The 72,089-nt window shown below is 24.6% G+C and overlaps 3 protein-coding genes across 4 annotated transcripts; all 3 read left to right on the plus strand.

The window, feature by feature from the left end:
* The first annotated feature begins 4,296 nt into the window (after positions 1-4,296).
* LOC145842408 (equilibrative nucleoside transporter 1-like) lies at positions 4,297-20,348 on the plus strand. 2 transcript variants are annotated; one of them, XM_082949843.1, is made up of 13 exons: positions 4,297-4,434; positions 6,250-6,331; positions 6,782-7,054; positions 7,714-7,866; positions 13,397-13,445; positions 14,072-14,169; positions 15,300-15,339; positions 15,479-15,553; positions 15,781-15,860; positions 16,465-16,606; positions 17,573-17,658; positions 18,275-18,474; positions 19,750-20,348. In XM_082949843.1, the coding sequence occupies exons 1-13, from the start codon at positions 4,418-4,420 to the stop codon at positions 19,862-19,864; spliced, it is 1,410 nt and encodes a 469-aa protein (XP_082805969.1). In that variant the 5' UTR covers positions 4,297-4,417; the 3' UTR covers positions 19,865-20,348. The 2 variants fall into 2 exon arrangements, with proteins under 2 accessions (XP_082805969.1, XP_082805971.1); XM_082949845.1 differs by lacking the exon at positions 4,297-4,434 and adding an exon at positions 6,062-6,144.
* Positions 20,349-32,870: 12,522 nt separating this feature from the next.
* On the plus strand, positions 32,871-38,621 carry LOC145842903 (bone morphogenetic protein 10-like). Its single transcript, XM_082950377.1, has 6 exons — positions 32,871-33,075; positions 34,361-34,520; positions 36,011-36,173; positions 36,574-36,730; positions 36,874-37,098; positions 38,413-38,621. The coding sequence occupies exons 1-6, from the start codon at positions 32,871-32,873 to the stop codon at positions 38,619-38,621; spliced, it is 1,119 nt and encodes a 372-aa protein (XP_082806503.1).
* Positions 38,622-44,724: 6,103 nt separating this feature from the next.
* LOC145842904 (ras-related and estrogen-regulated growth inhibitor-like) lies at positions 44,725-49,889 on the plus strand. The gene is made up of 5 exons (XM_082950379.1): positions 44,725-44,782; positions 45,751-45,807; positions 45,963-46,039; positions 48,522-48,908; positions 49,875-49,889. The coding sequence occupies exons 1-5, from the start codon at positions 44,725-44,727 to the stop codon at positions 49,887-49,889; spliced, it is 594 nt and encodes a 197-aa protein (XP_082806505.1).
* Positions 49,890-72,089: the final 22,200 nt, after the last annotated feature.

Genomic DNA, 72,089 nt, shown 5'->3' on the forward strand with positions numbered 1-72,089 from the left:
TTACTATGTTGTAGGTGTTATTATTATTAATTAGATTTATATTTTTTTGCTAGTTGGTGTTGTTGTAAGTAATTATGAAGAACTAAATTCGTGATAGATAGTTTGAAAAATAGCAAAACTACGTTGTAAAATTATTTGAAATTATTAAAAACAGCTTAATATCAGTATGAAACAATTTGTTTGTTTTTTGTATTGTACAAAACTTCTTGCAACATTATGTTGTACTTTGAAGTTATATTAATTGCCTTCTTTTATTAATTTGGAAAGTTTTAGTTATACTTTAAAACAACTCCGGAGAGATTCTAACTCTCGGTAAGATTATAAGTTTTAGTCATACTTTTAGTACAAATAAAAAATTATCTAGGTAATTGTAATTAAGGTATACTATGAAAATCCAACCAATTTTTTTTATATATTCTTTATTTATTAATTTATTTAGTCATACTTATATTTTATTTTTTATTTATTTTACACTATCACTGTTACCCCAAACCCTTACCCTCGATCGGTAAGCGGTTCTCGAATTAGACTGAGTGGATTTTTAACGCGGGTGGATTTCGAACGTGTCCCGTAGTTAAGTATTCATTACAGAGGTTTTTTTAAGCTTCAAAAGACAATACAATTTTTAAACAAAATCATTTTGTATTGTTCGAAACTTTATAAATACAATAATGACCAAAAGGCCTCGGACACATTTATTTTTTTTTTGCAAACGCCTAGTTTATTATTTTACAGAAAATATTAGTGACTAAAGCTATCAATCTTACCGAGGGGACCGTTTATAATTCTCGGTAGGATAATCAGTTTAGTTATCACTATTTTCTATATAAATTCAAAAACTAAATAAATCTAAACAATTAAAACATTTGCAACATCTTTTAATTGTCAACTGAGTTACAAAATTCTAAGCAATAGTATAAGGTAACTTTTAATTTAATATATGACATGCTTATATATAAAATATTATTTTTAAATCTGTCAGTACACAGTCAAAGTGTCTTGTGATTTTTTCAAACTATCATCAGGCAAATAAACACTCGAACAGTTCTTAAATTAAAAATCTAAATTGGTTTTAGCCCATTAAAGATTATTGTACTTTAGACAGTTTAACTTTTATTTACAATAATTTAGACTAATGATAAAACAAACTTCTAAAACTAAATCATACTTTTGTAAGTACACTGAAGTTTAATAAAAAATGTATCATAACTTAATCATTTAAAATGCGAATAAATAGTTTGTAAATAAAGATTTAATTTAAATAAAGATGTAACGTTAAAAAGCGTTAAATCCTAGAGATCCTGATAAGCTAGCCTTTTGATTAGAGCTTTTTTGAGATTCTGTAGATATGTTCTTAAATTTATTTGAGAGCAGTGAAACGCCGTTAGTCGGAATAAAGTTTTGACAAAAAAACATCTGTAGTTTGTAAACAGGTAAAAGTTTGTTAGTAAAAGATACCGAGAGTTAAAATTCAACGCATCAATTCAGTGCACTATTTAAAAACATTGATTTAGTTTATCGTTTTTGTAAATTAGCTATTAAAACATAAAACTCAGACAACTTTTAAAGAGTTTGTAAGTAAAACCCTAAAAAAAAATTTTAACTTTATTTTAAGTTTTTTTTTGATAAAACTCACAAAAAAACTAAGATCAATAACGTAATAGAAAATTGTATTTAATCTAATATACATTTCGTATGAACCTAGACTTGTTGTTATTAAAACTATGAAAAAAAAAAAAAATAACAAAGGAGGTTTGAACAAGGGTTTTACTGACGAGCTCGTTAATATTTCCATTCCTTTTTTTTAAGACTACACTACGAAAATAGTAAGAAAAGACCTAGTTAAAACCCAAAGTTATTAATTTGTAATTTATTATTGCTTGTTTTGTCATATTTTTGTTTTAAAGTACTGTACTTTTTTGATGATACAACTATTTTGAATAAGTAAGGAAAATTTATACATTGCTGCCAAAACAACTTTTTATGGTAAAGCTAACCTGCTACTTACAAAAGCCTGCCGACCCCTACTATCTAATAACAAATAAAGATGCATTATTTTGATTACACATTTGTTTTTCTTTTTAATTACAGGAACATAAATCATTTAGGATGATTGAAATAAAATAAGCTACTTTTTAAAAGCCTCGATAAAGCCTTTTACAAATTTTATTAGTCTATCATAAAATTTATAAATGCCTTAATAAGTTTTAACTAAAAAAACTGTTTTAGTACACAAGTATTTTATTTGGCCGACAACTTTTTGCTGCCCATTAAAATATGAACAGTTTTACATAGTCCGAAAGAAAAATGTACTAAAGAATGTAGGTAAAACATATCTCTTTAAATTGTATTTTTGCTTTAGATTTATCTACTATATACGTATAATTATAATAAAAACAACTACTGGTTTACAAAAAAATACTAGTTTAAACATAACTATTTTGAAATTTTATTTAGAAACATTAAAATAGTTTTCTAATGTTAATACATACCTTTGCCAATTTTTATATGATTTTATCTATTGTACTTTGATTTTTACAGACTCTTTTGAAGAGTTACCATATTTTTAAGCAATTAATTTTCAACATCAAGAGCGTGTCTAGACTGGCTTCATGGAGCCAGTGCTACCCCTAATTAAAGTTGTAAGAATTATTTTTGTTACTGAAAACATTTTGATAAGAAACTTTTTATAATTTTTAAACTTGCTTGTGCGTTTTTCTAACTTTTAAAATTTTTAATTATGAACTAACTTTTAGAATACATACACTAGTGCGAAAAATAATCAACACCTTGAAAATAGCTATAACTAGTTTTAAGTTTTAAAATAACGATGATGTTTACTTTTAGTTCATAATAATAAGATACTCTTTAAACGTACTGAAAAATATTAAAATGATTAAACAGAATTGAAAAAATAAAAATAAAACTGTGCCTTGTAAAATGAAGACTGATTACTAAAAAAATTATAAATCTTAAATATTTGTTTTATGAACACTTAATTATATGTATAATATCACTGTATAACAAAGATTAACTAAAGCTATAAAAAAGCTGGAAAGACTTACTTTATGATGTCAAATGTTTTATCAAGAGTTACTAAGTTCTCGTTTACAAAACGATTAAATCTCAACAATTTAAAATTTAAATTTAAGTTAAAAACAACTCAAATAAACTCTATTTGTCCTACTTAACTTAAATAAACTCAAAGCTTCGCCGCCTCTCTGTTACACGTACTATTTAACCCCAAGCACAAATTAAACTATTTAACCCCAAGCATTAATTTTTTTATTAAAATAGTGTTCTCTAGAGCTATTCGTACTTTATAAGTAGCAAATTTTTGTCTAATAAATAAAATTTATACAAAAATAAAATTTGTATTTTCCGGTCGACCTTGTTTATTTGAATCTATAGAATTTAACGTCTTATCTTTAAAAACACTTATCAACGTCATATCAAAAAAAATCTAAATTGTGATTTTAAAAGCTAAACACTTTAAAAAAAGTCTACTGTCGTAAAAAAACTAACAACAAGATTTTAAATAATATGTATATAAATTTATTATGAGGTAACTTAACTATTGCATAGATTGAAAAGTATATAGAGAACTTTATATTAGTAAACCTGTAAAGACAACTTAAACTAATAACTGATATTTTTGTATACTTTTTAACTGTTTTTTTATTATTAATAAACAAGTTTAATGGTCATTATCTTAATTTTGCTTAAAAAATTAATAAAATTACTGTTTTCAAAACTTATGATTAAACTTATTATAAATTTTTTTCACTTTCAAATTACACTTTACTACTTTTTGATTAGATAAAAACATCGAGAACTTGTAAACCATTACTTAGCTTTTTAAACACTTTAATAAAATAGTTTTAAGTAAAAACTTTAAAAACTAGTTACTAGAGTTACTACTATTTTTTTGAAAAAAAAAATCAAAAGGTACCTGTAAAAAAATAATATTCTTTTATTAATTTCATTTTGTGAAATTTTAGTCTGTTGTTTGACATATATTGTATAAAAAATATTTATACCTAGCTTAAAATTTTTAATGACATTTTTGAATTTTATGTGTATGTGAAAACAATGAAGATATTGTCCTAGACGTAAAACTATATCCAGTTGGTGTACGACTCGATTACTGAAAGGTTTTTTCGTGCACCAGTCCCTAGGACCAGTTATTTTGAGCGATTTTTTTTGTCGCTCAATAAACAATAACTGCAATAGTTTTTAACCGCATTAAGATTTAGAGTTAATTTTGGAAACATTAAAATTTGACAAAATGTGAGTAGATATACTGAACAGTCTTTGTCTAAAAGAAAATGGCTTAGGTCAACCTCCTTACAAAAAAACAGCCCGCAGTTAATATAAGGTTTTTTCATTAAAGCATAATCAAATATATTGTTTAGACATGGCTCCATTAGACAAGTAATTTTGATTTGTTGTATAAAATTTTATTTTAATTAATAACAGCTACTTAACAAAATAGCTGTGTTTCTTAGTAGTTGTTTATTCATTATTAAGTTTGTACCAAAGTTTGCTAACATTGTTTTCTGAAAATAATAATTGTAATTAGTATTTAATTTAATAAAAAAAAATTGTATTTATTTAAATATTACATATTGTATGTAAAAGTATAGTTTTATGATAGGTACATTTTGTAATTTTATTAAAACTGTTTAATGAATGTTTTTCAATTACCAATATAGGACTAAGTATTAATTTAATATATAAAAAATTAATAATCCCAATTAGAAACAATGTTTTTAACCCTGTCTCCTAACCCAACTTAACTAAAAGTTGAGGCCATATTGGGGGTTCATATTTTTCACCAAAATTAACATTGACCTCTGTTTAAAAGTTTAAGTTTTTTTTATTTATGTTGACCACTGGGTTTTGATCATGCAACATTTATCTCCAAGAATATAAAATGTTTGTATAAATTAGCTATAGTTCAAAGATTTTAGTTAATTTTTAAGATTTAGTCAGTTTAGTAAAGAGTTCCTGATACAAATTTATGAAGATTAAATTTTTCATAAAGTATTTTTCTGGGTTCATTTATGTCAGGCTAAGACTTTAGTAATTACCTAGGATGATGTTGCACCAATATCAAGCTGAAATCATATTATATTTGATGTCTTTTTTGACAATAATTTTAGACAAAATCTCATTGTTTTAATTAATATGTGTAATCTAAAAAATACTTTGTTTCAAACAAGCTATATAAATACATTATAAAATGTTTAATCGATTTTGTTTTACAATAATGTATTAGATATAAATTATTGTTTTGATATAAGCGCTTGATATTGTATAATAAATGGGATAAAATATTTGAGTTTTATTAGTATATGATAAACAAGCTTAACTTTATTTATGTATTTTTAAAATTTAAATTTTTAGCCTAAAATTATGGTGAAAAAAGACTCAAACATAATATAATTTCAGCTTGATATTGGTGCAACATCGTCCTATGTAGTTAACAAAACATTTTTTTTGAAATAGAGGAAAAATTTAAGTTTTTGTTAGTTCAAGTTCTCAAAAATTTGTGAGTTATTATATAAATTGGAAAATACCTTTTTTCTTGGATGTATTTTTAAACTGTAAATTTTTTTTAATCATTACTCTGTAGTCTTACTTTTAATAAAATTTAAGCAAATTATCAGGGTTTGTATGTACAGATCTGAAAATTTCTAAGATACAAAAAGAAAAAAAGTTTGTTTAAAAAAAAAAATTTAAATCCCCTCTAAATAGTCAATCAATTTGTCTTTGTAACCTTAATTTTACTTAAATCAAAGCATCATTAGAAACATCTCAGAATATTTCAATACATTGCAATAAATTGCTTAGTTTTCTATAAGAAAATTGAGAATCAGTTTGTTGTATTTATGAACATTATTATATTTTGAATATCCTTCTGAATAAGCATTTAGTTTTTGCACACTGTGAGCTAGCACTCTAAAGTAGTAGAATGATAAATAAGTCTGTAGTGGATGCATGACTATTCAAGTTGTGAAAACTCAAAGCTCACATGTTTTTAATATTTTCCAGGGGTTAAAATAATAAATTAATTTGTAATAGAAAAAAATGAACAAAATAGTCCTACAATTTATTGACTAAGCCATTAAAAACAAAATAGTAACTAGTAATTGTTTTCTTAATTTTTTGTGATGTTTTTTAAAAACTATGTTGAAAATATTTTAAATAAATGATGTAACTTTAACTAATTAATAAAATATAAAGGAAAAGCAAGGTTTATTGGCTGTTCTTTTTTCTTGGACTAGCATCATTGCTTCCTTGGAATTTTTTCATAACAGCAGACAATGTTAGTTTTATTAAAAATGTATAAAAATTTAATTTTTGCTTAATAAAATAAACAAAGTTAATAAATAGTAGTTCAGGTGCTTAATTTAACTATATCATTTCAAAAAACTCTACAAACATTTAAAAACTAAAGCTTGCTTATATTTGTTCATAGTTTAAGACTTAATAATGTTAAAAAATAATTTTAGTTGTATTCTAAATAAATGCTTTTAAGCTACTTAAAATTTCCTTACAAGGAGTTTTTGCAAACAAATTAGAATGCTAAAATAATAAAAGACTAAAATGTCTATGATTAGTTGCATCAATGTTTTATAAGTGTGAAAATTAATGATCTTAAAGTATGAAAACTGTTTTTTTTTTCAATTTCTGTAAACAATTATCAATCTAAATTGCTTTAATGCGTCATATTTCCAAAAAAGTTAAAAATTTTGAAGTATTTAATTTATAACAGTACTGGATGCTTAAATTCGAAAATTCTGAGGAATCTACAACAAATATTGCTTCTAGTAATTCAACAAATACAACTAATAACAATGCAACCACAAGTGTTAATGAATTACAAACAAATTTTCGAAGTTACATATCTATATTTTCTCAAATTCCTTTGTGTTTATGCACTTTATACTGTGCTTTAAATCAAAGTAAAGTTAATGAAAAGCTGAGAGTGTTTGGTGGCCTTATTGTGAATACATTAGTTTTTATTCTGACTACAGTTCTAGTTAAGGTTTGTTCAAAAAAAAATCCTGTACTATGGTTTGTTTTTCATTTAAGCGAAAGTCAGTACATTCTTTAAGTGTTTGAAGTGTTTAATTTGTAACAAGTTAAAATATTGTTTTTATATCAATGTAGTTTTTTATGTTTAATTAATGTCAAGTTATTATTAAAGCATAATATTTATAGTTCTACAAAATTTATACTACAAAAGTTAGATTTGTAACAATGCTACTTTTTATAATTTTTGCTTGCTTGATTTTATAATTTAGGTTTTACTGTAATTATTAGTCTAATGTATATTTGGGGCATGTAACTTTAACGCTTAAAGATTTTAAATTTTATAAGAAGCTTATTAAACTATTTCCTTTAAAGTTTTGACTAATTTAAAACCAAAAACATTTTTTGAGTTAAGAGTGAGATTTAACTAACTTTAATATTGTTATTGAAAAAACAAAAGTATTCAAAGTTTTGTTCAACTTAAACCTGTTTCTAAAAAATGGGAAAATATTTTAACTACTGAATTTGAAAGTTTACAAGTTGTAATGAAAAATTCAGACCAAATTCTGAGCTTTTAATTTTTCTATATTATATAAACGTTTTTTACATAAATGTGTATCATATAAAATAAATGTTTTTGTTAGTTATAAGTTTTTACCAACCAACCAACAGGTCGAAACTAGTAGCTTTCAGCAAATATTTTTTTGGGTCACAATGGTTTCAGTTGCTCTTGTAAATGGATCAACGGCTTTTGTAGTCTCCAGTCTGATTGGAAGTGCTTCTAAACTACCTTCCAGATATGCACAGGCAGCAATGGCTGGCCAGGTGAAACAAATTAAATTATTAGTATAGTTGATTTATATGTTATATATATAATAAGGGATATTAAAGTTTTGAAAGTATTAGGTCATTTTTTTTAGAAATAAATTAGTATGAGATCAGTGTAATTTATTTTAGAAAGTATTTTGAAAAAATTAGTAAATACTTGTTTCCTTATATATCATAATATAACTTGAGATTTTTTGTCGAAAGTTTTATACAAACGTCTTTAATGATATATAAATTTTAATATCCTGAGAAAGTGTTTTAATTAAAAAAAAGCTTTGCTTGATTAGAAGTTAAGAGTTTTGTGTACCAAAAAAGTTATCTCTGATAAAATTAAACAGTTATAGCACACATAAACAAAAAGCGTCATACAAAAATTAATTAAGTATCACTATTTTAAAAAGTTTCATATTTATGTAGTAGAATTTGCATATTTTGTTTGATTATGACGTCATAATATACCAAAATTAGTTGAAATGTCTTAAAATGTATGCTTATAATTATAATTTTTTATTTAATGTATAAATTATAAGTCTAGGGCATGTATAAGTGACTTAACTACTGTTCAAGTTGAAAATTATTTGGGTGCAAACCCTTTTTTTTGCAATTTATTTTTGTTTAAATTCTTCTTAATGGAGCCAAAATACATCCGAATAATATGTTTAAGTGTGAATTTCACAATATGACCAAACAGTGTGCTGTGTTCCCTACCCTAAACTAAAATTAGTTTTTGGTGATTCAGGATAACATTTTACTTTTAATACAGGTAGAATTGTAACATTTGATAGCCTTTATTTTGCAAACACAAATTTTTTGACCGGTTTGTGTAAAGTATTTTTTGCTTTATTTTAGTACTTATTTTTTTAATTACCAAAAAATGAGTACTTAAACTTTTTTTTTTCAAGTTAGTAAAATATAGTATTTGTGTTTTTATTTGTTTATGAAATCCCTGTGTTATGTAAACTTGGATTTATTATTAAACTGTATAGACATGTTTCTAACAAAAAAAATTATAGTACCTTTAAAGGCATTATGGTACCTTTAAAGTTCCTATTGACAATCAGTTGGCCTTTTGTTTGTTAATTTAACATATATTGTTTAAATTGATTGTAAAACAACATTTGTACAAGTTAAAAGTTGTTAACATTGGTTAACTTAAAAAAAAATAGTTTGGTTAAATTTTACTTAGTTATTTACACCAGTAGACAATTTTGTGCTAATAAACAAATAAATACGTGTTCTCTATAAGTTTTGACCCAATCCAAAAAATAAGTTGACTAATTAATTTTTATAACATTTTACAATATTCAATTTTGAATACATAAAAAAAAAACCATTATTGGTGCCTTTAGTGCCCCTACATGGAAGTTAACTTTTGAGTGTGGAAAATTTTATTTTAATTGGTTTTATACAAGGAGAGGTGATTTTAGTTTGTTTTATTTTTTAGACCCAAGCTACAAGTTGCTTTTAACAGTTATTTAAAAATAAGCAAAATTTTTAAAGCTATAAACAAAAAATTTTGATTTCTCAATAAAGCAAACTAAACAAGAGCAAACAAAGACTATTTAAAATGGATCAATAAAAATGGACCTATGGAAATTGACCAATGAAAAAATGGAAGAGTAGAGGTAAAATTTTCTCATTTATTTAGTGCAAGTTCAATTTGCTGCAGCACAGTTGTTTGTAGTAAAACAAATTTATTCTTCTTTTCAGATTAAGTTTTTATATTTTGTATGTTATTTTGTTACTAAAATTTTATTTAATTTTTTTTTAAGTTTAAAGTTAGCTTATTAGGTTTAGTTTTAGTCTATTTTACATTTTGTAATATAATTTTTATTGGGTATTAGTTTCTTGTTGTTATTAGATAAAGATGAATTTCACACAGAATACCAACATTTATTTTGTCACCTTATCCATCTTAATTAGATACATCTGGTTGCAGACTTCCACTTAAATTAAAAGTACTGATTTGTTATAAATCAAGTTGAAAAAACTTGTAGCTGAAAAAAATGAAACAAATCATATTTGATATTTGAAACTTTTAAAATTGTATATAAAACAGTGCCTGTTCATCATAATCTAAGTGTAAGATATAAGTTTATTATTCGTCTGAAAAATGTTTATAAGTTTCACTATGAGTTTGAAAAGGTAGTTGAGCATCACAAACAAGTTCTTAGTAAAATGTAGTAAAGACCATAGAAAAGACTTAAGAAAATCTTACGGCCTAGAAATACTGAAAAAAAAAACTTGAAGAACCTATTCTATCCCAAGAAGAATAAAAACACCATCAAATTAGTATGAAATTTATAGCATTATAAAAAAAAGAATAGTTACATTCCCTACTGGATCATTTGTATTGTATCTCCAGCAGCTCCTGGTACAGAATTGTATTCATTATACACACTTCAAACTTACAAAAGTACTGATAAGTTGTATGCAAAAATTTACTTGATAATGACACTAGTCTACTAGTCAAAGCTACGTTGTCTAATGCTTTAAGTCATCAAATAAATCAGGATCAGCCAATTATCTTTAAAATAAGAATGATTTACTTAAACTACCTATTTGTACTACTGAGAAGATCGATATTGCAGACTCTTAAAAGTTAATCATGCTTTTTTGTAATCCTAGACTGCAGTCATTACTTTTTTTTACAAACTTCGAGAACTATGGATTAGTGACAAAGATTGCTTATAGGCAAAAGCAATAGTAATTTTGTTCAGTTATAGATTTAACTAAGTTACATCTAAAGTAGGGGTGGGCAACGTAAATAGTTGACGGGCCGGATCCAAAAAAAAAAGTCCTCAGCGGGCCGGAGCATTTCGAATTAGTGATATACCAGATTCAGCTGGATCTATTTTTAGATCTGGATCCTAATTTTAAAATATCATCCTGATCCGGCTAAATACTAATTTTAGACAAAGATCCAGATCCGAACGTATGCTTATTTGAAAAAGATTTGGATCCGGCCGGGTGCTAATTTATCGTGTATTTCAGAATTTTGAATCAATATATTAATTACCAAGGTTCTCAAGTATGAAATTTTGTTATAATTTTTATTAAGTATTCATAACTATATATTTATTATAACTCTGGATCGAATTAATACTGATTAGTCTTATAAAAACAATAATTTACTTACTAAAAATACTCGAGTCTAATATTTCAAGCTAAAACATTAAGAAATTGTTAATTATTCAAAATTATATAATTTCGGTAATCCTTGGCTGGAGTTTTCATTAATAATGTTATTCAGAAATTAACTAACATTACAAAATTAAACTACTATCTTTTAATTTAAACAAACTTATTTAGATTCATTACACATTTTTGCACGTATAAAAGAAACAAAACAACAAATAATCCTGATATAATAAACAGTTTTACCGTAAAAAGCAAAAATAAATAAATTAAAAGATCTTGATGAAACACTTAAGGTTAATCATATATCACAGTTGTTTAAATCTAGTTACATGAAGGTTTGGGAAAATCTGCAAGTGCACTGAAATACCGATTAGGTTTGAGATTAGCTTATCCTTGTTAATGTTAATGGTCGGAAATGTTTGTTTTCAAATGTATGAAGTCTCGAACAAAACAACTAGGTTCATGGTCATGTTTTAAAGTTGACAAACTTTGGTTCGTTCAATAATACATAAAATCTATCTAAAAATCTACTAAAAGCAGCGATATTATATGCTTGATTTAAAATTTAATATCAAAATACTTAAAAAACAGTTAAACCTAGATAAAAAATTACTTTGACTTAAAATTCTAGTACTTTTACTTTCAAAATATCAAACAGTAATGATCAACTTATGAAACTTAAGTAAGTTCTGTACTCTAAAAATAACATTATCAAACATTTTATCTAAGATACTGTTATAAAAGTACTAACATAAAATAACGAAATACTAAAATAAAAAGAGATTAATTAATACTAAACATGATAACTTTAACAATTTAATAGACTTTTAGACTAAGATCAGTTTCACTAATAAAAATAGTATTAAACGAAAAACTAACATATAAAACTGTCATATTATATATTAAATGTAAAGTTTAAAGAGTTTAGGAGGAATAATTACACTAAAAAGAAGTCAATGAGACATTTGTGGACCATCAAAGTTTTTAAAAAGTTGTTTAAAATCTGGAAGTATACAAGAAGTAAATATTCTCAGTAAAAACTGCAGATTGGTATCAGTAAGATTTGAACGCAGCTAATTTTTTTTAATATTCATGGTTGAGAATCTTTGTTCGCAAATATATATAGACCCAAACAGAACAAGTAACTTCATTGCCATCTTTCTTAAATTAACAAACTTTGACTTGTTACGTAGGGCATAAAATCTGTCAAAATTTTAAGGTTTGAACTTTTTTTTAGTGTACTGTCACATTTAAGTTTAGCAGATCTAACTGTATATTACTAGGTGCATTTTCGGTGTCAAACGTCAACTATGATGACACAATATGAAATTCTCCTATTAGTTGTTGAAAGTCTGCAAAACGACGACCAAACTCATTATCAAGTGAAACTATTGTCATCAATTGGTCATCACTGAACTTAACCATAAAGTTAATCAAAAAGTCATTAATATAAAAATTAATAGCAGAAAAGAGTGCAGTTTGTAATCTCAACTTAAAATATTTTACTAAAATTTAATGTTGAGCAGTTTAACTTTAAATAATTGTCAATGTTAAAAATTTTTTTTTTTACTTTTCTAAACAAGTATAAAAACAACTCACTACACATCTGGGTTTTTTGGACTTTAAATCATCTTGGTTAAAAAAGACAGCAGTTTTTAACACGTCCATTTTTTAAAAGTTATTATGGTAGGTAAAATCATCAAAGTTAGTTTAGCAAACAATTGTTTTTGGATAATTTGAGAAAGGATTACTTCAACTGACTCGAAACAGAAAAAGGTACTTAAACAAAAGAGTGTTTTTATCACCACAAAAATAAAAAACTAATTTTACAAACGTTTTCAGGGTCAAAGTCTTACATTTTTGTTTTTTTTTAATAATTCTAAAACGGTTTTGTACAAATTTTGTAATATTTACATGGAATGGCCGGATTTCATATAAAATTGAAAATGCTTAGCGGGCCGGATCATCTACTCGCGGGCCGGATCAATTTTGTCCGCGGGCCGGATTCCATTTAAATTTTAAAAAGGTTTGGGGGCCGGTCATTTTCACTTCGCGGGCCGGATCCGGCCCGCGGGCTGTACGTTGCCCACCCCTAATCTAAAGAGTGCACCCTATTATGCATGTAATTAAATTAGTTTCACGAACCATCTTAATACCATGTCAATTTTCATTTAGTTTTACTATAAGTTATAAATAAATAGTCAAACTTAGAAAATTGCTTAAGCACAGAATATTTAGAGCAATACTTTTATTATACATTATTTGTACAACTTAAAATGTTTAAAAGTTTTTATTAACTTGTAAATGTAATTTATTTCATCAACCATTATGAAAAAGTCTCGAAAAGTTTGAAAAATTTATAATTAACACTAATCTATATTTTCAGGGAATGGGAGGTGCTTTCTCTGCCGTTGCCTTCATAATTGCAATAACAGGTTTTGTGTTATTTAATTTACCTAGACACTTGCTTTCATTTATACATTAGAGCATTGTAGAATTTTTTTTCTAATCAAAGCTAAACATGCGTTTATAAAAAGTAAAATGGTTATAAATTGTCAGATTTTCGTTACATTTTGAGTTTATAAAAATTGAAACAAATAGTAAGATTATGTAATATTCATTACTAGATTATTTTTTGACTTAATTTTAAAGGTAAATAGTCAATTTGCAAATAATTAAGAAAGTATTTCCAGGTAAATTAAAAAAGTTAAAAATCTTTTCTAGTTGATAAGCAGTTTTATTTTCATAAAATACAAGTTTTATAAATCTAAGATTAACTTTTAGTTGGTAATGCTAATAATTCTATGTTAAAAAAAATAAAAATAGTATTTTTTAAACTTTGTAAAATCATTTTGTTAGAAGTTATGTTTGTTTAGTGTAAGCAATACGTTAAAACTAGACTTTGCTCTGTTAATAATATTTTATTTCATAATATTTTCGATTACTTCAAGTGTTAAATAAAAGTAAATATTTTTGAAAAAGAGTAATTGATATTTATCTAGCCGTTAATAATAACTTGACAAAGTTTAATAATATGTATTTTATAAAGTTTTTATTGCAGTTATGAGTGATGTTACAGATCAAGCTCTTCTATTTTTTTCAATAGCCTGTTTGGTTTTGCTCTTAGCTGTTATTTGTTTTTACATCCTCGAAAAAAACGTAAGTTAATACAACTTTGGTTGTTTGTACTTTATTTTAAAATTTTGATGTTTCTCTATATATACTTAAGTTATACAGAAATGAATTTTAAAAATATTTTTCTTTCTTTCAAAAAATTGATTAAGTTTTGAAGATTTTAGTTTTTCAAAAATTATTTTTGAGTTGAAGATGAAAAACAAAAAAAAAATATCCAAGGCGTATTAAAGGGTAGTTTTGAAATTAACCGGGAAAATTTGAAAGTTACACTAAACCAGGGCTACCCAATTTGGACTATTTTAGAAAGTTAGGAGACCATAAGCTAAATAGGGGGAGTGGGACAATAAGGCTACAATTTGAAATTACACTAGATATTCTTGAGTTGGTGATGAAGAGCAAAAAGAAGTCTTAGACGTATTCAAGATTAGCTTTTTGAGAAATTATATTAGTAAGGACCATAGCTTTTTTCATTTCTTCAAAGGGGGCCTTATGAAAAGAAGTTTCAGAAACCGTGCTCTATATAGTTATAAAGTAATATAAAGTGAAATGAGGTCACTGTAAGTTAGGGTAAGTGGTCATTTAATCATAATTTAAAATACATATTAATTAATATAATAATGTTTCAAAACTGCTGTGTTGTTATTTGAATGATCTCGCATTGCATGTTTGTTTAAGGACCGTAAAGTTTTAAAATTTTAAAGATATTTATATTTAACTATGTTTTTATACTCATTGAAAAATAACTTTTTTGCTGCCTTTTAAAACACATACTGCCACTCTCAAACTTAAAGTATACGTACAATAAGTTTAATATAATTTAGTTCTACTTGGTAAAAGTAACATTGTTCGGGGTGTAGTATTTTTAGCCTTACTTTTAAAAACAAGATAATGCTAACTATTTATTTTTGTTTAAAAATTTGTTATTCTAGTAAAAGCTCCATATTCAGTTCATTTAATTTAAATTATTTTAGAATTAAAATATTTATGGTATAAAACAAAAAGTTAAAACTAGTTGATGCAACAGTTTCGAAAATTTGAACTGAATGTTTCAACTTTATATAAATTTTTCAGTTAATTCATTATAAACTGTCTTTATTGCATGTACTAAATTCTGGTTTAATATATCTTGCTTGATTGTTTAAACTGTTTTTTAGGAGTTCTATGCGTACTACAAAAGCAATCTTTTAAACGGTGGTAAGTTTGATTTTTTAAGAAATTTTAACTATAACTTCAAATTATTAAATATAAAGTTAAACAATATAGAACAATTATATCTCAACTAAACTGTATAAATTTTTGTATACATGTTACAATTGTTGATTAACACTTTTAGAAGAAGAACTAAAAATGATTGATAATGAAAAAGATATTTCCGAAGAAACTAGAAAAAATTCAACTCTTAAAAACAGTAAGTGTTTTTCTATATCCTAGAATTAAATAATTTTGAAAAATAAATATGAAAAAAAAGTTTGAAGACTTTTATCACGAAAACTTAACCAAATTTATTTATAAAAGAGATAAATTAATTTAAAATTTTTGTATTTAGTTTTTTAAATTTCGTTAAATTTTATTTTTTAATTTTAACTATATAATTTATGTTTTTTTTTACTTTTGTAATTCTTTTTTTTTTTTTAGATGAACCAACAGAAATAAGTTTAGAAGATGATCAAAAACTGTTTTCAAAAAATAGTGATAAAAAAGCTTGTGAAAAAAAAGTAAATTAAATATTTTTTGGTCAAAATTAGTCTTTTAAATTATTTAACTATGTATCAATTTAACACTTACAATTTTTTTTTTTATTTGTTAAAATAGCATAAACTAATACGTTCTGATAAATAAAAAGTTGTTTATGATAAGTGAAAGAAGTTTGTGTTAGTAAGAGGCAGAACTTTGCTGATGAATAAGTATACATTATGTTTAACTTTACTGTTGCTCAATAAGAACTTAAGTACGAAAACGAAAAAAAGCAAATATTTGTTTTATTTTAAATTATGATAACATTTACTTTACTGTGTACTGCTAAATTTTATGATTTTTTATAAAACTTTTTTGTTTTTTCAATAAAGTATTTATTGATTGTCATTCCAAAAGTTATAATTACATTATTAGCTATATTAAATCGATGGATTGCTCAGAACAAAATATATTTATATGTGGTGTAATGATTCTAATGTTTACAAAAGGTGACAGATAAACACGCTTCCGTATACACATTAGAAAATAAATACCTTGTTTAAATCAGTTTTGGTTTAGTTATTATTTAACATGAAGTTTGCATGTCTGCTTTTTAATTTTCATATACTTAAATACTGTATTTAGGTTCAAGTGTCCTATTATCATGTACTTTCTAAAGTCTATATTCACATGTTGTCCATGTTTCTAGTATTTTTTGTTACACTTGGAAACTTTCCTGCTGTTGCTGCATCTATTAAATCTGTTACAACAGGGTCTCTATGGAGTGGTTGGTTTTCTTTAAATAGTAATGTAGTGATGGTTTTATTTTTGAAATTTTTCAAATGTATGTGTTTAAAAAGTTAATGAATCTAATTAAAAACTTACCAGTTGTTTGAAATTAGTAGGTTTTTTTTTTTTTTAATTGCTTTAAAAGCTACAAATTAAACTAAACAAAATAGAAATTTTGATTTTCCATAGGTGAAAGTTTAAATAAAAGCTTTATTAATACAATTAAAATTATCCTCACTCTTTTTATCTAACCCTCTAAAAATTTTATCATTGTACAAGTTATAAAATAAGGCTAAAAATTATACAAACAAAAAAAAACTTGTTTTCTTATGTGAAATAAAATGTTTTCTGACACATTTTAAAGTCATAATACAACAGAATCAAATTGTTTTAACAAATTTAATTTTTATACATAATTTATTCTTGCGAACCTCAAGCTTATGTCCAATATTATTTTTTTTTAATGTAAAGTTAGTGTAGCATAAGTTTTATTAAACTGTTTATTAAAAGTTAAAGAATGAATTTATAAAGTATCTAAATTTAAAAAACAAGTTAAACACTACATAAAATTTAAAGTTTATCTGTGCTATCACGTACGTTAGTTTCCTACATTAAAATATTTAAAGCAAATAAATATTTAGTATTTGTCAGTATCATAGTGATTTGATTAATTGTAATTTTATATTTTTCGTTCATTTAGTTTTTCAAAGTTTTATCATTACAACATAAATCATGAAACTTTTATTAGCAGTTTTAAAAACGAAAACTTTAATTTATTTTAAGGCAGTTTTAAATAGTAGAAATATGATATGATTGTATGCTATGTGAACAAAGTAACCAAAAATATAAGTTTGTTTAAACCTACAACAATTTAAACTGCCACCTAAGTCACAGTAGCTATCTTAAAAGTCTTAAGTAGATGAAAATTATTTATAAAACTTTAACAGTTGTTTAATTTTTTCAGATAAATACTTCCTTCCGGTTGCCTGTTTCTTCATGTTTAATTTGTTTGATTTTATCGGTCGTGCCTTGGCTGGTGTTATATCTGTAGTAAGTTTTTTATATATCATCAGTCTTTTGCCTTGGTTATAAGAACTTTATAAATAATTTAAGTTAATTTTAACAGTAATTAGTATCTCTAATTAGTTGAAATTTTAAACATTTTAGACTTAATTATATTGAAAGCAAATTAAATGTACAAGAGTTTATTTTTTGTAAAGTTGAGTTTATTATTAATTTCTAAAATTAGGTTTATAAATTTTTATTGCTTATCTGTTTTCATATATGATTAATTTGATCTTTCTAATATTCAGAATAAATTAGTATAGTTTAACAAATTTTTGATCATATCTATACTTTAAGTTTAAGTTAAAAGTTTGAATTAAACTTTAAGTATTTTTAACATACTTGCACTCAACTTTATGAAATATAGTATTTAAGAAAGTTTATATTAATTTTATCCAAGTAGTTTTTTTTATACCAACGGTATAAGGCCTTTCTGTTTTTTATTGTAGAGAAATCATAACGATTGTAAAATATTTTATTAAATATTTAACAGAAAACACAGTTTTTTTCAACTTAGTTTAATTTTACTTTGCTCACCAACACACACCTTCAAAAAATTTAAAACAATTCATAAAAATCAAAGTTCTACAAACGTTTGCAGCCTTCTTCAGATAGGAGAATCACACTGTTGGTGATGTGTGTGCTTCGCGGTATTTTCTTCTTCCTGTTCATTTCTTGCAACGCTCAACCGCGGACATCCCCCGTTCTATTCTCCTCTGACATTGTATACATCTGCATCATGGCAATGTTCGCCCTCACCAACGGATACTTCGCAACTCTCATAATAAACTACGCGCCAAAGTTGGTTGTTTTTAAATACCGCATTTATAGTATTAAGAAGCTTAAATTGTTATGCACACTTTTGTAGTTTTTAATTTGTTTTATTCTTACAAAAATATTTTTACTAAGTTTTTAAATAATTTTTTACCCAAGTGGTCAAAATAAAAACTTTATTTGAAAGCTATTTTAACATGATATATTTAAAACACCACTATTTGTTTAGAAAATTTAGGTTTTTTGTGTTGTTTAATTAGAAAACATCTAAACATTAAGATATAATTTTTCTGTGTAAATTGTGGCTGTCAGCTTGTATGTTATGTTATGTAGTTTAAAACTTAAATTCAAAAGTTAAAGTAGATTTTAAGTTTTTGTTCTTTGTAAGAATTAATGCTAACTAGTGTTTATTTTTCAAGAAACCAAGGTGATAAAGAACTAAATATTTTAAATAGTTACAACATTTTTTATGAGAATTAATTTTGTTTTAAAACTTTTTCTAAATATAACAGAATACACAGAAGTAAATATAAGAATGGTTTGAGAACTAAACTTAATCTATTTATTGTATTATTTATAACTTTTAGTTTCTTTTATGTAAACTATTCTATTCTTGAATTTTCTTTAATATTTTGGCTATAGTTACTATTGAACGACGGATTACAGTTTTTGCAAGTCATAACTAGTAATTATATATAAATAACGTAATGCTACGTTTGCAAAATTTAAAATTTGAAAATTATTAATACTATCATTACTTTTGAAAACTGTTAGTTAAAAAACAATCTAAACTAATTCAAATACTGTTTTTAAGTTATTAAAATATTTTAAAACAAAGTAAAGATTAAATGTCTTTTTAATTTTGTTGATTAGAAGAAATATACTTTTGATAGTAAATATATCTGAAGTTTTATTTTTCAACAAGATAGAGTTATTTTTAGAATAACTTGGTTCAAACAATGTAGCTCAAATATATCCTCAGGTCAAATAGAATCAAAAATAAAATGACGCTCTCAATACAATTTCGTGTTAAAAATAATAAATTCTATAATTTTAGATATATTTTATGTTTTATACAAAAGTAAATTGTTTTAATAATATTTAAACTTTCAATGTTAAAAACTAAAAACTTTGTTTATAATCTATTTTATCATATTTTAAGCTGGGATATTAAAAAAAAGGAATTTTGATATTTCTATAATTATTAACAAAGTAAAAGCTTTAGTTATGTCATTTAAACTTAGCTTTAGTTATAAGCTATACACTGACACTTTCCATCATCACAACATAACTTTTGCACAGGTTCGTTTCGACTCCCATTGAAAAGCAGTTGTCAGGCACTCTGATGATATTTTCAAATACGTGCGGGCTTGCCGCCGGTGCTGCGTTCTCATTCGTCGCCACTTCTTGGATATGAGCAAATTACATTCTGAAAATTGTTATTTATAAATGATGCTAAACCTTCTTTTGAAGCTATTAAAAATTGAAGTATTTTGTGAAGCTGAAGTTTAAACTGCCTAACGCTTGCTAAATGATTCAATTTAAATACGTATGCATTTGTTTGCTTTAAGTTTTAGCTTCAATCTTAAAATCAATCGCCTTGAAAACAAACTATCTATTCAATGTTGTTATTTTTATTGTCGGTTACAGTTTTAATTGTAAGTATAAAGACTAATTGTTTTAAATTTTTTTAGATCCTTTAACTACAAAAAAATAATTTACAAGTTTCATTACATGTATTAACACAAAAATTCATTCAAAAGTTACTGTAGTTTTAATTATTATTTTTACTAGTTTTTAGCATTCAAAATATTAAAAATAATTTTCATAAAATTAATTGCTTTGTTTTGCTCTAACACACTATTTTTGAATATTATGCTGAAGTAAAAGTGTTAGGATAAAAAAACGTTATTTGATTTTTTTACTGAAGTAAAAATATAGCTTTAAAATGACTTTTTTTAAATTCTATTTATTAATAAAACTAATTTTAATTTTGTATATGACAGTTCGCTGTTTTAATAATGTTAAAGTTACTTCTTTATTTTTTCGAGTTTTTTTAAGGTAAACTATTTTTAAAATATGTTTTGCTAAAAATAAATCTAGCTTTAACTACTGTTGTTGATTTAGTGATTCATGATTCAGTGATTCATGATTTAGTGATTCATGATAAGAGAAAGAACCCTTCCTGATCAACCCCTAAGTAGCTTTAAAAATAGTCCTATTTTTAAACGAGTAGTCAGTATTTTTTAAGTGTATATTATAATCTTCAACAGTTAAATATTGATAGTTTTAGTATTGATAACATATTTATAAGAAAAAAGTCCTAAAAATATGTTATAGAATGCAACTAAAGTAATGAAATTGTTTATGAATTGAAATTTAGTGTTTTCAGACTTTATAAATATAATTTTACAAATTGCTTTTTTAAATAAATCAAATTTTAGAGCAGTCAAAACTAGTAACATCCATTTACTTAACTTGTAGAGTTTAAAAGTTTTACCATAAATACTTTAATTATTCTTAGGTATATATACTTCTTTTTAACAATAATAAATGCTCTAGGTTGACTAGAACTTCTTAAGACAATCGAGCACTTTAATATAAAACGATGAATAACTTTAATTAATGTTTATTTAGATTATACTCAACTAATTAAAATAAATATAAAATTATTCTTAGTATGAACTGATAATTTAGGTTACTTGCTTATGTACTTTACTAACTATTAACAAGTAGAGGACGATATTAAAAAAAAATTCAAACTTACTTTATTTTAAGTTGAAAATTATTAATAAATTTAAAATGACCATAAATGTGCGAAAAAATTAAATATTTTGTTAAATGATAAGTATTTCTTTAAATTTTGTTGCTGAAGCTTACTATAATAAATTTTTACTTATATATCTAAAAAAGTGTCAGAATTTTTTAAAGTAAATTTCAAGCGTAATGAAAGTAAACTTTTTCTACAGTAACCTCTCGCTTATTTACGCACATTGTGTCCACAGAAAAAGTGCGTAAAGATATGAGAGATCGTAAAGAAACGAGAGGTACCAAATATACTCACTATAAGAGCTGTTTTTTTAATATTGCTTCTAGTTAAAAGCAGACTGGGCACTTTCCCACTTTTAACTATTTGTTTACTTCATTTATAAATATGAAAACAACAGATAAAACTATACATATACTAAAAAAAGGACTTGAATTTCTATAAAATAATAATAATACAAGTATAATTAATTTTACTATTTCAATAATAAGTAGAAACTATCTTTATCTTTATATATATGTGACATTTATATTCTATTTTAGTTAGCAAACTCAATTTATGATTAAGCATTTCTTTACAATTATTAAATGGTGTTTATTAATATATAGGGCAAGACTGCTGTTTTATTTCTTTGTATTTTAAACTCTCATTATTTCATTATACTTTCATTATTAAAGACAGTCATGTTTATTTCAGAATCTTGATTTAATCTCTTTTTGTTAACAAAACTTCTGATATACTGAGGTATAACTAGATGTCTATCAATTAGTCCAGGAAAAAAAATACAAAGTCTAAAGATATAGAAAGGTGTGTTAGCATTCAAAAACATATTTTAATTTAAAAATATACATTAAACCTAATTTGTGCAATATTAAAAAAAAATAATTTTTTTATTTTCTGAATTTTATAGAATTCTGAAATGCGTAACTAAACGAGAGTGCGTAACGTCACGAGTGCGTAAAGATCCGAGAGGTTACTGTATTTAAAATTTTGTTATTGTGTTTTGTTTTTCAAAACACTTTTATTTCGTTAACATTATTTAAATTCGTAACTCATTAATTTATTATCTATGGTACCATAAATAGTTTAAGAAACATTTTTAAATTGTTTCCCATGATTTAAAGAACTAACTTTTAAAAGCCTAATCAAGTTGTAATATTACTAGTGTAGTGTATAAAATTTAAGACAAAATATGATCAGTATAAAAATAAACAAGTTCTGTTAAAAACAATATTCAAATTAGTATCTTTGCTAGAAATTTATATCTTCAATAGTATAACAAGTCTTTTTTTTATATAATTATTTAGTTGAAACAGTTTATGGTTTCCAAAAAAAAAAGCAGAATTTTTAGTTCTAAAATTTAATATTAAAGCTCGGTTTAATAGACTTTGTATTGTAAACAAGTTCGTTTACAGTAAATTTTTAATTACAAACATGGATTAATATTTGTAAATTATTATTTACACTTTTTTAATAACTTAAGTTTAGCTATCACGGCTTAGTAAAGTATAACAAGCGTAGATAAAAGGTTAAAAAAAAATATTCCCTATTGCACTTATACTATTTAGCTTTTCCTAATTTTTATCACACAAAAAGTATTTTAATCAATAAGCTATTTAAATTTTTAAGCTAAAGTTAAAAAAAAGTATATTTGAAAGTCATGAAAAAATTAGGTTATTTTAAAATTTATTTAAAATACTACTATGTAAACAAAGTTAAAAACTTAACAAAACAAATCTTTACCTAAAAAAAATCAAGTTATTATTTTAAGGTTTAAAGTTAATTGAAAAAGTCAGTAATAAATGGTAAAATTGCCAATTTTCGATGAACTAGGGGTAAAAATTAAATAACTCTTGGTAAACATGCCAATTTGAAGTTTAGACATTTCACTTTAATTTGATTAACTTCGATTAAGTAATTAAAACCAACTAAATATTAAAACAAAATAAAATCGAAGCGGCAAACACGAGTACTTTATAACATTTTTTCCCAACAGTCTAAAAAATTTTTTCTAATAGCTTAAAACATTTTTCCAAAATAACCTTTTTAAACTTTCCTAAAAAGCATAAAATAACATTCACAGCGATTTCAAACTCAGCTAATCGTACAATAAACTGTACTATTACTACGTCACAATCATTATAAAAATTTTAAAATCGAAATTTCTGTTCACTATTATAATAAACTGTAACTTACTGACGATCACATGAAATTTTACATTTCAATGTGTGAAACAGCTGTTTAAATTATAGTTTTTATATAATTAGATAAATATTTAGCTCCAAATTAATTTGTCGAGCGCTATCGATCAGAACTTGTTATAAAACCTTTAATGTATATATATATATTTATTTATATATAAAATAAGGTTAATGTTTAAACTTAAACACCTCCTACTGAGCCCACTTGAAGGGCTTTTAAATAATTTATTGAAATGGCGATTTTAAAAATTCTGGTACATACTTTGTTTACATAGTAGTATTTTAAATAAATTTTAAAATAACCTAATTTTTCCATGACTTTCAAATATACTTTTTTTTAACTTTAGCTTAATATTTGTAATGTATATTACGTCATACTATTTTTTTGTTTTTTTGCATAACTTTTGTATCTTTGTTTAGTACAGTGCTTTTTATTTTGAATTTAACTGGCTGATGATTAGAGCTTTTTTGAAAAACTAAAGCTTTATGAAACGTATGTACCAGAATTTTTAAAATCGCCATTTCAATAAATTATATATATATATATACACAAATGGGGACGGGTCTAAACTGCACGAAGACAAAATTGTACCAAGAATTTTTTGCACGAGGGGACAAAGTTGCACGAAGACAATATTGCACCAAAAGTCAATTTTGCACGAGTTAAAATTTTGCACGGAGGGTCATTTTTGTAGAGTAAAAAAACAGAAAAAAATTATTAAATATAAATAAATGAAAAAAAAAGAAAAAAGTTCCTTACCGAGGTATTACTGATAGTAAAAAAAAAATAACTAATAAAAATTATTATTAAAAAAATAATTAAAAAGAAATAAAAATACCGACTGACGGTAAGGGTTAGTGATAGTAAAAAAAGAAACAAAACAAAATAAACAAAAAATAAAAAACAATACTACAAAAAAAAACAATAATAATAGTAAAAAAAAATTAAGTTACTGACCTACGGTATAAGCTATATAAAAAAAAAAACAATAGTAACAATAAGAAAAAATACTAAGTTACCGACCGAGGGTAAGGGTAAAGGATTACAATGAAAAAAATTAAAATTTTTAATTTATAAAAAAATTATAAAATTAAAAACTCAACCTGTGCAAAAATGTCCCCTCGTGCAAAAGTTTCTTCGTGCAATTTTGTGCCCTCGTGCATTTTCGTACGCTCGTGCGAATTTGACAGCTATCCATATATCTCATTTACTAAACGGTTGTCTAATTTTTTAGTTTATTATATAATCTAATAAATACTATTTATAATATAATTTAAATTATTTTCAAACCTTTATTTTAAATAACTTTGAACGTTTATGCACTTAGTGTGTCTTAAATTTTTTAATGACTTATATAGTGACGTAAAATCCTTAAAGTTTTTTTTGCTTAATTTCATGTACATTTTGATTTATGTTTTTAGATACTATTATGATAAACAAACTGAAGAGCTGTTGAACACATATTATTTCATTTGAAGTAATGTATTTAAGGTAAAGTTTTGCATTTTTTTTTTCATTCGTTAGAGTCACAAGAAAAAATGCTTTAATACCAAATAATATGTGTTCTTTTAACATAAAAAGCTTCTTTACTAATGTACCAGTCGATGAAACTATCAACATATGTTTAAATGAACTCTAAAATTCTGATATTACAGCTTCTTTTATTCCAAAAGATGTTTGTCTAAGTCTTGTAAACATGGCAGTAAAATTTTTTGAATTCTTAAATCTATAAACAGATAGATGGAGTGACAATGGGTAGTTCAATTGCTTACCTTATTGCGTACATCTACCGACTTACTACTGTTTATAGATAACCAACTTTTGCCGGCCAATATATTCCTTTTAAATCATTTTGTATTTTATCGCAAAAAATTGGCTTAATTTCCTGTTTGGAATTTAGAGCACACAAATTTTGTTCAAAAAAGTTGTTTAAGGAAGAATTAGATATAAATAAAAGTATTTTTGGAGCTCTTGGTTATCCGTCACATACCATTAGTAAAACAATTAACAATACGATCTCTACATTGAAAAAACATCTTAAACAAGGACCAAGTAGTTGCCCTATATATTTAAGACTGCCATATTTAGGTAAGTAGCAACAGCTCTTGAAAATAATGTCAAAAACACTGTTAATTCTACTTTTAGATTAGTACAACCTATAATTAGTCATTTTACAAGAAAACCTTTGAATAGATTTTATAAGGATGTCACTGCCGATCTAAAAAAAGTGAAGTCATTTATAAGTTTAAATGTTAAAAGTTTTTAAATGATAGTGTGTATACCAGCAAAACGTCCCATAGATTTCATATTAGAAGAGACCAACATATTTTAAAATCTCTTAGCTTAGAAGTTGGATGGACACGGGTTTGAAAAAACTACCTAACAGGTATTCGGCGATAGCTGAACACTTATTAAACAATTATGATAGTGCAAATAATTATAGTGATAATAATCTTTCAATTATAAGTAAAGCACGTAATGATTATAATTTAAGTGTTTTATAGCCTTTATCTATAAAAACGTTAAAACCTAATTTTTGTAAACAACAGTACGTTATAAATCTAATATTTATAAGTTGTTATGGTTGTTGTTTGTCGCTTATTTTGTTATATTTATTGTTTGTTTCATTTTTCTACTTATGCGTTTGCTTATCTTAGTTAAATTACTAATAAATTTGTTTAAAATTATATAATTAAAAACTGTTAATCTATCTCAAATTAATTTTTCTTAATTATGCTAATTGGTATTAATTGAATATTTTCTGATGAAACCTTTAACTGTTTACTTACTCAAAATTTAATTTTAAAATTGTTTGCTAACAAAAGTAGTTGATAAGTGTTAGCTGAAATCGATTTTATTTGTCTGCTTAATAAAAATGTTTTTGAATGAATCATGTCTCAAATTTCTGTTTCATAATTATATAACAAACATCAGTTTTACTTAGGAACAACTTAAGATTTACTGAGGAATACATGAGATAAAAATATTTCATATACGATACTGCTGTATAAAACTGTTGTTTGTTCTATAAATAAATAAATGTATATAGTGATATTAATAGTTTTAAAAAAAAGTTCTGATCGATAGTGCTTAAAAAATTAAATTGGAGATAAATATTTATTTGATTTTATAAAAAAAGGTTTACACGACCGTTTCGTATTTGAGATATATTACTTCATATACTCATATGGGCAGCTGTCAAATTTGCACGAGCGTAAAAAGTTGCACGAGAAAACAAAATTGCATGAGGGCACAAAACTACACAAAGATAAAATTGCACGAAGTAACTTTAGCACGAAGGGTCAATTTTGCACAAAAAAGCTTTTGCACGAGGGGACACTTTTGCACGGGTTAAATTTTTTTTTTTTACTATCACTGTTACCTCTAACCCTTACCCTCGGTTGGTAATTTTTTCTTTTTGTTCAATCAATTTTTATACTTATTTATTTTTCTTTTCTTTTTTATAATGTTTTTTTTCTTCTTTTTATATCTCATACTTACCCCTAATCCTTACCCTCAGCCAGTTAATTTTGTTTTCATTAGTTAATATTCTATTTTTCTGTACTCTTCAAAAATGATCCTCCGTGTAAAATTGTAACTCGTGCAATTTTGTCCCCTCGTGCAAAAGTATCTTCGTGCAATTTTATGTTCTCATGCAATTTTGTTTTCGTGCAATTTAATCTCCTTGTGCAGTTTAGTAACTTCGTGCAATTTTGTCTTCGTGCAGTTTAGACCTGTTTCGAGATATATTATATACGAAACGGTCGTCTAAATCTTTGTGTTTAATATATAATTTAATAATTATTTAGCTACAATTTAAAGTCGAGCGCTATCGACCAAAAAACTAAAAAAACTTTTAATTTTTAAACTATATATACATCGTTTAGAGATCAATACTAAGCAGACACAATACTTTTAAACTATTTCAATGATATAGCTATTGAAAAGTTGATTTCAAACTAGTATTATCTTTAGATATGGCGCGATGTTGATCAGCTTAAGAACAAGAGCTGATAAAAACAACTTGTTAGAAGTTCTGATAAAATAAACTATGTAGGGTTTAACAGCTGTTCCATTAAAGCTATATTATAAATTATCTAATATTATGGAATTTTATTATAAATAAGAAGACTTCTTAAGTAAAAATCAATCATTGAAGAAATAACTTAAAAAATATAATTTGCCCAGTTTTTAAAGTTTAAACTATACTCTTTATCAAAGAAACTTTTGTTTAAAAGCTTAAAAATATTTAAATGAAAGGTCATAATATTAAATTAGAGTAAAATAAAGATAAGACTATAAATAGCTGACTAATTATAAGCAATATTTATGCTATCCTTATATTTTAAACATTTAGTATTGACTGAGTTTTAACATCAACCATTAAAAAAACCATTAAGTTTATTAAAAATTAAAAGTATGCAGTATTAAGTGTAAAACTTTATCTTACGTCACTCAGCTATGGAAATTATTTGTCCACTTAAAATATACATCTGCCAGAATTGATAAGAGCAGTACTTAGTTGAAATTCATAGCACAAATAAAAATTAGATAGAAACTAACTGTAAACATTTAGTTGTTAACAAGTAGTTTATCATTTTAAACGTGAATCTTTTCCTTGAATGTGAGTGATCAGTTTAATATAGAAAAATCTTTTTCGTTTACTTATTTTTATTTCGTTTGGCAATTATGTTTTTTTTACTAATGTTTAGAAACAATACATTGTTATATGTGAATTTTATTTGGAATGCCCTAAAAATTTCAAATCGCTAAAATAATATTTACTTTTGATTACAGATAGTATTTGAGTTTAGTCACAGTGTTATACATACTTAAACTAGATGAAAAAAAGTTGTTTCAAAAAAAAAAACAAGGTTATTAAAGATCAACTTAATAAATTTCTAAAAGGAAAATTTTAGGATGTTGTTTTTATAAGTAAAACAAAAATAATTTATAGGAGCTATGTCTTTTAAAATAAAAAGGTTTTGGAAACATGAAATAGTTGTTTTTAAGAAGCATACAAGATTAAAAAGAATAGTAATTAGTTGTTGAAAACAATATTTTTATTTTTTCAAAGTTGATATAAACTTCTTAAATAACTAGCTTTTGATAATATACTTTTAACTTTTTAAATGTATTTACTTTAGCTCTTACTGAATACATTTAAGAATTTTTATATTTAAAGAGTACATTTTTGTAGTACTAATTTTGTTTTAAACTTTGTTAAAAACCTTTAACATGATATTTTTATAGGTTTAGTGAAATTTTTAAAGCCGTTATTTACTAACTTGCTTATTTTAAGCCATTTATTTATATAATTTTTTTAGTGCCTAAAAACAATGATTTAAAAACTTTTAAAGATGTTTACACTTATCTGTTACATAACAAGCTTTATGCGTAGCAAACAATATTTTTTTGTACAAAGACTAGTTTTCTATTTTTACCATTGTTATAAAACTCGTTCAGAACTGTCAAAAAAAAGGACGATACGTACTAAAATATATACTGATTGAAAAATTATTTTCACTGGTCATCGAAATTTCTGTTTGTTCTACTATGCAAAGATGCTAACTTTTAAGAAAGTTTAAACAGTAACTTGAACAAAATTATGTTTATTTTCGTTAAACAAATTGTATAATTTTTATGTTCATTGTTTAATTTTATGTTTGTTTTTGGTATAAAAAAGTGTAAGTATGACAATAGAACATCATTTTAAAATCTAAAAGCTAAGTTTTAACCTGCTACAGTTCTACAAAATTTTTACCTCGGTTTAAATTGTAAAGTTACTCTCCGAGTTACTGTATTGAACTATTAATCAAGTTTTGGTCTCGTACAATTATTTAACCACATAACAACATAGTTATTTGTCTTAACTAAAAAAGATTGCTGAATTTACTGAAATGTAAAGAGCTTATTTAATTAATAATGTAAAAATTAAATATTTTACAGCTTTTTTAATTAATTAATAGTATATTACTAATAGTATATATTCTCTTTGCCACCGAAACCTGGTAGTTAATAAAATATTTAATTTACATAACATATTTATGTATTATTTAACTCACATAACAATAAAACACAACATTTAGTTTCGTTACATCATGTAAGTTTAACTTTATAAAAAAAAGATGTTTTTAAAGCTTTTTCACAAACTCATAACAATTATAAATTCATTTAGTTACCGTTTGTAGAAAAAATTACAAGTACTCAAAACTTTAAAATAATTCAAATAAAATTTATGTGTAGTTAAGTATAATCAGTTTAATGATAAATATTTGTAAATTTTAGTTTTGCAAAATTTCATCTTATAAGGTGTTATTTTTTAAATACAATAACGTACTTAAATTCAATTTTATGTGACTCGCAAGCTTTTTTTATAGATGTACAAATGCTCAAACAACAAATGTTCAAAAGAAAAGATTAATTATGTAAAAACTTAGTTTAAACTAAAAAAGAAACGACAATTTATCTTACTAAAAATTATGTTATGACATCTAGAATTATTATTTTTATTAATAAGGTAAATAAAATCATTAAAAATACAATTAAAAAAATCCAAAAAGCTTACTACTTTAGCGTGTTTCTTTTTTTTTCAATATAATTATATTTTTACATTTAATTAGGAAGATATTATCTTAACAAATGAAAAATTTAACATAATAATGACAATATGACAGAACTAACTTGAATTTTTTGATAACTTTCGTTAAGTAAGATTATTGAAGTTTAGTTATATATATTTAATACTTCAATACATCATAGTTTTAAGTATCTATTATATCATTTTATAGTTAAGCCTCTTTAAATTGTAAAACAATTTTATTTTTACTCTTAGAATGTTAAAGTTTACATGTACAATACACATAACGTTTTTTTTTTTTGAATTGTTTATTTTAATTTTTGCTTTTATTTCTGCAAAATATTTTGTAAAAAATGATTAATAAATAATAATAGTGTATCAACTGTTTATATGCTTTATACAGTGCAGGTTCTATTGAAGTACATCATTAAACAAATCAAAATGATAATTATTAGCAATATAAATCTATAGTAAAATATGTCTTTAAACTAAATAGTTTAAAAATGACTCTTTTTACAAAAAAACAACCATTGATTACTTAAATTTTCATAAACGTGAAAAAATAATACAACTTACTATTTTAACGACCTTCGTAATAAAGGTGTTTTTTTTTTTGAAAACAGTATTTTTATAAACATTAATTTCAACTGCTCTAAATTTTTGAAAATTTTTTTCTTTATTCAATTCTTTAGACATCTTACTAAAGCTTTGAAGTAAAAAAAAAAAGATATTAAATCCTAAGTTTGTCAGATTTGAGATTTGAACAGAAAAGTAGTACTTCTTCAAACGAGATAGAAGAAGAAAAGATAGTTTAGCAATGTAACTTATAATTAAAAGATATATAATTAAACAAAGTGAAAAATACAAGTTTATAATTTACACAGATAGAACGTTATGTGTTAATCAACTTTAGCTAAAACTATGTATTATTTATTAACATAAAAAAAACTTGACATAAAAGTACTGATAAATATTTTTGAGTATCTTAAAAACTTAAATCAGTTTACCGAAGTGTGCATTGGTGCACAGTGTTGTGCATATAAATTATTTTGTTGTACGCTAAAGTAGTTTTTAATTAGGATGTTAAGTAGGTTTATAATGCTAGCGAAGATTTTTATTATCAAACATACTAAAACTTGTTAAAAAACTTAATTACAGTTTTATTACAGAGACAGTTTAATCATAACTTTAGTCGCTTATGTTAAAAATAAGCGTTTGGATTTAAATATTTTATGTAAAAAATATTTCAGTAAATGATATGCTTTGCATAAACTACCTACTTTTTTTCTACATTGCTTTATCATTAAATACTCTTTCTTTTAAGAAGAAAATAAGAACTACAAAACAAAAATTTATTTTTCTATCTAGAATATTTTCAAAAGAGCTAACGATGCTTGTCGGACATAAAGCTTTTTTTTTCTGTTTGGTATTTTATATGTTTGTAAACCTTAGAAATAACTAAACAGATACATATTTTCAGTTTATAAATATAATGTATATTAGGTTTTGAAACAAAAACTATTAATATAGCTTTTAATCATTGAAAAATTGCCTCAGTGTTAAAAATGTGGAAATAAAAATTAATATAACAATTAAAGAAAATAACGAAATTTAAAAAAACAATAATATCAACGCTAGAAAAACACTTATTTCCCTAATATAATTTTACTAATTTATGTTGTAAAAGTTAAAACTGAGTTTTTCATTTTAAAATAAAATGTGTAGATTTTTAAACATCTCAATGTCATCTTTGAAAAAATTCAGTACACTTAAAACAATTTTAATGTATTTGTTTTGTTGTTTTATGTTACAAATTTTGTTTAGTTTCTGATTTTTTGTGTATTTAGTCGTAAATTAAAAACAAACCAATCAGTGTAAAAAATAGAGTATGTAAATATTTATAATTCTTTGTTATGTAAGTAAATTTAAAAATAGCATTTACTTTTTAGTTTACACTTAGATATAAAAAAGGTTTATAAAATAGTCTATACGCACTGTTTATATAAATAAGGATCATGTTTTATCACTATCTATGTTCTGTCTACATAAAACCTTAAGAAACTTTTAATATAGCTTAGATAACTTTAATTTGTACATATTATTATTTTACGAACTAAAAAATTTATATTAAAACTGTATATGTGATAAAATAAAAATCTCTATCAAACTATTTTTCGTTACCATATTATATTTATATGAAAATAATAAAAAAAATTATATTTTAAGCAGAGTATGATAGACTATATTTATTAAAGACATTTTAGACAACATAAGGTCTTAGCGAGTATATATAAACGCCTCTTACTGTTATACACACTCTATATAAGTAATTAGTCTACCTTTTGCATCAAGTATTATGCGTATTAAAAATGAAAAAACCTTATTTAATAAAATATGATGGATTAATTATTATTATTATTATATTGTATGTAATATGAACTTTTTTAATTTATATTTTGTATAGAAACGCTTGAATAGATATTTGTTTATTTCAGAATAAAAACAAACAAAATGATAAATGTTTACTCTAGCCGTTTTGTTACAATTTTCTGCGTCTTCCTGAAACTCTTAGTTCTGGATTTTTCTCTGTCCCATCCAGTTAACACGTTGACGAGAAGAGAACAATACTTAAAAGTACTTAAAGAAAACCGGCTACTTGCTCATCGATGTTGCAATATTACGTCACAAAAGCTGAACTGTGATATGAAATTGTGCCTGAGATGTCGATGCAAGCGAAGTTGTATTTTTAAAACACTTAAATTTCAAAACTCTACTTTCAGTATTTCATCAAGCGCTAATCAACTCGTAAAAGCAAAAAGTCAGCTAAAAGTTAACACCGAAAAGAAGATATCGCTAGTAAAGCGTGATACAGATATGTATATGCCTAATATTGAACAAACTTATTACGATTACGATGATTACTCTTACGATGAAGAAAAAAGTGAGTTGTCAGATGATGAGGCAGTTGAACCTGCAGATGAAGCTAGCCAATTTCTCAGCGAGCTTTTTGCTATGTTTAAAAACGAAGAAACGGGACATAATCAGTCAGCAACTATGATCAGAAGCTTTTTTAACCAAGGTTTTTTTAAGTTTCAACTATCGTTGTATACATATTTTTTAATCTAATATTTAATTTTGTATTTTTTTAAAAAACTTAACCTTTATTAGCTTATGTGAATCTAAGAAGTTGTTTTAATATGTTATAAGAGTCCTTACAGCTAAAACTAACTCTAAGAAAGTTTTAAAATTTACGAAATAATTTAAAACTGCATTTAATTGCACTTACTAAGCAATAAACTATAAAGGTTATATTTTAGGCATAAGTAAGTGTAAGTAAATGTTTTAATTAGAATTTTTTTAGATTAAACTACGAGTTTAATAAGAAATTAATGAATACATAACATAATAAATTAATATAACTTGGTAAACATTCAGTTACTTATATTTATTTTTTGCAGTTTTTTTTAACTTTTATTAAGAAGATTAGTTTTATTTGATTATGACAACGACATATAGTTCAATGACTTGTAAATTTTTCTGGACTTTAAAATGTTAAACTATGATTCTTCTTTAAAGCTTTTAGTAAATACAATTCTTACAGTTCGAATGTCAGCATAAACAATCAACTATTGTGTAAAATTTGAAAGTATATAAGATAATAATAAATGTAAAACATTTAAATCATTCTTATAACCTACTCAATTTTCTTTATTTAAAATAATTAAACTAATTCTAGACAAGATAAAAAAATATTTTTTGAAGTTATCTTGTCGCGTTAAAATCTATAACTTTTGTTATAAATGTACATTTATTTATTTTAGTTGAATTATTTGCAGTTTTAAATTAAACTGCTTTTTATAACTTAATCTTACTTTAGTTGTACTTAAGGTATAAAAAACTTTCTCTATTCAAAGTTACCTTTTTTTTTTAAAGTAAACAAACGAATAAAATTTTGATTTTCAACTGAATAAAGATGTAGAATTACGTGATTACTAGCTTATTTTCAATAAAAATAATAATATTTAAAAGGTTTATTATAACTTACACAAAAAGCAATTAGTTTTTAGGTTGTGACTAATTTACGAAACAAGATAAAATTACAATTAAAAACATAGACCTATTATGTGAATAAAATTATACTTCACGAAAAGAACAGTACCTGTTACCCATTTAAAAGCTATCAAGTAATTATACATGTTGTAAACTTTGTTTATTTACAAATAGAGTAAAATTTTGTTTAAGTTGTAGGTCTAATACACTAGTTTATTTTCTTAACATATTTCTACTTTACAAAAGTATATATAAACTAGGAATAAACATATATACATACAACTAAAATAATAAAATTATTCCAAATATATTAGCATCAACCGACGAAATGAAAATTCTCAAGTCAAAGGATGCACGTGGGCAGCAGTTTGTTGTCATGTCTTACATTTTAAAGTTTCAAGTTTCAACGATCGAGCACCGAGAAGAAGTTAAAAGAGCTGAAATTATCATCGGTGAAATGATACGACAGTACAGGTTAATATTAGACAAAACATTTTGGATAAAAAGTTAACTTGAATTTGAAAATATTATTAATTTTTAATTTATATGTAAAAAAAATATTAAGTTTTAATACTTTTATTTTGTTAAAATTAATATTTTATATGTTGAACAATATTAAGTTTTAATACTTTTGTTTTTTTAAACTTAATTCTTTAAATACAAGTAAGCTTAGTTTATTTTATCGTAGCACTTTTAACGATAAGTTATTAAAAAAAAAACAGGATTATTTAACCGCAAAAACTTTTTTTGTAGTTATAAAACTATACATCTCTAAACCAAACAAAATGAGCGCAAACAAAATCAGAATAACAAATATATTTCCTAAATAAAATTGTGAACACTTAAAATTTTTAGACAATGAGTGAAACAAGTATTAAAATAAATAACACAAATTGTGATCATGTGTCTAATAGACTGCACCTGTTGTTTTTTAACAACCTGTATAACAAAATTTTTGTTGAAGTAAAACCTGACCTTTAACAAAATATTTTCACAGAATTTTTGCATAAATTACTTCTAAAAGCCTACTTAAAGCTTACGACGTTAAAATAAGAATTTTTCGAGATGCAAACACAATGAATCATAAGCGCAAGTAAAAATAATTAGCATGAGTGTTTACGTCCATATTTAGCTTGAATCCGACTTACTACAAATGTTTACTCTAACTTTATTTGCTCTATATATAGTATCACATTGTATTGTAAACACTTATTATTTTAAAAGTATATTTGTTTTCTTATTAGTCATTAAAAAAACATGTGCTATCAATTATCATTAATCTTTTGAGCTACATAACTGTTCATAGTAATTAGAAAATAAAAACTAAAATTTTTCAGGATGATTTACTTGAATACTTCAAACTTTAATGTAACCATTTTTGAAATCAGAGATCAGCACAGTCAAGTAATAAAAAAGTAAGTCGTTATGTTTAAAAAAATAGTTATAGTTAGAAGACGAACAGAAAAAAAAACTTTATTTCTGAGAATTGGCTTCTGTTTTTAAATTTTTTGCATGTTTTCGTTTTTATTTACTTATTTCTTTAGTTAAATAGCTTATAATTTTTTATTACATTATTACAGCTAAAATTTTAAAATAAGCTATTAACTATTAAAGTAACAACAATTCGCACAATACTTACTTATTTAACTGATGCACACTCATCTGCGTAAAAAAAATATCAAAGCTCGACGGATTTAAACATTAAAGCTTTTCAAGTAACTAACTTAAAAAAAGGTTTTGTTTTAACTGAAAAAAATAAATTGAAAAGCTTTGTTAAATACCTCAGTGAAACTGCGTTAATAGTTTAACAGAAAAAAACGTGTGCCAGTCGAATAAAGAAAGTACTGTGCAAATTGTTGTTGTTATTGTATATTCCAACGAATTGGTTTCGCTAAGATCTATATTAGAAAACTTTTAACAAATGTTTTTTGAATATTCGTTTTTAATTATAACTATTTTTTTAGCCTGCTCAGTCAACAAAGTTTAGACAGTAGTAAAGATGAAGGTAAATTTACTAGTGTTAACATAACTGAGGCTTTTAACTCCTGGTTACAACATCACAATTCTACACACACACTTCAAGTAGACATTTCTGCATTTAACAAAAAGTTTTTAGTCACAAAAAAAGTAAGTCTAGCTAATAGTTCTTACTCATAAGACTTGAACATTGTCTTACTCTTAAGTATTAAACGACTAGTTTTTTGTACAAAAATGAGTTATCATGATTTTATTAAACTAGCACTCACTAAACACAGTGTAAAAAAAGAGCTTAATTTTATTCTGTATTGTTTAAAACTTTCGAAACAGCTTTTGATACTGAACAGATTTAAAGCTTTTTGAGATATTAAAATACAGTGTATTTTGTTTCCCTTATTTGTCAAAGCATTTTTTTAACAAAAATTATTATACATTATATAATTGATAAAAAAAAATACTTCCTTTAATGAGTCTATACAACTTACATTATGCAGCTTAAAAATTATTTAGCTCAAAAAAATAAATATTTATCACCTTTTTAAAATTGTAGATAGAAAGGCAAAGTTTTCAAGAAAAGCTGAAAAACCAGCCGCTTTTGATCGTGTATTCGAACAATCTTAATAAGCGAGGACGCGTTCAAAATAAAGAATTTAATGAGTTTATGAAGCCCCACGTTCCTTCAGATATAAATCCCCGTATTAGAATAGGTAAGTATTTTAGTTCGCATTTATTAACTGCAATGTTAGTAACCTTGATTGTAACACCAAATGAAACCTACCTTATAAATACTTATTACTGCTTTAGCTACTTGTTTTAATTTGAGTTAACAATTCATTTTGCACTTTTTCAGAAGGATTAGAAGGAGCAGAAGAAGCTTTTGCGAAAATTAAAGAACGGGAAAGGTCAAAAATAAAGGATAAAATACAAAAAGATACGGAAATGAAGAAGCGATCAAAACGTTCGTTGGCCGAAAATCAATCATGTCACAAAACACGCATGTATGTGGATTTTCACGAAATTGGATACGATAACTTCATACAGTTCCCTCACGGATATTCCGCCGACAAATGCGTTGGTAAGTTGATGCTTTGTATTTTTAACATTTGCTATTGTTGATTAGCATTAGATGAAAAAAAAAACTCTATGTTACAAAAAATATTTTGGTTATTTGACATACTTTTTTTATAAAGCATCTCTCTAAAGCTTTTATTTACTATTAAAAAAAAATGCTTTTTATTTTTAAAAGCTTTTATTGTTGATTAAGTGAATAAAAACTCTATTACTTTAAAATATTCTTTTTTTCACTGGAATATTCTACTTTACAAAGAATCTGCCTAAAACTCTTACTTACTTTTCAACAATGGTTATTTAGTGAAAAACAAGTATTGGTATATCTTTAAACAAATTATTTACAAAAAAAAAACTGTAATGTATCAAAAGTACATAAGAGATTTGATTAAAACTTTTAAAGGTTTATATAATACCCAGTCATAAACAAATTTATAACTTATTGATCAACAAAGTCTTTTTGAGATTTTTTTATAGAAACAAAACTATAAAACTTCAATCTACCTTCAGTAATATATAAAAAAACAAGCAACGTTAATTTTAATTTTGTAATATCTATTTATAAACAATAAAACTTATAATTTGTTTTTACTCTCAAAATATCAGCAGTAACCGTGAAGAAAATATATATATTTTAAAAAACAGAAATTTTATTTTTTCACTATGTGAAAAGTTTTATTTAAGTAGTTTTTAGTTTTTTATAAGTTTTTATGAACCGTAAGAACTATATTGAAATATGTATTTTTAAAAGAATGAAACTATCTAAAATTTTAGTTAACATTAATAACTAATGTTTAAACAAATAGTAAATACTTGGTAGCTTCCTTTATTATATTTCAATCTAAACAAGAATTAAAAGTCATTAAACTCAGTTATTTGCAATGCATAAAGTTTTATTTGATATATCAAAATATGTTTTTTAAACCCGTCTATTTTTTATTTGAAAACAAACTTCTAAATAAAAAGTATAAATTGTTCTACCGATAAAAAATTGTTTAAAAGATTAGTATTGCACATTTAACCTAAGTAACTTATTAGTTAAAATGCGTCAAAAAACTATTTTAGATTGATATAAAATTTTTATTAAAAAAAAATATTAGATAAAATTGTTTTAAAACTTTCAAAAAATAGGTATAAATTTGTTTACTAAACAACAGTTCGCTTGAGTAAAAACAAGATATAGTTTAACTTGAAGCAAATTTATGTTTGGAAAGATATATTTTGCTTCAGAAAAAAAAAAAATGTATTAAAATAAAATTTTTTAAATAACAAAAAATTTATAAAAAGTGCTGTTTCAAGCTGAAAAATATTTAAAATTCAGGCCACTGCAAAGTACCGCCTGGAATTCGCGATGTTACAAGACACTCAATTATACAAACCATGTACTCAATGCGACACCGAAGTATTAGTAAAGCTTGCTGTGTACCTACGAGACTGAAGCCCATAAGCATAATATACCTTGACGAAGGCTCAATTGTATTTAACAAGCAGTACGGTGGAATGAAAGTAGAACGATGTGGCTGTAGATGATTTTAATATGTTTTTTTACTCTGTAGCAATAGTCAATCAAAGGTTATAGAATGTTATGCTCTTGGTAGCTAGTTTTGAGGAAAGGGTTGTGTGCGGAGTTGTAATTTGTTTGAAAACTCAATATCTAATAGCTTTTGTTCAGAGACTGAATAGATTTTCCTATTTTCTGACAAATCTTAAAGTATACTATCTTTAATAGCTTTTTTTATAAAACAATAACTTTAAATTTTGGTAGTAAAGAGAAGCTGAGTAATAAAACATAAATATGTTTTATGTTTAAAAGTCACGTTACTAGTTGTAGGTAATTTTTATTCTAAAGACATTAACAAATTAATTTATTATTTTTTGTACTAATAAAACTATGAATAATTATTTTTATAACTAAAAAGAAGTTTTAAGCTTTTTGCAGAGTTTGTTATTATCAAATTTGTTTAATCTACAATCAAAGATTTATAAAAAACTAATTTTTCTGTATTGCAAATTTAAAATAATACTTGTTATGTAATATTTTTTTGGCTATAAAATATTTATTTAACAGTTTTGGTTTTTAGCTGGAACTGAATTTTTTAGTTAATAGTAAATTTACCTTTTTATACTTTTTATAACTTTTTGTAATTTTTAATAATCCACAATATTGACCCTTCTTTGTTTTTCTTGTTTAATCTTATAATTTATAAGCATGATCTACTTAATTTATATATGCATATACACATAAACTTTCTTATTAAAACTAATACATATTTTGAATTAAACTCTTAAAAACAGTGTCATAACAAAACTTAATTTTTGTTTGAAGATTTTTTTACTTGTTTTTGAATAAACAAAAATTGCAATCACTTCAATTTTTGTTACTAATTATATTGCTGCTTTACATTTTTCGAAGTAAACTGTCTTTTATTTCATTATACTGTGATTTCTAACTGTTTAATTATGTATACTTAAGTCATCTGTTATACATTTTTTTAATTAACATAAAAGTTCGTTTATTAGTATAACGTTGGAAATATTATTGTTATACAATATAATTTACTTGTTAATTTTTGTATTATAAATGTTGATTAGCAGCTAAAAGTTTTAAAATCTTATTTTTTTCTAAAATTAACAGATATATGAAAATTTGTAAATAGTTTAGATAAAATTATACAATTTTTATTTTGTTTTATTTTTTCTTACATATTTGAAAAAACGTTATATTATCAATAGTATACTTAAAAATAATTATAAAATTTAAATCTTCACACACGTGATCAGTAAAATAATTTTTAATATTTATTTTCTAAGTTTTTACTTAATATTATCAACAAGTTTATATCAAAATTTTTATAACTTAAAATTATTAGTATAGACTAGATTATATGTTTTTAAAGTTATACATACCAACAGTTTACATTATATAAAAAAAACTCTTTAATTATTTTGTATGGCTTTTCCGTTAATCTAATGTAAGAAGTAAAGGTTTTTTTACGCTGATATTAAATGTTTATTCGTTAGTTAAATTATTTTGTAGCTATAACAAAGCTTGTTTTAGTTGCAAGTTAATATATACATTTTTGTCGTGTTTATATTTTGCTAACTTTTGTCTTATCACTTATCAAAGATGCGTTAATACGTCATACGACGTAAAAACATTTCAAGTGACTGTCTATAAACTTTCAATACCAACTTACTTCAAAGAAAGTTTGCTTTTATTTGTCTGAAGTTACGATAACAAGTAATAATTAACATTTTTTCAATACCGAAAACTAAGTTCAAAAAAAAAATACTTTGCAAAGTTTACATAAAAATATTCATCTATTTTACTAAAGTTAATATCAGTATTTAAAAGAAAGATACTTGCGCTTTATAGTATAATCGTTTTGATTGTAATAGAACCAGTTTTTCTTAATTTTAACAATTTAAAAAATAGTTTACACAATCAAATTGTTTTTAATTTACTTTTGGTAAATTAATGTACAAAGGTTAGGAAGATCTATTATTACGTATAGACACGTACAGTTTCATCAAAAAAGTTAATAATGATTACTGATTAATGATTTATCCGACCGGATTCGTATCCAAATAACTTAAAGTTTTTAAAAAAGTAACGAAAAGTTTTACTCCATTTTTTTATTTTTTGATTTATTACCTCTGAATATTTTCAAGCTAACACTTGAATGACATTAGATAACTAATTTCTTGTCTATTGACTTTGTTATTGAGTAAATTTGGCTTAAATGTTTTAGCATTTTGTATCTAAACGCCGAAAATATTAGACTAATACGTTAGAAGACCCTAAAGTTTTGTAAACTTGTAGTATTTTATTTTTAACAATTTACATAAATTTAAAACCTTAGCTCACTCACAACTAAGTAAATATTGAAGTTGTGAATTTTAACTAAAATATTTAAAGTTAGTTTGTTAAAAAAAACCTCATAGCTAAAAAATAAGTCGCTGGCAGAAAACAACTTTTTGTTTTTAATGAAAAAGGCAAGTTAGATATAAAATATGACAGTTTGATGTAATATATGAATGAATTGTAAACGTATGTAATACTGTTGAGTTGTTTGTGCTTCATGGTCTGCTTAGTGATTGTGTCTTTTGAAGGGAGGTTTTGGTTAAAACTTTTTTCTGAATTTTTTTATTTATAAAAAAATTTCTTAAAAAAAAAAGGTTTATACTGTTTTCAAAACAAATGGATCTTAGCAAAAAATTCCGATTCAATAGATCACCACTATTAAAAGCTTTAAAAACATTTTTAAACTCTATTTACCTTATAAAAAATTTGAAAAAGAACTATAACCATTTTTCATTTTTATTTTATTAAGACCACTTAATGTTTTAAAAGCATGTTCATCAAAATTTAATCTGCATTTTTTTTACTAGTACAAATACAGACAACAAATTGTAGGCACACAGTAAACATTTAAAGAAGTCTCTGCTCATAACATTCGTATAACTTGTTTCAATTTTTGACTGAAATTTTAATAAATGCTGGAGTGTTTGTCAAAACTACAGAGTTTTACATTTGTATCAGACAAATAAATTAGACAATAAATTCATTTACAGAATTTAACTTAAAAAAACGTTCTGGTATATGTAATAAACATAAATAAGTTTAAAAAAGAATTTAAGTTATTAATACAATTTTATCTAAAGGTTTAACTAAAGTAGTTGGTCTATAAATGTTTTAATTAAGTATTAACGTTACAAAGTCATTTAAACTTGCACTCTTAAAACTTTAATTAGCAATGCTCTCATTCAAGGATAAAAATTAGTAACTATTAAAATTTAAACTATTTTTATCATTTTTAGAGTTAAAATCTAACAGTTTATTTTTTAGAAATTTACCATTTTAGTACTAAATTAAGAAATTACTGTTCTTACCTTATGTACTTACATCAAGACAAACTTTCGGGTTTTATTTATTTAAACTTCATTATTTTACAATGTTTTGCCTTTAACTTCTTTTTGAAACGAAAAATTGTATCACAAAAATATCTGAACAAAAAAATCTCGATAATAACTTAAAACAATAAATGTTGTATATAGTTTTGTTTATAAAATGCCTCATTAAAAATTTTTGTTAAATTTTTTTAAAAGTATACAGTCAAATTTCAATAGCTTTTATTAAAATATAAAGTACTAATTAAAAAAATTTAAAAGTTAAATTTAAAGTTGAAAAATTAAGAATTGAAATGAAATTCTTTTTTGTAAATGAAAAGTGTATGCTAAAAAAATTTAGAAGTTTACAAAAGTTTAAAAGAATATTTTTTTAAATAGAAGAAGAAAAATCAATAAATCTAAAGAAGCAAACGAAGTTGTTTATGTTACTTTAACAATATAAATTTTTTTTTAATGTTTAGAAACAAAATAGATTATTGATAAAGTTAAAAAAAAATCAATTTGTTTTGGTAAGCGTCACCAAAAAAAAATTCCAAATAAACATTTTGTTTAGTTGTACTTGTTTAATTTAATACTAGCAAAAACTTTTTTTAAATAATATGTATGAAATAATTTTGAGCATATTTACTTCCGTACTTAAATACAAAATTAATTTCAAAAAAAACATTTTTTCTTGCAATTGTTTGTGTTTGTTATCCTAAAGAGAAAATTTTCAAACAAATAAGTGACTACTTCATTTAGTGACTACTAAACTAAATGACTACTTCATTTAGTTTAAGTTAGTTTTGTTGAAATTTGTTAGAAGTTTACACTCTTTTTTCATTATCTACTCTATGTGATTGTAGCTAGTTTTTTAAATAATAATTTAACTAATTATTTTAAAATTAAGACTTTTAATGTATTGTTTTAAAAGTATTATATAAACAAAGTGTAAGTTTTGTATAAACTCAAACAATATCAATGTACTACATAAATAATTTGTAGTATTGTTACACCAATGTTTTAACTTAAATAATAGTTTATAAGGTATAGAAAATTGTATGCTAAACAGGTGAATTGAAAGTTTATGGAAAAAAAAACTTGAAAATACTAAACAAAACTGCAAAAAGCGACTTTATGTGTAAAACAATAACGTATTTTCTATTATATTTTTTAAGCAGCTCGACAAGACTAAAAAGTGAATTTTTAATAAACATTGTTACTAGCCGCAAGACTACCAACAACAATCTTTGTGACATTCTGCGACCTGATTTTGATTTCATCAGGACGAAAAAAGACGCCGAATGTCACAATAATTGCTGTTAGTGATCTTGCTATTTATTCCAATGCTAGTTCTGGTAGTGGAAGACATCTTGGTTTTATCAAGTATGACAAAAACATTACTATTAAGTTAGTAGTAATTTATTCTTAAACTTAGTTTAAGTTTTTTTAATTAAATACAGCTTAAAGCAAGGAAAAAAATCAAAGGATAAGTTTTGGTAATAAAATCAATAAGTATAGAATGCGTTTTTCATAAGAATTTTAAACTAGCTTAGTCAAAGCTTTACCTATCTTCACAGTCTTGTGAATTCTTATTGTTAGCTAAAGGCTTCAGGAGTAAGCCCTGTTAAAAAATCGGACAAGGATAAGTCTTAAACACTTAGGTAGAGGGAATCTCTTGACACGTACTACAATCGTTCTAGAGTTTGCAAAACACTATCAAAAAGTATTAGTTAAACTCGTGTAGGCAGTTTGACATTCTTTACCAGTTTCATTCCGACAGATTCTGCTACAATGATTAACATCAGCTTCATTACCCTTGCTATTCCGATGTGCTTCTTCTTGTTGTGCAAAGTGAGATCCTAATTCATGGACAACATATGAAGTATAAGCTTTTTCCCGCATTTTGTGCTTGGAGATGTTACTTTAGCTTTGTAGTTTTTTTGCGAAGACACAATACAGAATCTTTGCATTTCGATGAATAAAAAAAGCCAAGAAAAATACCATCCTTAAACTTAGAAGCTGGAACGCTACGATCCAACACTACGTTTTAAGTACGACTGCAAGCGCGAACTACAGTGCTTAAATTTCAGCAATAATGAGTAGAAAAAGCTTGCTAATGACTGCGACAGTTGAAGATTTTTTTATATACCAATGATAATATAGAGAATAAAAAACTTTAAGAAACCAGAGCAGACGAATACATGAGAATCAAAATTAATTTTATTTATGTTTACTTTTATGTATTGTTTCATTTTAAGTCTATTTTGTTACATCTTATGTTTTTAATTGTTTTTATTGTTTTGACTATGTACATAGTTAATCCTTTAAACATAATACAAATTTAAGATAATAGCGGACCTACTTTTATTATTATACTTTGTATATTAATACTTTAATAAAGAATTCTTGTTCACTAATATTAAGACAATATTTATCATAGTCTTTGATAAAGTTTTATGTGTTTCAAAAACATTCTATGATAAAATTTTAACTGTGAACAAAAAATCAAATAGACTAAAAATGTAATTCTATTTATGCACTTTAAATCTTCCTTTAAAGTATAAATGAAGAAATTAGTCTTACACAAGTAATTCACTAGCATAAAGTATAGTTTTAAGATAAGCAGTTACTATTACTAAAAAAATTTTTGTTTATAGATTTTGTTAATTTTTAAAGAAATCGATTTAAGTTTTAATTGCTTACTTTATTACACCTTAGAATTTTCTTTAAAGTTTTACTTATGTCTCCAAAACAATTTCGTGTGGCAATTCTTGGTACAGGAGGAGTTGGAAAAACAGGTTTAAAACAGAAACAAATTTGATTGAAATTAAACTCTCAACATACCCTTTTTTTTAAATAACTTTATATAAAGGAAAATTATGAAATTTAAAAATTAGTATAAACATTATGCAATAAAAAACCTTGTTAAAAATAATAGAACATATTATATTTCTAATTTATTTATGTTGTTTACTTAACTTATTTTTCTAGAATAATGTTAATATTAAATTTAAAACTGAAAAAAAAAATCGTGCATATAGTACTTTGGAAAAAAAACGTTTTTTAACACTAGTAATATTTTATACAAAAATGTATTAGCGAGATTAGTTAATATGAGTAGGGGTGTATGGTAAAGTATGAAGCTTCAACTGAAGTAAGCTAAGTATAAAAGTAATTTAAATTAATGTTAAGGAATAAAAGTTTACCATTTCATTCTTAAAGACTTTTCAGTTATTAACCAAGAAATTACACTTTTAGTACATTTCAAGTTAACTACAACTTTTCAATAAAAAAATGTCCTAATTATTCTTTTATAAAAGTCACTAAGATTTTTAGCTATAGTTTATTGAATGACAAAAAAGACCCTCAGAATAATTGGTCCTAGGATCTGGTGCACGAATAACCTTTCGGTTAACAAGTCACACAATAGAGATACTTTTTACCGTCTTGTCCAGGACAATTTGTAAAGCTATCTTTTTAATCTGTATATAAACAATATTAAGAGTTTGAAATAAATCTTTAGTATAATAATAAATAAGAATTAAAAAACATGAAGAATAAATTTGTATTTTTGTGACTGTAAATTAAGTCTAAAAACTAAAGTACTTAAAATATGCATATTGGAACGTGTTTAAAGTTTTTTTTTAAATAATTAAGATAAATTTTAAGTTACGAATAGATAGTTTTTAAAAATAATCATAATTAAATTCATAAAATATCTGTTATAGTATATATTGAAATAAAAAAGTCAACATTTATATTTTAGCACTCACAGTTCGTTTTATGACAAACAAGTTTATAGAAGATTACGATCCTAACCTTGGTTGGTTTTTTTCTTATAAAATTATATAATAATATCATAGTACAAGTTAAAAGTTGTTTTTTAATAAAGTCAAAAGACATAGAGAAAAGATAATTTCCACCTCAAAAGATTATTAGCATATTTAAGATGAATTAGTTAGTTTTAAAACTTAACAGAAGCATTATATTGTCACTCATGTGTCATAGATGAGGAAGTAGTTGAGTTCAACGTTCTTGACTCTGCAGCAAGTGAGGTAAAATGAAAGCTATTAATATTACTCAGTCAGAACTATTTTTGCAATTAAAATTAGTTTACGCTCATTTATAAACTCTTATAAAAAATAAATCCAAAGCAAACTTTATACAGAAAAAACATATATTTAAGCTTACTTCTCACCTTATTAGTTATTCTTTCCATTAACAACCCAGTTGAAGTTTGTTGATTCGTTAACACACAGAAACATATGTTGGTAAAACAAAGGAAGATAACTGAACAATTTGTTTTTATATATTTAAGCTAATCATTTGTCTACTTAATTTTTTGTAAGTTATAGTTGTCATTAGTTATTGTTTAATATAAAACCTTAGCTATAAAATTGAATGTTAATCTTAATTTAATAAAAAATAAATTTTAATATAATTTATTCAGTTGTTTTAGTTTTTTGTAATATAAATGTTAGTTGTACTGCTTTAAATTTCTAAACTTTACAAAATGATCTTTGTTAGAATATTTTTGTAAACGAAAAAAAAAAAACTATAAAGTCAGTAAGAAATGAGTTGTTTTTTATTTTGAAATGAATTTAAAGATTTAAAGTGTAGCAAACTTCGTCTTATCAGTTTCTTTCAGTTAATGTTTTTTTTTAATTTTTGAACCTTGATGGTTTAACTTTTTAGGTTTTCTTTCTAAAACTTACTTACTTGGTATATTTACTTCAAATTAAAGTAATATTTAAGGTAATTTAAAATCAAGTTAGTTGTTAAATTTACAGAACAGTTTCTGTATTTCAATTTCTTAACTTACTATTTGATATACTTATTTTATTTATAAACCTGTTTATATTTAGATTGTTAGTTGAATTCAATTTTAAAATGTAACTTTCATCTTTGATTCATTATTTAAATGTTATACTAACATTCTTACGTAAAACAGAACAAAAAACTATGAAATTGAAGTGTTATTTTATTATCTTCAGACTATATTCAATACTTTTTTAAATATAAAATAACTAATTGACTTTTAATAAACAACCTTTTTCTACACTAAACTTTTTTTTTAAACTAAGCTGTTTTTAAACTCTATGTTATAGTTATGTAAACTACTTTACATTAAAAGCACAACAAGCACAAGATAATTGTTTCTTCATGGAAACTAAACAGCCATTAAGAAAATACGTTTAATCTTTCCTATAGTTTTTTATTGTTTTGCATTAAATTTATTCAACTTATAGTTCTTTAATGATATATTTTAAAATTACTTCAGTTTAAGAAAAATCTTAAATGTATATTTTGAAAAGGCCAATTGTCAGTTTTTATTTTCCAATTATCTGAAATTTTACGTTTTGTTAAGTTCAAAACTACCACTTTAAATATATTATTTTAAGAACATGAAAATTTTATTACTTTTTTAAAATTACTTCTGATAAGTTTTAACGGTTTGTTGTTAATATATTAAGTGAATTAAGTTTAATACATTAAAAATAAACAAAATTAAAATATTCTTTTTAAGATATAAACAAAATATTTTTAATATTTTAATACATGTATGCTACCTAGACTCTTTGAAATTTAGTACAAAAGTAAAAAATAACATGAAAATTACAGTTTTTTACTTTAAACAAATATCATGTTTTCATGTTCATAGTGTTTTATTTCTAACCACCTTCCCATGTGCCTTTTATTATTAGCGTATAATTATAGTTTATTCAACGACAAAAAAGCGCTTAAAAAATTTGGCGTAGATCTGGTGTACAAAAAAAAACCTTTTGGTTATCGAGTCGTACACCATTTTATACCTTTTAACGTCTTGTCCAGGACAACTGTAGACGTGTTTCTCAAAATGTACGCTTTTTTACATTAGTAAGCTTAGATACAAAAATACTCATTACAGAAGGTAAAACATAAATATGTTTTTTGATAGCTTTTAAGAAATTTTAAAAATTTTTTTTTAAATAAGTCATTGAACATCTTAATTTAAAAACTTTTTTGTAAAAGAAGAGTTTACTGAACTATATTAAATGCAAAGATGTTTTTGTTTTGATTAACTATGAATAGTTTAATTTTAAATTTTACAGAATTCCTATTTAGACAAAAAAGAGATTAAGAAAAAAATGAGAACTTTAAATTATCGTTTCTTTAAATTTAAAAGTTATCAGAGCTCTAATTATTATTTTGAAACTTCTCATTTATTTTTTAATGGTTTATTTATTTACTTATATAAAATGGTTCTATTATTTAAATGTAAATTTAAAGTTTTTAAAAATGAAATATATTTCATTAAAAACATTTTAAAATTTTGTTTTACACAAAACTTTAGAATATTTAAATTTCTAATCAAGACTTTCAAAGAAACATCACGCTAATAACCTATTATTAAAAACTAAAATTCAATTCTAAAGATTTAAAGTTTTTTTCAAATTAATATAATAATTCAAATAATAGCTATATCTAATATTAAGTATTTAGATTAAGGGCAAAAAATTTTTTTATCCAATTGTTTTTAAAATTTAACTTACGTAGATAGACAACGAGATTACGATTGAAGAAAGGTGCAAGTGGGCTGACGCGTTCATACTGGTGTACGACATAACAGACAGATACAGCTTCAACGAGCTGACGAGGCTGAAGTTCAATGTATCTCACAATCACATGCGCATAAAAACCAACAGAGCCCATCCGTGCTATGCGCTCGTTGCCAACAAACAAGACCTTGCCGTTCACGAACAGATAGTCAGTTCGGAGCAGGGTCACGAGCTTGCGACTCATATGAAGTGCAGCATTTTCCAAGAAATATCTGTCAAGTACTCGAATAAGGACGTACAGCAACTGTTTGGAGATCTTTGGAGACTTTTCTCGATTGATAAAGGATCTCCACAAATTTGTAAGCACACTTGTCATGGGAATGTTGTAAGTTATAGAGCTCAAAGCAGTAAAATATCCGTTAAAGTAACTAAAGATGTGAAAAAATTGAGCTCAATGGCAAGCTTATCTGGTTTATATCCCGTTTTACCACAAAAAAAGCAACCTTTTAGTAAGATAAAGACTTCAAAACCTCGCCCTTCAGTTTCTCTTGGAAATCTTATGCCCTTTCATTATATGAATCGACGTAAAAATGAAGGCTTTTTCTTAAACTACTGCAAACCTATACATCAGTTTTTCAATCGTTATCAAAATACATCGTTTAAAAAAAGATCTGTCGAGTCATTTCTTTTTCACAGAAGGTCCGTTGTAAAGCATGACAAGCAATGTCTTATAAGAACTAAAAGTGTCAATAAATAAGCAAATATAATTAAACTAATAAATATAGTAAATTTGTTTCTTTATTTGCTTCTTGGTTAGCTTTTAAAACTATAAACGTTAATGGAACTTTTGAAAAAACAGTTATGCTTTTACAAAAATTAGATTTTTAATGAAATAACTTTTCAAAGTCAAATTTTGAAAGGATTTTCAGTGTAATTCTTTTGTTTTTCCTATCTTTGACTTTAAACTTAAAACGAAATTCTTATAATGGTTTTCTTTCGTTTTAAAGTAATTTTCATGTTTCTATTATCTACAGAAGTCGATACTTTAAGTTTATCGTTCATTAAACAGATACAAATAAAAAAACGTAATAATACTTAACATTAACATTTTAATTCATAAATGTAAATGAAAGTAAAATTCTTTTTTTTTTAACTAGATACAATTTTCAACACACAAAACAATAGATACAAAACGAAGGGATGCTAAACAGTTTTGAATTGCTTAAAATTCAACATTGCATATTGAACCACATTTTTAACTCATATAATCAATCAGTCACTGTATTGATTTTTTTAAAACTACGCGTATTAAAAATTTCATAGACTTAATTCTATGTTGTAAACTACACAGGGTGATTTCCAATAAGCTAGGATTTTGAGGAATAAGGGTTAAGTTAATTTTAGAAGTTCAAAAAAGTTGATGTTTAGTTACATTTTAGTCAAAATTTTAAGCTTATTATTAACTATAAGCACTTGACTGTACCGCTCGACCATCAACAACAGTCCATGTTGCAATCTGCGACCTGGTTTTTTCTTTTATCAAAGCCTATGGTTTTGTTCTATATTTTAATTAAATTCTGGTAGACAAAATTATATGGCTAGTTAACTTTTAAATAAGTCACTATTTTTATGTAGTTGTTGATAGGTTTTTAAAATACTGAAGTACAAAATCCGACCTGTAGCTAAATTTTTAATAAAAAGGTTTTTGCTAATTAAAGGATTTTAAAACGTTGTTGAAAATGTTAAAAAGTAGGATATAATTTAAATTTCAGAAATTTCAAGGCTGTTTTCATGATAGAATTGTTATAATTCGGTGAAAAGACGGTTTAAAAAATCTGCTTTGTACAATTTCAGAAATACAAATTGACGCTTAGAGTTTAATAAAACACACAGCATTTCATGCACTATACCAGGGGTCAGCAAACTGCTGACGGCGAAGGACAAATTTACGGCCCGCCATTATGTAAATCTGGCCTGCTATGCCAGAAATTTTGTAAACTTCACTATATGTTAAACTTTTTGTAATAAAGATTAAGAAGAGCTCAAGAAAAATTGACGGGATATATTATAGTTATATTATTATATAGTATGTACTGAGAAGTTATAAAAAAGGTCACGTGGTAATAAAAACCGATTACATGCTGACCGCTGCACTAGACAATGTTAAAAAATAACATACACTAAAAAACATAATGAAAAAACCATATTTTGAAGAGACAAGTTTTAGAAAAGTAATTATTCACTAGATTTAGTAATTTTTGTTTTTATTGATTTACTGTTTAATATTTTTATCTATAATCACCACTAAGATATTTTAATGTAGGCTTTTAACTTAGCTAAGAAGAGAATTAAAATAAGCGATTCAGAAATTGAAAATATCCTCCATTCTTAAAAAAAATTTACAACTTCGTAAAAACTGACTGTGGATAAAAAAGAATGCATAATGTGTATTTAAAATACCCATGGGCAGTTATCATAGTACTGAAATCGGTGAATGTTTTTTGCTAATAATGTTAAGCAAATTTTTGCTAAATTAACATTGGCTTATACTAAGATGATTAGTTTTTAATTTAATTACTAAAAACTGTTCAGGCAGAGTAAAGGCTTCTACTCTAAAAAAGTCTGATAGCCGCTTTTTTTGAGCAAAATCTCAAAAGTATTTACGGCAAAAAAGGTTTCTTATTGTCTTATCACTAGATTTAAAAACAATCTATACTATTTTTCTAGAAAAGCTAATAAACAATCTAAGAACTCCTATTTTTAAAATCTACAAACTGGTTTTGCACATTAAAGTTTGCATTATTTCGAGAGAGTTACTCTCATCCTCAATAAAGTTCAAGTACAAAAAACAAAATTTTAAAACTAAAACTTACTTTACAAGGAGATTTAAAAAAACATGACTTTGTAGTTCAAAATTTTTTAAAACCAGTAGACGCACATTAGTAAAAGATAATGGTATAAAAAAAATCACGAAACACTTTGAGTTTGCCGAGATCAACATAAGAACCATAGTTTATATAAAACTTGTCTTGCAGGATTGAAAAAGAAAAAGGAAAGTAAATGCATAGAATTTAAATCTTCATGTGTTTATAAAAAAATAATTACCTCAAATGTTTCAGCGTATATATTTTTTTAAATTTTTCATCAAAGGTTATGCATGTTTGTTAGTTTTAGATTTGGAAATTTCAAAACAAATCTATAAAACACTAGAATAGAATAACTCGTTTCGCTTTCGCAAAAAAGTGAAAGAAAACGAAAGCAACCTTTAGAATTTATTTTGCCCTATGTAAAAGAAATTATTACTTACAGAGTTTCAGATATGCATATATATTGGTCCAACAGTAACTAACTGCATAAGTAGATTAAATGAAAACATTACTTATTAAACGACAAAAAGCGCTCAAAATATTTGGTTCTAGGACCTGGAGCACGAAGGAAACTTTCGGTTATCGAGTCATTCACCACTTGGATAGTGTTTAACGTCATTGTCCAGGACATTATACAAATGCATACTTTAAGAAAAGTAACGAAGAAAGAGAGTACAATTTTAGGATCTTATATTCAAAATGCAAACTTAAAGTGATGATAATAATAGTAATGTAATAATGGAAATCCTAAGTGAAATCAAACAAAATAAACCTGGAAAAGTCAGAAATAGCTTTTACTAACGTTAAAATATCATTAAAGGCATAGACTTTTTCGACTGTTACCTGATTTAATATTCATATTCTGCTTACATGTTTATACTTTATGAGTTATTTACTCTTAGGTTATATCATATTTCTGGATCTGGTAGATACTTATTGCAAGTTTTTTTAATAAACTAATAGTCCATATAAATTACTGTGCATCTTTCTTTGAAACAACTCGATGTGATATATTTTATTTAATAATTTTTTTATATATAAAGTAACTTAGGAAATTATACTTTTAAATTATTTATTCTTCATTTTCTTATTTGATACTCTTTTTACGTTGAACATACGTTATTAAACTTGAAATTTTGTACTTTATTAAATTGTAGTTTTACCTAACGAAATAATTTAGTTTTATTTTTTACATTCTTAACATCTATTGAAAAGTACTACATTTGATATATTTATATGACTAGATAATAATATCAATAATATAATAAGCTCTGTTACAGACACAAATAAAAATTATTTAGAATTAATTTTTTATTATAACTAATTATAGTTCAGTTAAAGTTTATTCAGTTCAAACTAATGAGCAAATTTAAATGTTTAACGCACAATAAAGTAAAAATAATATTCAAATAACGTTTTTTACAAGTTGTTTTTACACAAATATTGATAATTTGTATTACAAAAATTAAAGTTAAAGTATATTTAGTGCTACATAAATACTAGAAAAACATATCTAGTGTAATAGCTCTATATGATTTTTTTTTAAGTAAAACATTTGTAAAATAGGAAAAAAAACATCATTTTTTCAACCAATTTTAAAAGTTTAGTAACCTACCGCTTGAGTTCGAAATTTAAAAAAAAGCCAAAAATGCCGACACAACCGGCAAGTAAAAACGTAACTTTTTTTTAATACATTTAACCAGAATCAATTAGCATGTTATATGTTTTCATGAGCATTAATTTTATTTATACTTTATTAAATGTTTTATGTTTCGATGTATAATTGTTATTTCCATTTAAAGTAACTGTTCAGGTATTTTATTAACGAGAAAAAAATTGTCCATGTAATAGTAAATAAAATAAAAAACTTTCTAAGCATAAATTTTATACATTTAAAAAAATAAACCTTTTGCCTGCATTTTTATTTTTTGTACTGATTCTTTTTATTTTTTATCTTTTGTTATTTAATATGTTTAACTTTGGTTAAAATTAGTATATTTTATAACTTCATTTCGAGTAAAAGTTTTTCTAAGTATTAGAAAACTAAAAGTTAAATTTTGGCTTAATAGTGAGAAATTACAAATGAAAACTCAACCGGTAGACTAGTAAAATAATGAATCTCTAGTTATGGTAAAATACACTAAAACTATTTAGTATTGTAAAAAAATGTATTTACAGAGAAGTAATCAAACTAATCCTGACAAGTTAAACGTAATTTTTAGTTACGACTATTATTTAGTAGTTTCGCTAAATTTGCAACTTTTAGAGTGGTTTACACAGTTTTAACTTTTGTATTTTGCAGAACAAACACATTGTTTGTATGTGGTTTATATAAGCAGCTGATTTTCTAAAAAAAACTACGAAAGAATTTTCTAATCGACAAAAAGAAAGGTATAATTTAGAAACGTTTTTAAACACTAAAATTTGAAAACTAAACTTTTAAAATATAAGACTTTTGCCTACATGTTATAACTTTTTCCTGAAATAAAAACCTAACTTAATTCTGTTTAGCTAACTAATAACGTTTAAGATGAATTTTGATAACATCATAGTTGTCGCTTAGTCCTTTTTCTTACCATGTTTTCGATTCACCTTTTTCCCTTTACTTTCTGTGTGTTTTCGCAACCATGAGATGAAGTAATCTACCCTGGTGTAGACACCAGGGGCGCTATTCGGTTTGCATTTATCGGATCCCCAGCTTGTAATTCCTGTCAAATGCCACCTCTTGAGCTCAGGATTCCAACACATCAAAGGTCCCCCACTATCGCCCTTTAAGTTTAATGAAAATAGAATTTTAAAACTATGGCGGTGTTAAAATTTATTAATTTAAGTTTAAAAGGTAAATAATCGTTTTATATTTTGTATAAAAACTTATAGTTTAATAAACTGTGCATTTTTCAGATATTTATTTGAACATAAAATAAGTGCTCAAACCCATTATTAAAAATATTAAACAGGGCCTACAATAATAAAAAACAACATTAATAGAAAGTTTTTAGAGTCTAACATATTTTTTGCTTACTAATGTTATAGAAAAGCGACAAAAAACATGCTTAATTATATTGACAATTTAAACTTAATAAAGTTAAAAAATAATATTTCATAAAAAGATATACTTTTGATAAAATAAAATTTTTCATTAAAAATTTGCAATTAAAAAGGTTTTGAAAATCGTAGAGTTTGTTCATGGCTTGGTAAAAAGCAGTGTTAGTGTTAAAAAAACCCCAGCTGTGAGATTTAAAATATTATTTTAATCAAGTTAAATCCTACTGGCGGAATTTTTTATTACATTTAACATTGGTTTTTACCAGGTTTGGTGAGTTCAACTAACAAACAATCGCCAATAACTTTAATAATAATATTCTCGCTTGTTTTATTAATTTAAAAAGATTTTTTATTTAAATTAAAAGCATTTAAAACTTATCATAGAAAAAGTGATATAATAACTTTATAAAAATTATTTTTTTAATTAATAAAACTAATACATTTATACCAAAGAGGGTATTAGCTTACTCATTATAACAGGGGTCGGCAGGCAGTCGGTGCTCGCGGGCCAAATTTCAAGTTTACAAAATTTTCGCGGGCCACAGTTTTAGTTTTAGTGATGTTTTAGTAATCTTTTGGCTTTAGTTTTGGTCACACCGGAGGTAGTTTTACTTTTATTCACTTAATTACTTTAAATGACTTTTAGCTACACATAGAATGCCTATTTGATATATAAATATCTATTTTAATAGATTTTACATTGTTTATTATACTTAAGCCTTGTACTTTTTTAAATACTTAATAAGTTAAACTTAATAAAATACTTTTATTATTTTACTTACAACCTAACTCTCTATAGAAACCGAGCTATAAAAAAAATTTATGGGTCACTTTTATACATTTTTTATATTATGGACCACTTTTTCATATTTAAAAAAAAATTTAACTTTAGAAATTGTTTTTGTGTCTTAGATAGTTTACACTGTTAATTCAGTAATTAGTTAATTAAATAAAATTAATACCTATTCATACTGTAGATAAGCTAAATCAAAAATTTTTAGTATCGTTTATGCTGGAATACTTTAATAAAATACCTTATTAGTAATTAATTAGTCTTTTATACGGTTGCTACTTTAAAAGCAAAAATGTCTAAATTGTATTAAAAGTTTACTAAAAGTTAAAAATCGAAAAACTTTCTGTAAATCAAGCTTAAATACATAACTAAAATATCATTATTTTAAAAATACACAATATGTAAATAGACAAAAATTACAATGAGTAAACTACACTACAGTCATAAAAACTAATCTGAGAATTCGAAGATTTATGAAATAGAAGTTTTAGATACACCTGAGTTTTATAAAAATTTCTTAAACAGCTTTAACCTAGTCTGAATAATAAAAAAAATTAAACTACCCTGTTTGGCAACCATGTTTAAATAAAGTTCATAAAATAAAGAAATACCGAAGTTTATTAACAATGAATTAATTATATAACTAAAAATAATATTGCAATTCAGCTTGAATGGACAATTAAGTTTTTAAACATTTTTAACAAATGTATAAAAATTTATTAAGCTATTAATGAATTAGAAAAACTTATTTTTTGTTGAGCATTATAGCAATTCTTTATTTGCAATAAAGATGTTGCATTTAAAAAGAGCAAATGTGAATTATAAGACGAGCTATAAGAGTTATAATACGTTAGTTTGAAGTTATTGTGAGAAACAAAAAAAACAAATCGCTTAAGTCAGTTTCAACAACGCACATAATTATTTTCAGTTACTACAGACTGATCAGAAAAAACTGTTTAGGTAAGTTATATAGTAGCAAAAGTAATTACTAAAAAAATACCGTTGAAAGTTGAAAACTTATTTAAATAAATTGTGTTTGCATTAGTTAAATAATTTTCTTTATTTCTTCAATATCAACAAGAAGTCGTGTTTAGGAAATGTCTGAAGATTATAAAGCCGCATAAGCTAAATTAGGACTTAAATCAATCTGTTAATATGCGAGAACTGAAACAATAGATATTGCTAATTTTAGAGTTTTTATTACAGGTGGTTTTAACACTTTTGACATTTTAGAAGAATTTGTAGGTTTAGTTCCAAAATAAAACACAACAATAGGTAAAGACGTTTTGAAAGCAAAGGTACAATGCACCAATATAAAGTTTTCAAAAGTATAACTTTTTGCTTCTATTTTAGTATATAATTATGTTAAAGGTAAAAAAAAACTGTCTCAAAAAAATAAAGAAAAATTTAAAAGATACTGTTAAGATACTTTAAATGTGTTTTTTAATAAAAGATATTTATATGGTAGATTTTTTGTGTCAAATCGAAGTTTCATTACTTTACATGTAAAAGTTGTTTAAAATTCCAGGTTTTTTCGATAATTCTCAAATTCAAGGCTTTTTCAGATTTTATAAGTATAAATTGTTAAATTCCAAGATTTTCCGGGATTTTTTGACAACACCAATTGTTCACATTTATATATATACAATTAGTATAAATAACAATTCAAATTATATCGGCTGAAAGATGTAAAATTTAAATTTTAAAATATATTAATTCAGACCAACACTTGCATTAAACAAAACATACATCATCAATTTAAATTACTACTCTTTAAAGCAAAAAAAATCAGTCCAAGTGATCAAAACTAGTCTGATATTTTAGGATACAAATAGCAATTCAAGCCAAAAACTGAAAAGTGAATAACTCGGCCTGAGATTTGAAGCCTTCAAATAGTCATAGTCTGAGTGTATGGAAATTTTATTTGTTTTTTTGATCGAATTTGAACTACTTTGATTAAAAATGTACAAACTTAATAAATTACCATTTCGCAATCTAGTTTGTATTAAATAGGAAGTTCCAAAAAACAGCAACGGTTTATATTAGTATGCAACGCATGAAATTAACTTATTTTGCCAAAAAACATGGTTTAAAAAACAAAAAAGTTTACTAACAAAAACTTTTTTAAATATATGTCATATATATTGTTTTAAATGTGTCTGTTCACACTTAGATATTACATGTAGAAACAATAATGTTAAAAAATTATGTATAAACAAAATTTTATCTCGTTAAGTATTAAATAAAAAGTGGTTTAAAATATGAGCATCTTTGTTCATTGGTGTGCATAGGAATTAATTTAAAATGCAAAGAAAACATCTAAAAAATCAAAGTTGTTAAAACCAAAATAAAATTAACCTTATTTCTCCTTCTTCTTATTATTATTTTATTATTATTATTATTATTATAATTATTACTATTATCTTATTTTAAATGTTTTTTCGTAAACCAGAATTTAACATTTAAAAATAAAACATCTTTATTAGAAACTTAGGTATAAAAAACGTGTAAAAAAAATTAAACTATAAAAAAATGACATTTTATTTAATTACTGTGCATTACTTTTGTACAAAATGGAAAACATTTGCATTTAGTTTTTACCAAATAGGTATTATATAACTATCTTACTAATTCAAAGCACTTTTTACTCTCATTTTTTAGAAAATAATTTGCTGTTGTAAGAAGAAAGTTATTATGAAATTGAAAAAAAAAAACTGGTAGAATGCTAACCTGTCTTTTTCACATTTTTAAGCTAAATCTGTAAAGTCTTTTAGTTGTTTTAAAATGTTATACAGGAACTTATAACTAAGTTTATCAAACAAATTAGGCTTAAAATATATTTTTTCTCAGCGGGCCACATTTAAATGCTCGCGGGCCAGATTCCATTAAAAAAAATAACTTGCTCGCGGGCCGCAGTTTGCCGACCCCTGCATTATAATAACGCGGACCAGGTTTATCTGACTATAAAGTTCTATCTTTTTGAAGCTAACACCTTATTAGTACATGTTACAAGTTCCACTAAAGACTAGGTTTATTAAAGAATCTAAAAGAACTTACTTATTTAATTAAGATTTTTTGTGCTTAATGACTAATTATAAAATTTTACAGTATGTTTGTATGGTTTTGAACTTAATTTTATTTACATAAATCAATTAATTAACACTAAGCAAAAACTGCAAGTAATAATACAACAGAATTATAAAATAATGTACAACATAATAGAACTGCTCGTAGTGCGCGAGCTATAACCTAATGAGCAATTTCTTAACCTTACCTTGAAATAAGTATACAATTTCGGCTTACTATAGCGCCAACTAGCGGAAGAGTATCGAGAATCGATATCGTTACATACAACATAGTTGCAAGCGTTACACTAAAAGCTATAAAATGTGTTATAACTAAGCTTATTGAAAACATTATAGAAACTTTACTTATATCTTTAAAAATAGTTTCAAATTTTTTTATTTGTGTTAATTTTTGTGCTTTAAAATTAACTAAAAATGTTCACTTAATTTTTTTTTGATTTTTTAGTGCTCAACTTAATTCAAGAACTGAAGATTAATAAACGTTTAAAACTTTTTTTTATAATCTTAATTTTCAACTAAAATAAATATTACTTGTTCAACAGACAAAGTTAAAGCTTGAATTTTATTTGAACTTGTTTACTATAGCATGCAAACCGCTCAAAGTATTTTTGTTAAAGTATTGCTATGTGATCACTAAAATGTTTTCATAAGCTAATGTCATAAGATTAATGCTAATAAAATGTATTAGTTTTGAACTTGATATTACTAACAACGAAACAAACTAAATTGTTTTAAATTTTTAACTAACATTGCAAGTGTCAACAAGACCCGATTTTCCAGCACAAATCATTCTACGCGTAATCTTGTGGTGACGATAAAGCATCTGACAACTTTCACGTGACATCAAATGCACTGAACCCTGACGAAGCTTTTTTGAACTGCGTAATGCTTGACCTGTAAGTCCCCAACCTTAATTACAAAACGTATTAGCATTTTTCTAGTAAAGTAGTTTTAACTTTTTTTAATGCAAAAGAGTATAAGCTTTATCTTGAAGCATTCCAAATAAAAAAAAAAGTAACTTTTTTGTAATTGTAATAAGAAGTGATCTTTAAGTAGTTGAAAACTGATTAAGTATTTTTACACTTATGTTTGCATTAAAGTCAGCACAACCAAAAAAGTACTATATAATATTTTTTATAACTTCAAATTATTAGTATAGACTAGATTATATGTTTTTAAAGTTATACATACCAACAGTTTACATTATATAAAAAAACTCTTTAATTATTTTGTATGGCTTTTCAGTTAATCTAATGTAAGAAGTAAGGTTTTTTTACGCTGATATTAAATGTTTATTCGTTAGTTTTATTATTTTGTAGCTATAACAAAGCTTATTTTAGTTGCAAGTTAATATATACATTTTTGTCGTGTTTATATTTTGCTAAGTTTTGTCTTATCAATTATCAAAGATGCGTTAATACGTCATACGACGTAAAAACATTTCAAGTTACATTTCAAGTTACAAAAATTATGAGTTACTTTTAAATGTACATAGTATTAAATAAACACTTTTAATATAGCATAAAACACAACTGTTATATTTTATGAATTTTGTTAGTAAGAAAAAATTAGCTAAAACAAGACAAAAAGTTATCAACTATTGACTTTAACTAAAAATGTGGATTGGAGGTTTAAGATTTTCCTACAAAAGTCAACATTAGCGTTTATTTGAATGCTTGATGTATTAATTAAAATAAAAAAATAATAGAATATACTTTAAGTATAGTAAGTTTTCTAACAAGGTTCTTTACAAACGTATTACAATTTTTTTTTTAATTAAGTTATTTTATAAATAGCTATTTTAGGTTTTATAATAGGGAAAAATATGGTTTTTGCTCCGTTAAAAGAACAATACATGATGTTTTTATCTTTTGCTTTATTTCTACAATTTTATGTTTTAACAGTGCTTTAAGTAAATAGTGTTCAATTTTTTTATATTTAAAAATTAATTACTAAATTTTCTATTACATTTTTTGTTAGTGTCTTAAAGTGTGTAATAGCTGTTTAAAACTATACTACAAAAAGAACAAAAATTAAAAATACCATTTTACAAAAAAATACTTCTTTTAACTTAAAAATTATTATTTTTTATTTCCTGAGAGTAAATTTATGAATAAGTTTACTTTTTCTTATGAAGTTGCTATATAGATATTTTTTAATCTTAATCTAGAACTTGTACTTATTAAATAATACTAACCTGCTATCATGCAAAAAGCTCCCCTGTCTTGTGATACAAATGATTTTGGCATGCAAATTGGGTGAGCGTTTTCTTTATTAATAGGTTGCTTAAGTTTAATAAGAGATATATCGAAGTCGACTGATGTTTTCTCGAATCTTTTGATGTAAAAATAAAAGATTAACCTCTTATTTACCAGATTTAAATACATTTTTTTTGTAAGAGCTGTAAAACTTTTAAAGTTTGAAAAAGTAACAAGTTCTATCAATCTTAAATATGTTAGATATCATTTTAATAACTTTTAATTTTTAACTTAAGTTTTTTTCCTGATTTTTTTTTAGTTTTTCTCGTTTATTAGTTTTGATTTTCTTAAATAGATAGTAACAAACAAAGTATAAAATACCTTTCATGTATAATAATTTTGGAAATATTGAAATACATTTCCTTATTTGCTGCATTGTAATTACCATTTTCTTTTCTTTTAAATGCAACGCTCCAAACTTTGTTTTCTTTTCTTCTGTATTTTGAAACTTTTGTTTAGAGAAAAAATAAGAGAATATTAGTTTTTAGCTTATATAAAAAAAAACATTTATAAATAAGAAAAATAAGTAGTTCAAAATAGTTGAAAAAAGTTCAATTTTTTTATGTGTAAAATAAACAAACTCTTCAAAACAATGAGCTGCAGACACAAGCCAGCTATCAGAAATAAGTGTTGCTCCACAAATGTGACCTACTCCCTTGAGCCTTAACGACGCAACCCAGGGCCACGCTCTATCCCTGGAAACTCTACCGTTTAAAATGCGTTTTGTGCGCTTTGCACCACCGCTCACCGTGTCGTCGACTTCTCGCCATCCACAATTTTGACGTTTTGCTTCACAGGTGACATTTAAATAACGTTTACCTTCACACGAACTCGCTTTGCTGTTTTGTAATAGAATGATACTTTACTTTATTTATTAAACAAAACAAAATTTTAATTTTTAATCACATTTATAGCTGTTTTATTTAATTTATAACAGTTTAAGCCTTTAAGTTACCTAGAAGAGAAATATTTTTGAATGTTATCGGTTTTTTTGTAAAGATCAATTTGTAGCTGCATGTGTTTATCTTCATTCCAAATATTTCCGTCATGAGGTACAGTTTCAAAAGAAGAAGACTTACTTAAAATAAAAGATAATTTTAATTATGTTAAGTGTTATGCAGTTTTAGATAAATGCTTAATTAAAAAAAACGCTTTAACTTTGTATTTCTATTAGATAACTTCAAAATACTTAATTAGACAACAAAAAAATAAAACGGCTATCAAATTTAATAAAAAAACAAATAAGAAAAAAAATAAACTTTTTCATACCCATAACTAAGCTGTTTACAAACAGAGTTTGCAAGTTTTTCACTCCAACTATCGAAGCAAACAGGAAGGTATTTTCCTTTAGAACTTTTAAAGCCCATCAAATAACCACTACTTTGAATCATTCGAGATTGTTTATTTGAATAGTCTAACAAGTTTAGTTCTTCTGAATTCAGTTTTACTGAAAAACAAAGCTACTTATTTAATATGTTAATGAAGTAAAACAAATAAAATTCAGAATCTTCACAAAACCAATTTAGTCAAAAAAAAATAACCAACTGCAGTCTGACTCGTCAGTGCCATCTTTGCAATCATCCTTTCCGTCACACCATTTCGCTATCGAAACACACTTATAATTTCTACATTGCCTTTCATTTTTACTGCAGTCACCTGTCATTAAAAATAAGTACAAAGTAGTCTAAAGTAGAAAACAGAACATTTGGACAAGTTTTGTTTTTCCTAGTCTTAAAACCAAGTTAACTAACCACAATGTTTTTCATCCGAGCCGTCGTCGCAGTCTACGTGAGTATCGCAAACCCACTTTTTTGGAATACAACTTCCTTCTTTGCTACACTTAAACCTTTAGTTGATATAAATATTTTAGTACCTATAATAACTTTCAAAATATCTAGTGCATTTTACTTAAAAATTTTAAACCTAGACTAGATTTATAAAACTTTCATAACTAGGTCAATGCGGAATACTAAAAAGATTTAAAGTCATGTTTTTTTTATTTTATTCGCTAAATTAATAGTACATACTTAGAAAATATATTTATCACATTTAGAACCTCTACAGTTTTAACTAACTGTATTGTTTTTAACCTTCCCAATAAACAAGTTAAGTTTTAAAGTGATAACATCTTTCAAAGGTAAAAATACTTAAACACTTTTAAAAAATTATTTTTTACTAAATTTAAATTTCAAAATAATTCATTTTTTTACAAATTCTTTTTGGAAATAAAATATTTACTACGATGTTCTAAACTCTTAAGTACCAAGTTATTTAAGTCTTTATTTTATATATTTTCAAAACTTATCAAAACCTTAAAACAATCTTGCCTTCTTTTAGTTTTTGAAGTTTCTAAGCCTCGTTAGAAAAAACTAAACTTACGTATTACGTATTTTTAACCATTTTGAAGTGAATAATTACTTTTAATCGATGTGACATTTTTGAATCGTATATAAGTTGTAACACTAAATAAAATCACCTGCCCATTTGTTGACAATCACATCCTTTTTCATCGGTACCTTGCTCACAATCAACAAAGCCATTACAACGGTCTGTTTCAGCAATGCACCTACTCGTGTTACCAGGACAAGTGAGTAGAGAGTACGGACACACATCTACAATGTAAATTTTTTTAACATTGATATTAGCGTAGAAAAAAGATTGTTTTACTTACAAAAGCTCTATTGAATTTATATCACTAATTTATTTGTTAATGATCAAAAACACATTTTTATGTGAGATAGAGATTATTATTAAGTTTAGTTGATACTGTTTTTCAGGAACCTTAAAGAGCTTTGCAGCAGCTAGATGTTTTACAATACGACCAGTTTAAAAAAAGATAGAGCGAAGAAAATTTATTTTAAATAAATAAACTAAACCATAAACCTCACAATAAGTTACTTTATTGTAAAAACTTATTCTACTTTTCATAATACTAAGATATAATAATACTGGTATTAAAAATTAATTACAAATTATATTCCAATAAATGAATATTTGTTTTATTAAAACATTATGATGATATTTCAAGTATTAATAGTATGCAGAATAACTATTTAAAATCAAAATAAGCAGTTTTGGCAAGTAGTTGGACCTGTAAAGGTTAGAAATATTTAAAAAGCCAAGGTCTTAGTAAAAAATATTAATAAATATAAAAATATATATAATTTCATGAAAAAAAATAAAATAAATAGAAAATTTAGTTGTATAATTTATTACTTGGTTTGAAAGATTCTTTTCCTAGGCAGTTATCGTTAGGTAGTTCTTCACAAGTTAGGTAATGTGGCCATCGTAAACTAGCTCTTGATAGCATTGGCAAGCAATATGTTCTAACTTCTTCACAAAGCGATCGACAAGGTAGATTTCTAAAATTATTTTCTAACTTCTTTTTTTTTTTTAATTAAAATTAGTTTGTAGAGGAAAATTTAAAAGCAAAAACCAGTTTTCTTTTAGCTCAATAAATTAATTAAATTTTAAACTTATTGTAAAATAGCAAACATAATCTTTATAAAATATATACGCTTTTATTTTTAGTTTGAATTTACTTTAAGGCTTTTTGAGAAAAAAAATTACTGGAAAGAAATATAACGCTAATTATTGTAATATGTTTTAAAAATGATTTTTTAATCCTCAAATTAATTAAGCCTACTTCGTATTAGAAGTTACGTTGTGATGATTTATATATTGACTTTTTGCGATCACATCACCAGGATACGGAGTAAATATTGAACAGCTTAAATGCACAATCAATGGATGACACCTAAAAGTGTTTACTTTTATTTTTTTAATTTTTGAAAAGCTCTTGAAAATTTTACTATAACATGTGCCAAGGTAGCACATGTTTTGTTTTTTGTTAAGTTTTAAAAAGTGATGCAACTTTTACTTGGTCACATTTATAGTACAAGAAGTAAAGTAAAAAACATTAAACTAAAAAAATCCTTAGTTTAAAAATGCTCAACTCTTAAAAGTTTTAAGTTTTAAGCTAATTTAAAACATAAAAACAATTGAATAAAAAAATTGAAAAACTAAAAAACATTTTTTATAGTTTAATCCTAAAGAAGTATAGTTACTACCTTTTAAAACAATTTTTGATTTAAAAGTTTTACTCTTAACAAGTTTTTATTTATGTAAAGTAAACTTTTTTGCTAGTCTATGGTAACTAATAAAAATATTTACAATACTTTTTAAAAATATTCAACATAAGTAAGTTAAAAATGTTATTATAAATACTAATTATTCTACCATTTTAAGCCTCTTTTTCTCAGATTCTCTAAATTAATACTAACACACTGCGTATAAAAACATTATGTTCGGTCTTTTAAAATCCCATACTGCTTAAAGAGTTAAAATTTAGTTTACAGCAAACTCGAATTCAACAACCACTCTAACTGTTCGATCAAAAATTAGTACTCAGTGACAAATTGATTTTTTATCAAGATTATTTTTTTTTTGAAAAATGTAAAAGCTTGTGTAATTTAACATACGTTAATAATTTAAACTTTTTATAAGCTTTCACTTAAGTTAACCTAGTGTGAGATATTGCTGTAAAAATTGAAAAATCTTCACTAAGCACGGTTTCTTTTTGAGTGTGGTGTCCAAGAAAGTTTGGCCCGTAAACAACCAGAAAATCAGCATCCACACAAATATCCATTCTTACTTTTTCTATTTTACCTTTATTGAAAAACAATATTTACACAACTATAATTTTTTTTCAGGATTTTAGTGTATAAAATTTTGATAAGAATTGTGTACGCATAAATTATTTTTTAACGTTTTGCTTTTCAACTTTATGGACTTTTTATAATCTCTTTAGTTATAAAAAAACTTATTAAAGTAATTTTTTCTATAACATAATTGCAAAAAATTTACCGCAATTTTTTTCATCACTTTTATCAGGACAGTCATAATTTCCATCACATCGTTTTGCAACTGACAAACAAGTCTTAGAACTTTGGCACTCGAACTTATATCTTCCACACACTTGTAATAATCAAATTGTTTTAATTAAAACATGTCAAATATCAACAGTTTTTTAATTCTAAATTTTATTTTATTACTTTAAAATCTAGACGTTTATGTAGCAACAATTTTGAAGATGGTGTATACTTTTAGTTAACCTTTTGATATTTTCATGTACTATCCCAGGGGTCGGCAAACTGCGGCCCGCGGGCCAAATGCGGCCCTCAAAGTCAAAATCTTTGGCCCGCGAGCTCATTTTCAGCCAAAAATTTACAGTTTAAAAACAATAAAAATTAAAGATTTTGTAGTAAAAAATTAAAGTTAAGCTCTTATTTCAATAATTACTCCTTATTAGTGCTTTAGTATTGCGTAATTTGTCATAATTTTGATGTTAAATAATATTTTTATACTGATTACTACAACTTTTTTTAAATAAATGCGGCCCTCAAAGATGTTTTTTAAAATAGTGCGGCCCGCGAGCAACTTTTCCTATGAAAATTAGCCCGCGAGTCACATAAGGCTGCCGACCCTTGTACTATCCAAATTAAAGTACATAAGTTTAAATTAATAAAAAGTAATGGCTTTTAGCTAAAAGTGTTTTAAAACTAAGTAAAAACACCTTAGAAACTATTCAAAGTCTTTTATTTCCAAGAAAAAAGCAACAGTTATATAAATACAAGAAAAATCCAACATGCTAAAATAAAATTTAAATTCGCAACTGCTTAAATTTCAGAAACAATAAAAAAATTAATATTTTTAAACAATAAAACTTACTGCTGTGTGCTTGATTCTTGTGACACTGAATTTCGTCCGATTCGTCGACACAGTCTGCGTTTCCATCACATATATTTTTTGGTTCTACACATTCGTCGCCTGAATGACAAGTCTGGAGATTGTAGTTTTCACATGCTAGAAACAACAAGGGTGAGTTACAAAATTGATCTACTTGTATCAACTTAAACTTAATTTAATAAAACATGTGTAAAGAAAAATAATTACACTTCTAATTACGCACATGTTTACATATGTTATGTCTTTTCAAAAGTTTACTGTAAGTAATAAAAACAATTTTTATTTATTAAGTTTACATTTTTGCAAGTATAAGTAATTCTAATGAAATTTATACTTTCATTTAATTGTTTAATTTTGTAATATATAAATATTTTTTAAAACAGTCAACGAACTTATTTTACTAAATAAGTTTATTTCAATTATATTACTTATAAAAAGTTTTTTTATAGCTAATTACAAAAGTTTTAATTTAGAGAATTTTTTAAGAAAAAAATTTGCGCAATACCTGACCAAAATACCACGCTACGCCACTGATACAAGGTAAACTTTTAATGAGAAGGTTTTGAAACTAGTTATAGATGTTTTTTTTTCTAGGTTCATAACAAGCTTATATTTTAACTCACTCAAAATTATCACGAAATAAGTCACTAAATGTATCAAAACTTACTTGTATTTAAATATAAGTTCTTTACAGGTAAGTAATTATTTAAATAAATTGATTTGAATAAACTATAAAACCTAAATTTTCTGAAAAACAATTAAAAACTAATTCAATTAAACAATTTTTTTAATTTTTTAAGAATTAAACAATCCTTTTAAATTTATACAACTTAATATTATTTAACTCTTTAATTCGGACGCTAAAATATAGAATGGTTAAGCAAATACATTTGTTTTTAACATCTTGTTCTAAAAAGATTATTAACTTACAATAAAGTACTATATTGCTAAAAGTTGAAAACTAACTACAATAACGTTCGTCTTCACCGTTTATACAATCAACATCATTGTCACACCACCAAGAATTAGGAATACACTGGTTACTCATTTTTCCACAATGCCTTAGTCCTTGTTTACATATTTCTGTTAAAAGTTTATTGTTTTTAAAACATTGTCGTTTTTGATAGTTGTGAGAATAAAGCATTGTAATAACACAAAACACCACAAAATAGACTTCAAAAATAATGTTTTTTGTTTTAAGATAGATCATGTAATTGTTTTACGCAACCGAGTCTTTTTACATCTATAAATGATGTAAGAAAGACATTTTCTGTATAAAAAATAAATGTTTCACTTTGTTATAATTTTCTAGGCCTAAAAAAACTAAATATAAAAAAAAAGAAGAGTAACTAACAATATTTGCTTAATAACTTTACTTAAACAAAAAAGTAAAGTATAGATAATGTTAAAGTTATTAATATGTTAGGCAAACAAATAAAGCAAACTTTTTAAAAGTATAACTCATTTAATAAAAAAGAGTTTTACTAATAGCAAAAAAGTATAAAAAAAAGAAAACAAATTTATTGTTTTAAAATTCTAATTTAACTTTTTGAAAATACAAAAACTTTTGTCTTATCTTTTTCTTTTACTTCAACTTTAAGAGTAATATCTTACTTTAGAAAAAAAAGCTTTCAAAATTAGATAAATATGTTTTATATTCTTTTGTTTTTCTAAGTTGAGCTATCATAATTTATTCTAAATAAGTCTTAAAACTGTTTTAAATATAAATAACGTTTACAACTACCTCTGAAACTTGTTTGTTTATACAACATATACATATATAGTTTTTATGAATATTATTGTTTCGATAAAAAACATACGGCATTTTTCTTCATCAGATTTATCGGCACAATCCTGATATCCGTCACATTCTCGATCTGCCTTAATACACTGACCATTTGCACATTGATATTGGTCGTATGTGCATTCTGTGAAATTATGTTTTGATCATAGAATTAAATAATACTAAAATAATAAGCTCAAAACTTGTAATACATAGTTTATTCCTTCTCTAAAATACTAAGTACAAAACAAACTGCAGTTTTTTTCGTCGTTCCAGTTAGCACAGTCTTTATTTCCGTCACAACGCCACTTGCTGTCTATACATATTCCATCTCCGCACCTGAACTGCGAGCCTCCACATGTTTTTGAAACTTCTTCAGTTTTAAGCTGAATTGTTGAGTTTGTCGGAAAGTCATTAACACAATCTGCTTTACTAGCAATTACTGTAGTGCACAGTTTGAAAAATATAGTTTGTGTGTTTAAGGTTACACTTGTTTTCTGATGAGTTTTTTCATACATTTCTTCAACGTGTTCTTTTTCTAAACAGTTTTGAGCTATTTGTTCGCACCAATTTATGCATGGAAACACAGTTTTTTCCGTTTTACCTGTTTTCATACAAAAAATTGTAAACCTAACAATCAAAACAACTATATATTTAGTTCTACCTTTGTTAATTTAAAACAAACTTTGTCAAATCAAATGTATGGTTTTTAAATCGTTTTTAGTATTAAGAAATTGACTTAAAGTATTTTACCTATGAAAAACATATCATTGTAACATTGAGTTATATAATAAACTACTAATGGAAACTGTTAAGTACTATTTACAGTAATATAATTTATAATCAGTATGTTTTAAAGCTATAAAACAGTATATTTATGTTTTGAATAAGTAAATTTTGTAAACGCTTAAAAAAACATTTGTTCATTTTTATTTTGATAAAAACATCTAAAGCTAAATCATTTTAAATATGTAACAAATTAGTTCAGTGTAAATTTTTTTTACAATACTTGCTGATTATGAATTTAAAAGCTTGAGTGACTTGTACTTAGTTCTTAAATAGTACCTAAACAAATATTAAAAAAAATTATTTTTCTCCTTGATTAGAACTTGTGAGTTTTATCCGATTAGATCATTTCTAGCCTCTTAAGTAAGTTGTACAAACTTTGATTCATCGCTTTAAATTAACAAAAAGTACAATGCTTTTTACAACAAAAAGCATAAAAAACAACGAAATACTTGTGTTTTTCCTTAATTTACCTTTAATTTCAATATTGGTTTGTTTTGATTTAGAAAGCAAAATGAAAAATTAAATAATTTTAAACTAACTAGCCAGTTTTAAGTTTAAAATGTGTAACCTTCTGTTTAACAATCAGTAAGTTTAAAGTTTATGCTTAAAAGAAAAAAATATTTTTTGATCGGTTTTTTGTACTCAAAGAATATTTTTTTAGCAAATAGTCAGTTATTTTAAAAAATTACAATTGTTTTTAAAAAAATAAAAAGTCGAATATACTTGTAACTAACGAAACTTAACCGTTCACAGTCATAACGCTTGATAAGTTTTCAAAGTATTATTATGAATACTACTAAACTATTTTTTAGTACTAAAACTTTAGTTCCATATTAGATGTTAGATAATAAATACTTTTTATCAACTATTAAGTAGACAGTTTAAGAAGTAATAAAGGCTTTAAGAGCCATTAGTAACTTTAGTCTAAAATTAATTTGTTACTTTTAAAGTTTTGAATAACTACGCTTTGTTAGTTAAGTAAAAACTTAAAAAAATGTTTAAACTTTTGAATAAATATATTTATATAGATAAAAAGGTTTATGATCCACGTAAAATTAAACTTTACGAAAGCAGATTGTGAAAAATGTCATTTAAATAAAAAAAGATGTTGTCTTCTTGTTAGTAAGTTATGTATTTAAGTTTTTCGCTCGTTTTCAATACATTATATAAATGGACTACAATTTTTCGTAATCAGTTGTTCTTTGTTTTACTTATATAGATATTAATTACTGATAAACAGTTTTATAGTAGAAATATGCCTTATACTTTACTTTTTTTTATATACCAGTGTTTTTCAAAGTTTGCACCTGCACACAGTACAGCACATACATTTTGATAAGTAGAAACAAGTTTTTAAAGATAACCATTTTATATAAATTCGTTTACAAAATCAGTTTTGATTAAAAATTTTTAAGAATTTCTAGTATATTTTGTAGCAACATGTACACAAGAAAATATATAAGGTGTTACATAAAAAAAAATATTTTGCTGAATTACCTTTGGTGAACGGATCTTTTAGTTACTAACTTTAAAAATGTTTAGAATCACTAGCGTAAAACAAAAATTTAAGACTCTGGCTAAGCTCTTAAACACAATTCTATTGATGAATTTGAATAAACCATGACTAATTGTTAAAAATTTAACAGAGTCACTGCATAAACTACGAAACAATCAATAATCAAAATTTAAGCCTAAAGTGATTGAATACTTAGTGACAAAATTGTACAATAAAAGGTCAGCTTTAGTGTAAGGTTAATGGATAAATGACTTCTTTTACAGCTTTATATTGTGGAATTTTCTTTTTTATTACTCAGCTAAAAATTAATTAATATTAATTTTGTTTTAACTTTTGTGTATTAAATTTTAAATGTTTATATAGAGCTAATTTTTTTAATGTTCAGCCTTTCTAAGCCAAAAAGAAAACTAAATAAAAGAAAAGTATACTAGTTTGTAATTACATTAATAACAACTTTGCGAAAATTTACATGAAAAAGTCTGTATGGCCTAACTTAATTTATACACAAGTTTAGCTTTGAAGTTTTCCATGAAAAGACTGCACTAACACCTCTGTGCTGAGAACTTTTTTTGTGGTCATAATTTTAAATAATTTAAACTGAAAAAAAGTAATCTAACGAAAAATTATAGACTGTATAATACATTTTAAGTACAACTAAACTTTTTTTTACTTTTATATATTTTGTTGCATGAATGTGTTTAGTTCTACTAGTTTTAAAGTTCACTGATGAAGGACGGTTGTCGAAATTAATTTGAAAAAAATGTTGCAATAAACTGGTAGATTTTTAAACCATCGTTTATTTATTTTTGTAACTACTGATGCCGGAAAAAAAAATCACTAGTAAGAACAATTGACTTGTGTCCTGGACCGATTTGCGAAATATTTATAAATCTTGAAGTACAACTAAAGATATAACAGATTTTTTGTTGAGCATTACGTTTTTTTGTTTTACATTCATTTATTTTTATCTTTATTTAAACATTTTTTGAAAAAAACAGTTAAGATTTTATACAATCTTAAAATTTTATTAAAAATAGAACTTTAAGCTGTAAACAATTTTTGAATTTTACCTGTTTTTTCGCATTTAGGATACTTCAAAGTGCACGCAAACCTTCGCAAAGAATTTACATCACAAGTTAGCGGCAAAGAGCTTTTTAGTTTTTGAAAAACACTACTGATGAATAAGAGGTTTGCTGTTTCAAAAAAACTGTGGTGCTTTGACGCCAAAATAGTCATTGAAATCGGAGTTTTTGAGTAACTGAGAAATGGTGTGCAGTTTTTGTCATCTATAAACTCACATTTTGTTTTAACCTCTATCTGTTTTCTAGTTATTAACTTCTTATTATGTTCCTGAGTTGCAGACTTCCTTTAAAGAATTAAAAAAGTTGTATTAGATCAATTTTTAGAAAATAGTAAATCCTGGATAAATGAACTTGCTTCTTTTACTAAACTGGCCAAATTACTTGTGTTTGCTTTAAAAAAGAGTCTAAAAGTATACTTAAAATGCTTTCTTCTATGTGTGCAGTAGATAATTTTTCTACTTAAGAATTATCTATAAGTATTATTAAACATAGCATCTAGTCAATAATCTAGTTTATACTATACCTTACAGTTTATAATTTAAAGTTGAACAAATGTTTTAAAACGTAAAAAAAATTAACGGGATCAATAAGTCACATAA

The sequence above is a fragment of the Thalia democratica genome, chromosome 8 (assembly GCF_965202585.1).
Source record: "Thalia democratica chromosome 8, ktThaDemo2.hap1.1, whole genome shotgun sequence".
NCBI lineage: Eukaryota > Metazoa > Chordata > Thaliacea > Salpida > Salpidae > Thalia > Thalia democratica.

What these genes read in the sequence shown, in the direction of transcription:
- LOC145842408 (XM_082949843.1), top strand. An exon ending in AAGCAATCTTTTAAACGGTG is followed by an intron (nt 15,340 to 15,478) that starts GTAAGTTTGATT and finishes TAACACTTTTAG; the next exon opens with AAGAAGAACTAAAAATGATT. An exon ending in ATAATAAACTACGCGCCAAA is followed by an intron (nt 18,475 to 19,749) that starts GTTGGTTGTTTT and finishes ACTTTTGCACAG; the next exon opens with GTTCGTTTCGACTCCCATTG.
- LOC145842903 (XM_082950377.1), top strand. Translation starts at nt 32,871, where the DNA reads ATGTATATGCCTAATATTGAACAAACTTATTACGATTACGATGATTAC. An exon ending in CAGAAGCTTTTTTAACCAAG is followed by an intron (nt 33,076 to 34,360) that starts GTTTTTTTAAGT and finishes CAAATATATTAG; the next exon opens with CATCAACCGACGAAATGAAA. An exon ending in AGTTTTTAGTCACAAAAAAA is followed by an intron (nt 36,174 to 36,573) that starts GTAAGTCTAGCT and finishes TTAAAATTGTAG; the next exon opens with ATAGAAAGGCAAAGTTTTCA.
- LOC145842904 (XM_082950379.1), top strand. Translation starts at nt 44,725, where the DNA reads ATGTCTCCAAAACAATTTCGTGTGGCAATTCTTGGTACAGGAGGAGTT. An exon ending in AGGAGGAGTTGGAAAAACAG is followed by an intron (nt 44,783 to 45,750) that starts GTTTAAAACAGA and finishes TTTATATTTTAG; the next exon opens with CACTCACAGTTCGTTTTATG. An exon ending in AGATTACGATCCTAACCTTG is followed by an intron (nt 45,808 to 45,962) that starts GTTGGTTTTTTT and finishes AAAACTTAACAG; the next exon opens with AAGCATTATATTGTCACTCA.